At 48.2% G+C, this 55,846-nt stretch overlaps 1 pseudogene; it reads left to right on the top strand.

Annotated features, from left to right (window-relative positions):
- The first annotated feature begins 16,521 nt into the window (after window positions 1–16,521).
- LOC139702875 (guanine nucleotide-binding protein subunit alpha-12-like) lies at window positions 16,522–43,507 on the top strand (annotated as a pseudogene).
- Window positions 43,508–55,846: the final 12,339 nt, after the last annotated feature.

Below are 55,846 nucleotides of genomic sequence, written 5' to 3'. Positions count from 1 at the left end.
GGGACCCCGAGGTCCAGCTGCAGTTACTTAAGGCGCTAGATACCGCCAGGCGCCTTGTCAAAGCCTGAAGTTAAACAGTAAATTTCCCCCAAGCCGAGGCCATCGCATTTCCACTTAGAAGCTGTGCCGGGGGGGACAGACGTGACTGGAAAAAGAGACCCGGATAAAAGGCCTGCTGATTTATTTCTATTTATTTATTTAACTTCAGGGTCCTCAGGCTTGCGGTGCAGAATTGCTAAACTGGCTTGCATAGCGTTTGGGAGGCCCAGGGTGAAGGGGGGCTGCGCTGGGGAAAGATCTGGAAAGACGACAGAGGGGTTTGCCTTCCAGCTCCAGAGGGCAGGGCATGGGCCAGATACACCCTAGCAAGGGGAGAGGGCGGCAGGGTCTGCAGATGTCAGGCGCTGCCCCCACTGAAGCTGAACCTGGGCTCTGATTCCACCTCAAACCCCAGGAACCAAAACTGAGCAACAGGAAGTGCCCCCGCCCCACCCCCCATCCTGGCTGTGGTCACCCACCCAGCAGCAGGTCAGCAGGTTGCTGGGGAAAGCAGAAGAGAGGCCCTGAGAGGGATTCTGACCACATGGGGCTGTCATGAGATTAGAGGAAGCCACAAGTAGACACCTGCCCCAGCCCAGCCCCAGTGGCTGTGGGACATGGGGACATCGAGCCTGTCATCTCTCAAGCCAGCAATGGAACACACACCCTTCCATCATAGAAGTCACAAAGCCCAAACTGCAGGGATGGGGGACCTCTGAGAGGAGGGTGGGGTGGCAAGATTTTGTTCTTGTTTGAAAATGCATAGATAGCCAGGTGCGGTGGCACAGGACTGTGATCCCAGTGGCTCCAGAGGCTGAGGCAGGAGGATCACGAATTCAAAGCCAGCCTCAGCAACAGTGAGGCATTAAGCCACTCAGTGAGACCCTGCTTCTAAATAAAATACGAAATAGGGCTGGGGATGTGGTTTAGTGGCCGAGTGCCCCTGAGTTCAATCCCCGGTACCAAAGAGAGAGAGAGAGAAATTCTGTAAAATGGGCCCACGGTGCTGACCCCCACATGCTTTCTTTTCCAAGAAGAAATTTACCTGCAGCCCTGCCTGGCCTCAGTGGACAGGATATGTCACATTTCTCAGCAAACTACCTGTTCACTGTAGGAGAAATGCAGGCCCAAATTAACGTTGATAAGAGGAACCCAAGTTACCCTGAAGGGGGAGACTTTGGTGACCAGATCCTGAAACTCTGGGAGATAAGGGTAGTTCCTTTTAACCTTAAAATCTGTAAGAATGTGTGGTTAAGAATCCTGTTAGAACCAGTCAGTGTGGACCAAGGTGATGTAGAGTTGCCATGACAGTGGGGACTTGAAAGTCTGATGTCACCCTGCTGTCAGTCAAAAGTCAAGAGGTGGACCTGGGAGGGACTCTCTGGAAACTTCTCTGGGATCCTCAATAAAATGGGAGTGCAAGGGACGCATGCTGTCCCTCTCCTCTCTGAGAAGACCCACTCTCCCCCTTGAGAATGTCCCCTTTCCCCTTTCCTAGCCCTTCAATAAACCCCTGCCTGTTGCTCTGAGTGACACATCTGAAATCTTTCTGACTTAATCACAGGAATCTGGGTTTGAGGAGGGGGGTCTTCATGGTGCCTCAGTTTCTCAGAGGGCCCCAGCTCTGTGAAAAGTTGAGGCTGGGACCTCCACCTCTCCTAGACACAGACTGAGCCCTCCTCCTCCTCCCCTGCACTGAGGGACACCAGTCCACCCACTAACACCCAGCTCAGCCCTCAGTGGCTCCCCAGGCCAGAACCAGGCTCCCCTCCTTCTCTCTCCTTCCCTCGGTGCTCCCTCCAGGCCTCACCCTGTCACCCTCTGTCACCCACCCTATTGATTGATCTCTTAACTCTCTGCCCCATCCCTTCTCTTCCCCAACCCCAGCCACCCCTGGGACCACAAAGACACCCTTCATGCCACCCACCACTCCCCGCCACCATCTTGCTCTCCTCTGGCTTCTGGGTACACACACGCTGTCCCTCTTCTCAGCACCTGGGGTGGCCTGCCCCCACCTGGGCTGAGACACACCCTGGGCCACAACCCCTACTGAACGGCCTTCTTGCTGTCTCCTCTGGACCATGAGTGTCACGGGGTGTGGGGCTCGTGGGCCTGCTCACCCCTCACGCCAGTGCCTTGGTTAGGGACGCCCACCTCTGCCACTCAGAAGGTCAGGCATGCAGGCAGGCACAGCACGGCTGGGCGACCCCAGTTCTCAAGATGACTGCAAAGGTTACTGGTGGCTCTGGACAAAGTCACCAGGGGGACACAGGGAACCTGGAAGGCCACCCACAAACAAGCCACGGGGCCAGCCAGATTCTAGCGAGAGGGCAGCACACCCACGTGGGGTGGTTCCGGGGTCTGCAACCTGTCCAACCTGCCTCACCCCAGGTCCCTCCTGCAGGAAGAAGCAGAGTTGGTGACCTCAGCCAACACAGAGCTGCAGCTGCTCCCCACAGACCCCCTCCTGGCCCACGGCACCTGCTCTAAGGCCCACCTGCCGACCGGTGACCCCAGGGTGCAGATGCAGGCTCAGGGCTGCCGGGCCTTGGGACGGGCAGTGGGGAAGGAGAGAAGGCCCCGCCCAGGGAGCACTGAACGGCCCATGGCTGCTGGCTTTGCCAGCAGGTGCAGAACCCTGCTCTGCAAGCTGCAGAGACACCGGTGATGCTGCCACAGTGTCCACCGTAGGGGCCACAAGCCACACACGGCTACTTCAATTAAACTGATTAAAAGTAAATAGAATTGAAAACCCAGTTCCCCAGTCACCCTTGAAAGTCTGATGTCACCCTCTCAAAGTTTAGCAGCTTACGGGTCTCATTCAGCTCCACTGAGCAGAGGAGACGAAACAGTTCCATGTGGCAGAAAGTCCCAGGGGACAGTGCTACACGAGATGGATGCTGAGACCTTGCCATGAGCCCAGCACAGGCCCAGCTCCTGGAACCCAGAGATTTATCACCACAGTCCCTATTCTCAGGGTCCTGGCTTCTTGCTGGCCATGTTAGGTAAGTCAGTGCTTTGCCATCAGAGTTGTTCCTGGACCAGCAGGAAGGTCAACAACCGAAGTGGACCAGGCTAAGGCAATAAGGACAGTTGGGGACCATGGCAAATGGGCAAGCAAACAATCCATCTACAAGGGGCAGCTGGTAGTTAAGCCCCAAATGCTTAATGCCCTGCAGGATGAAGGCCTTGTCTTGCCAGACTGATTGTTGGAGAAAATTGTTGGTTTTCTATGTCAGCCTGGTTGCCTTATCAGTACAAGATGGCTGCCACAGATCCAGGCATCACATCCTCACATAATTGTACGTCAAGCAGGAAGAGAGAAATAGAGGGTCACCTCCACTTTTAGTGCTTCTTTGTCAGGGAAGACTAAACTTCTCAGTTGCCCTCATCATCCTTCCCCACATCTCATTGGTCAGAACTGAGTCACATGTCCACCTTGGACCAACCACTGATAAGAGGAATGAGATGGCCATGATTGGCTTTAACCAAATGCAATCCCACCCCATGCACCTGGCTGGGTTGATGGGGTCGGCGCCCCAGGTGCTCCCGGGAGCTCTCTAGGGCTCTGTTCTTGGGATCCGGGCTTGCTCAGGGCCTGTCTCGTTCTCCCAGGCCTTGGCTGACCAACACACTGGGGAGGAGAGAAGAAAAAAGCCCAAGCAAATCACAGAGGACCTGAAAGCACACATCAGCTGCCCAGAGCCAGCCTGTGCGGGGAGCGCCCCACCCACGGCCCTCCCTTGACTCCCACCTCACTTTTCTCCTGATTTAAGTGTTTCATCAAATTTTTATTCATTAAAACAAAAACTTAGAAAGCAGAGGTCACTCTGCCCCCAGCATCTCACAGCACCTCTGGGGAGCTGGACCTGAATGGCCTCCCCCAAGAGGTCGATACCACCCGACTGCACCTGCCCTGGCACCTTGCCTGACCTCTCCTCACAGCCTGCTTCTGTGACTCTGGCGGGGCTGGGGACCTGCACCCAGCCCTGCTGCAACCCCATTGATTTCCCCTCACATCCCATTACCGTGATTTATGCATGTGGCCTCTGAGCACCGGCTTCAGGTGAGGGATGGGGATTGACCCTCCCTGGGCTTGGGCCTCAAAGACTACCCCCCCAGTCCAGCTGAAAGTCATCTCCCCACCTCTCCATGCTGGGCTCACGGTGGTGTTTCCAAACCCGGCACCTCTCTGTTCCCATGGTAACTGCCACCCTCATTTTGTAGATGGGGAAGTTGAGGCTGGGGAGAGGGTCTCACAGCTGGGAAGAGTCAGCTGAGTTTGAAGAAGGGGACCTGGGGGAACACCTCCCCCAGCTGTCCCCCCCCGGGGGCTTCCCTGGTGCAGGTCCGGCAGGGGCAGGGTTAGCCCCTCTCCAGGTGGAGGTGGAGCTCAGACAAGACCCAGGAGGACAGGAGTGGCCAGGAAGGAGAAGGGCGGCCACCAACGCAGAGGGGCCACAAGTACCGGACACAGGTAGGAACTGAGCTCTGCCCTGGGTCACTTCCACTGCCTCTTCTCTGGGCTGACCCCAGCACCCAGCAGTCAGCCCCACTGAGGGTCCCCAGCAACCCTCACTATGTGTATTCCCCCTGCTGCCAAAAACCCCAGTGTCCCCAGGCTCCTGGGTGTCACAAGATGACCCCATTGCAAGGCTGTCAGTTCCCACAGCAGGAAGCCTGGGCTCTTGGGCATGCACAGGGGTGGCAGCTGCAGGGGTGAGGGTGGGGGCGTGGGGAGAGGAGCGCCCGGCTCTCTGGTTGGTTTGGACACTGAATCAGGTGTTAGTGAATAAGGGGGTCCAGGGCTCGTGCCCACCCCCCTCACTTGGCTTTGAAACCTTGGGTGCCTGGCCAAACATTGTACTGAGAGTTTCCACCCAGACTGGGGTGACTGGAAATGAATCCAATACAGGGATTTTTTCTTATTTCATGCCATGTTTGGTTCTGAACCTGGGGTGACTCCCAGCTTGTCTGATGGACTGGGACGTGAAGGTGGGCACCGGGCTCTTTATCTCTATATCTGAGAGAGGAAGGAAGAAGGAGAGAGGAAAGGGGAGGAGAGAACCAGGAAGGGGAAGAGGGAGAGAGACCGAGAGAGACCCTATTCCTGAGCATAGGATTGGTTCCATCTGCCTCGTCCCCAGCTCAAGGACAGCACAGGGTGGACATTAAGCATCCTGGTGACAGCAGAGCCAACCTTGGCTGTGCGTGGCCTTGCCATAGGAAGTCTTCAGGCATCTGTAGGGCGGTGGAGCTGGGAAATGCTTGAGATGTGAGACCATGGGGATTCCAGGGATGGAAAAAGGGACATCTGAATTCCAAGACCTGTTTCTGCAACCCCCTGTCCCTCACCTGTCAAGTCGGGGTGACATGCCGCATGGGGTTGCTGCAAGGACCCAGTGAGTTCATGCAGGTGGATCCCCAGATTGGCATCTCCCACTTGGAAACTGCCAGTCTAGCAAAACCAGGACCCCTTGGCCTCTGCTTGAATTTCCCCCAAATTAGATGTCCAAAACCAAGTAAGCTTCATGCCCAGCAGCCAGCCCTCTGCTCTACCTGACATGGACCCACCCCCCCCCACCAGCCACTCAAGCAAGGAGCCTCCAGCTCAGCCTCAGGTCCTCTCTCCAGCCTCTCCACTGCCCAACCGCGTGGCCCTGGCTGGTCTTCTGCACCCGCTCCGGCTAGTGCCAAATCAGCCAGCATCAATGCAAACCTATTTTTAAAATGTGAACCTCTGGCATCTGAAATCCCCAATCCCCCCCCTGACTCTCAAAAGAACATTTTATAGGTGCATTAAAATTACCCAGTATAGTGGGGTTCGTTGGTACATATCTGTATGTGCACATCATGTGACAATATAACTCGGTCACTTTCATTCCCCGGCCCCTCCCCCTCTCCTCCCTCCCCCCTTGCACATGTCTCCTTCTCTTCTACTGGCCTCCCCTCTATCAAAATAACACCCTTCAATGCATAAAGAGGAACACATAGGATTGCAAAGGAAATCAACTCTGTTGAAATACAGTTATCAAAATATTTGAAGAGCATATTTGTAATCTGGTAATTTAGTGGCTCTTCTGCACATTGAATAACAAGATTCGATAACAAGCGCCAGTGACGGGCCAGCAGCTGTCATTTTTTCAATGTCGTGATGAGAAGAAGCGGTATTTGAGTTACCTGCGACAGCTGCAGGGGGTGTGTGACGCTACCCCGCATCTCCAGTGGCGAGCAAGTCCCAGGTGCCACTCCATACCCCGGGTGTTTCCTGCCTCTGTTCGCAATGAAAGGAACGCTAACTTTCAATAAAGATGTCATTTTTTTTCCAATCAGAATTCACAGGCTCCCTGAATTCTTTATTCAAGATTCGAGTTAAGAATCCTCGGGCTAGGGATGCAGCTTTACGGTAGAAAACTTGCTTAGCATGTGGGGGGACCAGGGTTCCATCCCCAGCACCAAAAAAAAAAAAAAAAAAGACTGAAGAACACCTTATGGAGGGATCTTTCTGGAGCACAAATTAGAATGTTATTTGGGCTTTAGATTTCCCCATTGGAGGCCGTTGGAATTGAAAGAGAACAACTCACCCTGCTGATGAGGCCCTGCACCCCTTTCCTTGCCTCTAGCATCCAACCACAGTGGCCCCCCAGTGGTTCCCAAAACCTTCTGTCTGAGGCCTCCTGTTCCTCTACAGCTCAGCCCTGAGTGCTTTCTTCTTGGCTGTGGATTTTCTCCTGTTCATTGTCCATCACCCTGAAGCCAATGAGAACCTGCTCCAGTCCTAACCAGTGCCTGCAGATGTGGCCTTATCTGGAAAGAGGGTTTTTGCAGATGTAATTACTTGAGACACTGGTCTGACATAGGCCCTAATGCAATGACAGTGTCCATGTAAGAAAAGTGACAGGGAGATTTGGATTCAGAACACAGAGGAGGCCAGGTGTGTAGACAAGCAGAGTTGGAGTGATGCAGCCTCGAGCCAAAGAACTTCAGGAGCCACTAGAAGCTAGCAGTGCAGGAAAGACTCTCCCCTAGACCTTCAGAGAGAGCAAGGCCCTGTCCACACCTTGATCTCAGATTTCTGGTCTCCGGAACTGTGAGAGAAGAAAGTCCCATTGTTTTAAGCCACCTGGTTTTTGGTGATTTGTTACAGCAGCCAGAGGAAACTCATACTTACTAACCAAAGCCAAAATTTAAAGTCCAGGGAATCAGGGACTCTGCCTTCTTAGTCACCCATGCTTGGTACCCTGTAGGTGCTCAATACATATTTGTTAAAAGAACAAACATATTCTCAAAAAGGAAAACCTCTGTCCAGGCACAAGGTGCTATTTTTATCTTCTGGGGGTCTTACTGCTCTGTCTACCCCATTGCTGAGGGGCACAGTCAGGGTTGGCTCAGCCGTCCTTGCTTCAGTGGGAGCCCCTCTGTGTCTCCTTCCTCTTCCTTCTCCTTTCCCAATCCCCAGCAGAGCCTGTAGGAAGTTCTTGATGGAGGGATGCTTCCAAAAAGAGGGGCCAGGGCCAGGGAGCCCAGCCTTGCCTCCGGCATCCAGAGCAGGGGACCAAGGTCTGGGGTCAAGAAAAGTCCTGAGCAATAGCAGGGCCCATCATGGACACACTGTGGCTGGTAAGGGCTGAGGTTCCAGCGTCCAGGCCCCTACAGGCCCCTCTGACTGTCTCATGAGAGGTCCTCAACAGCCAGGAATGCAGAGCCTCAAACAAAACCAGAGCCTGCCCAGAACTCTCCTCTGGAAGAGCCTGTCTCTTCCTGTCCTGAAGCCTTTGGCAGCTTAACATGAACAAGGGCACAGGCAGACTCCTCACCGTTTGGCCTAGATGAGGGTGAGGGAAGACTCAGCCAACAGCTCAGGCTGGTTCTGGCTCTCCAGGGGCAAAGGCACAGGCACGTCTCTTTGATGCAGCCCAGCTGGGTTTGGGACCACAGGAGCCCAGTAGGAAGGTTTGCAGGACCAAGCTCCCGCTACACTTTGGGTAATGGCTAATGGGCAAAATAACCTGTAAGATCCAGGGACGTCGCCCTTGGAAACGTGATTTCTTAAACCTACTCCTGATCATCGCCACCACGGTAGCTCCTGGTGGTGCAGGGAGAAGTTGGGGGGGTGTTGGACAGGAGCTTCACTTGATGCCTAGGAACCTGGAAAAGGGGCCACCCTGGGGCATGCTGATGGGAAAAATCTCAGTGCCGTTTATCGATCTCCAAGGGATAGCACTGCAGGTCTGTCTTAATCCGGGATCCTTCTGTTCAGACCTTACTATTATTGTTATCAGCCTCCAGGATCTACGGCTGCCTTCGGCTTGAATTACCATCAACTGCTATATTTTTAGAGGGATTTCTTTTCTTTTTATTTCTGTGTGTGTGTGTGTGTGTACACGCATGCACAAACACACACGCCTGCACGCACCAATTTCAGCAGATGAATTTACTGGGAAGACTTCTAGCACCCTCTAGTGGTGGGAAGGGCTCCACTGTGCTCTGTTTGCCTATGTGTGTTTTGGGTATGTGTGCACATGTGTATTTTGTGTGTGCACATGCATGTGTGTTTGAGTGTGCGTGTGTGTGCATATATGTGCGTGTGTGTGTGTGTGTGTGTGTGTTCCCTCTCACATCTGCTTGCATAGGTGTCTGGTATGTGGGGAGCATGCACAGGTGCTAGGCCTTCTCCCTGGTCCCAGGTGCAAGCCAGAAGACCCACCCAACTTTCCTCCATCAGCCTCAGTCTCTTTGGTGGCCTTGCTCTCTTCAGGCTGTGACAGCCTGGTGACTCCCGGGTGCATCTCACCCTCTTTGCATCTCCCCAAAATAGACGGGGCTGACAGCTGAGCAAACCCAGACCTTGGAAGATCAACCCTCTCAGGCCACTGACCCACCTTTCAGTCAGAGGGATGGGACTCCTCTGACCCAGAGTCCTACAATCCTTAGTGGCCTTCATCCTCCAGGATTAGGCTATTCCTTGCTCTGAGGAGGTATGGCCAGTCCTTGTCCCCGTTGGGGCCACACTTCATGCAGCGGCTTGCTGGAGCAGAGAGGACTGATTTCCCTTCTGCAAAGCATCACAGATCCCAGGGCAGGCCCAAGTGACCTGGGCCCCTGAGACCACCAGGCCCTAAATGTCATTCCAATATATCCTAGTGTTTGGCATGGCCTATTGGGCAGTGGGAGACACTTACCTCCAGAGTCCTCTGAGATCTTTGAATGTCCCCACAGGTGGGACTTTGGAGAGCCCCTCAGGGTGAGAGCTCACTCTGACCCCCTTGACTGTGTGCACTTGGGCCTGGGGCTCCTTCCCCTGGGCCTCCAGGGTTCCAGCTATACAATGGGCACACATCTGTGAAACTGGAACACAGCACTGCGTATATCACTATGGTTACACACATACCCAAGAACTACATTCACACAACAGCAAGACCAACAGTCAACTGAAAATGTGTCTCTTTCTTGGGAGAACAGGAAGGGGAAAGGCTCACGGTGGGGCACGCAGGGAGAGGGGCTTGGGTAACTTCTGTGGTATTCTAAGTCTTCATGAAATCCAAAGAACGTGCCTTGCAAAATAAGAATTCCATGGTATAGGGGGTTGTTTCACAAAGTGTAATATGAGGAGGACACAAAAACTTTCTAAAATAATATATATAAGAAAACGTAAAATACATATGAGTAGTATATATCCATCCAGGTAATACATGGGGGCGTAAAGTGGAGACATACTGATTTCTGTGTTATCATCTTTTGTTGGCAAGTTATACTGGTTTCCTATAAATCAGTGATACAAAGTTTCCTTTTATAGTCAGTTTGCTGATATGAGGGGAAAGTGATTCCGATTAAAGAAAAATGAAGACAGGGTTGGGGGTGGCACATGGATGCCAATCAAGGTCCTTAGTACCCAGCCAGGTGTCTGAGAGGGGCTGAACTCAGCCTGTGCCCACCCGCAGGCCTCATGCCCGACTCTGGCCACCCAGAGGATGAGCCATTACCTTCTTCACACAGAGGGACCATCTGCTCACCAAATACTGTGAGGGTGGAAATGGAAGTTCGAAAAACAAAGGGACAGCAGGACACCCAGGCTCCTTTCTATCTGGTGACCCTGTTGCAACCTATGTCTCTCCCATCCCCTTCCTTCCATAGGGACCACAGGTCCAACCAGAACATACCCATGTCCCCACCTCTGGGCTGGTCCCAACTCTCCTATCTATTTGCTGGGTGACCTCAGGCAAGTGCCTGTCCATTCCTGGACCTGAGTCCCATCAAAAGATGGGAGCTAAAGATTTCTAGTGGTTTCTAGAGGTGCCTGCTGCACAGTGTACGATTCACTGCCCCGTGTCTCTCCCACCTGCCTCCCCTGATGGCTTCAATGATTCCACCAGCAAAAAGCGGTCTCCCCCAGAGCAGATGGATTGATGGCTCAATCACCAGCCACAGCCTGCTCAGCCTGTCCTGGCGAGGGACGGAGGCAGCACTGCCTTCTGGAACCTCCACGCGCCCCTCCTAAGTGCTCCAGCTCAGAGGCCCCCAGAGTCACACCTAAGCTTGGACCTCAGGGCTATTGGGTGATGTTGCCAGGCCACAGGGGCAGGGCACTGGGAAGGCACCCAGAGCCCTCAGGCACCAACCAGGCCCTGCTTTACTAATGGAAGCCTGAGGCCTGGCCCAGGGCTACTCTTTCAGGGTGGCAGGAAGTCACTGGTAGGGCCTAGATGAACATCCAGCTGCCTTAATGGGACTGCCACCACGGGAAAGTCCCAGGTATGGCTCCCAGCCTCCCAGGCAGGTCAGTGCAAGGCCTACAGCCCGTCTTTGCCTCCGTTTGGCCCTCTGTTCACTCTCAGGCCCTGGGTATGACCCTCCAACCAGGACCTCTGCTCCCAGGTGCCTCTGGCCCCCTCCTCACTGGCCCCCCAAGAGAGCCTTGTTCTACCTTGGCCGTGGAGGTGGGGTCCTGGTGGCACTTGCCCCCACCACATTGCAGGGCGAGGTCTGAGCAGGGATAGGAAAGCTCCGTGAAGCACCGCGGCTCCTTCAGAGCTCGCATCCCCGGGGCCGGGGCTCGGAATCACAGCACATCCAATCCTAAGGAGCCCCAGACACACGTGCTCTCGTCATCTCCTGTACGCCCAAGAGGAAGCTGAGGCTCCGAGAAGGGACGTGGCTTAAGGCCAGGAAAACTGCACCTGGGATTTGGAATCGGGGCACCTGGACCCAGGCAGGTGGCCCCAGCATAGCCACCAGAGCACACGCATGCCACACGGGTGCCCACAGGGAGCTGCACCTGAAGCTGCACCTGAGGGAGCTTCTGGAACCTACTAAGAAAAGGAATGAGGATCCCTCCCCTGAACTTCTAGAAGTTTACACCTGAGCAAGGCAGGAATGACCCACAGGGGGATGCACCTTGCCCAGAGCCTTGCGTGATCTTGAAACTTTGGGGCGCAGGTGCCACCCAGGGTGCCCGTCCTTTTCTCCTACAGGATTTGGCTGCAGGTCCCCTTCCACGGGGGGCCCCCAATCCTCAGGGCTGAGCCCACCTTACCCAGACACACCCTGGCCCCCCACCACGAACTGGGATATAAATTAAAATTCAATTTCATTAGAGCCGGTGAGCAATCAATCCCTGGCTCTGCTAACAATGCCGAGCAGGGGGCCTCGCTTCCTCCCACGGCTGTAATTCACTCGGCCTCCCCTGCTCTTGTTCACAAACTGCTAGAGCTGCACTTTCCGCCCAAATTTATGGTGCTGGCAGCGTCTGGGGCCTGAGTTACAGCTGCAGGTTTGATCGGGGACTGCATTATTCTGCATCTAATCCTCACGCTTTGACAGCCAGGGAAGGGACTGCTGTTCCCCAGAGCTGGGCATTGTCCTCTGGCGGGCCAGGTTCTGGTGGAAACCAGGGGTCCAGGCCCTCAAGCAGCCCACACCCTGCAGAACACCTGCAATCACAGAGCTCAACCCACATTGGCTCCAACACCATCGCCTTGAATACCCTAAAGGAAGGGGTGCTGAGATCCCGTGTCACAGAGCAGCAAACGGAGGCACAGAGAGGTCATCAGGAGGCCCAGCAAGTGGGCTCTAAGCTTCTGCATCGGGGAAATTCTCTCCCCAAAGTGCACCGTTTGTGTCCATGGGTGCCCCTGCGGTGTCACCTGCAACAGGCTGAAATCAGAAGGAAAGAAACAACCATCAATAGGTCACAGAGCAAAAAGAACCTGTGAACTCTGGACCCATGGTAAAGAGCAAGGGAGCCGGGTATGGTGGTTCATGCCTGTAATCCCAGTGGCTCGGGAGGCTGAGGCAGGAGGATCACGAGTTCAAAGTCAACCTCAGCAAAAGTGAGGCGCTAAGCAACTCAGTGAGACCCTGTCTCTAAATAAGATACAAAATAGGACTGGGGGTGTGGTTCAGTGGTTGAGTGCTCCTGAATTCAATCCCGGTACCCCTAAAAAAAGAAAAGAGCAAGGCAGCTCCATGTATTCCAGTGTGCGGAGACTCAAGAGGAACTGGCACAAGGAAGAGGTTAAAGGGCAGGTGAGAGGCTCGTGTGCACAGGGGAGCCCGGAGGTGTAGATTCCCACTGTTACCTCTGGGAACCAGAGATCTTTTTTTTTTTTTTAAGGACTACATTCTCCTTGCACGACATCTGGCTGCATCTAGAAGTTTCCATACCCCCATCTGGGCCTCACAGGTTGACAGAGGGTGAGGTTCAGTTATCTGTGCCCCCCCAACCCCATCCACACCCACATATAGGGACTGACCTGCTGGGACCCTGGATTCCTCCCTTCAGGGCTAGGCCATCGGCCAGAATCCCTGGGCTCTGACCTGAGTGGCTGGCCTTGAAAGAGGACTGCAGAGAAGCAGGCATGGGATTGGCCAGAGCAAGAGGCAGAAGGAAGGAGGATAGAAGGGGGAGGCCAGAGGACCTGTGACACATCCCAAGCCAGCCCTGAGGAGCATCTCCCAGGTTCTAGCAGTCGCTGAGGATCCGGAGTCCCTCCTGCTCAGCTGAAGAGGGGCCCCCATCCCTAGCTGCAGCCTCCCTGAGCTCTCCTACCATGTAAGGGAGTCCCAGTACCCAGCAAAGGACCCACTGCTTGCAGGAGTCAATCAAAGGTGGCTCCTTCCCACTCAGCTTGTTTCTCTTCAGGAACCAGTATTTAGTAAAGCCTCTTTTATGTTCCTGAGGCTACAAGCAATTCTGAGACACCATTTCTGCCTTCCAGGGAGGCTCTGGGCTCCAAAGGGAAGAAAGGTGCCCAGGAGACACAGACATGGCCATGCCAGCCGTGCCAGCCTGGGCAGCTGCTCAGGGAGGCCCCATGCAGCTCCTGGGTAGACGGGCCTCTCAGTCTCTGTCTCCCCACCATTGCCTCCACCCCTGTTCAGGTGTCAACTCCCATGAGGCACAGCAAGGGCTAGCCTTTGTCTGTGTCGGCTCCCTGCAGTCCACTGTCCTCCCTGTACACAGAGGGTCTTTCTTTGTATTTGCAAATGTGGCCTGATCACTGTCCAGCATGAACCCTCCTGGGCTCCCACTGTCCTCCAGACTGACCCTGCCCTCCACAGTCTGGTTCTGCACAGGATTGTCTCTGCTTTCTGTGCAAACTTCACCACCCGACCCCCCAACACCTGCCCACTCACAAACATATGTGCATATGTGTGCCCAAGCACGTGCACCCACAACATGTGTACATTCACACATAGAACACACTCAGGTTGCTGATGTCACACATGCATGCCATCAAGCTGAATATGCAGACACACATGCTCCAGCCAGGCCAGTACTCACCCCGCTTCCCCGCCTCTCCTGGGCTGCCTCTCCTGAATGAGCCCCACTCCTTTAAAACTGAGCCGCAGCAGAGGTAGGTGGCCCTGCACACCCACCCTAGTCCCCTCTCCTGGACACATAGGTGTTTTGCACTTTCGCCCCCTAGAAGCTGGTCTGTACCACATGCCCCATGGACCTTGTCACATCTTGGCCATGGTGATAGCTCTGAAAGAAAAACCTTCAAAAGAAGGTCCTAGCTGTTATCTGCAATCTCTCCCTTGTTAATTGTCTTAACAACAGCAGCTGCTGTGTATCAAAGTCTATCACTACCTGTTGCTGTACCTCTGACAGTCAGTTAGGCCTTATGACTTAGAGCTACAGATGCCACTGAATCCATGTACTTGTCCCAGAATAGCAAAGCAATATCCAGGGTGAGCTGGAATACACCAGGGCCCACCCACATTGCCAACCACCTTCTGCTACCCCTAGCTAAGTGCAAGCAGATATCCCAGGGAATGTGTATCCACAGAGACCATAGCTCTCCAGAGCCTGCTATGACAAAATTGGCTTGAGGCACAGTGAGGCAATACTGAGGCAAGCCAGAGGATGCCAACCTGTCACCCCACCGCATCGTGGCCCTGGACCAGTACAGGTACCCTCTCCTCACAGGGCTGCAGTTCTGAACACCTGGGCATCCTGGATCCACTAACTTCAACCTCCTGGGAAGCTGGGATTGCAGGCCAGCAGTGAGAAAACAGAAGTAAGGCAGACCTGAATGGAAGTTCAGTCTCAAGAGTTAACCAATAGCCTTGGTATTTTTCCAAAACTGATTTGCATAAATTTCATCCAGTGTGTTCACCCAAGTGCTGTATAAATCCTTAGACTAGCACACTCCCAAGTAGCGATCCTATCAGGTCTCCTCTTGCCCTGTGGGAGTTCTGCTTCTGTTCACACTTGAATATATTCTGCTCTTGCACTCACTTATCCTCATCCGTGGTTTTCATTCTTCAAATTCATGACAAAGAATCCAGAAAGAAGAAATTTGCAGTGAGCTGTAGGGTCTGCTGCAATACTGGGCGCATAGCCCACCACTGAGAGCTGCCACTCTTAACACCACTCCGTGGGAGTTGAGAAGAAATGGGATTTTTTGGCTTCAGAGGTCTGTAACTGACACAGAACCCACTTGTCAGTAGAAGCAGAGAAACTCTAGCTTCATCACTGTTTCAGGTAGGGAAACTGAGGCCCAGAGACATGAAGTGACTTAGCTACCATGGCCCAGGTGGCAGGCCAAAGGGCCTGATTCAAACTTCATACCCCATAATGGAACCTCAAATCCTAGCATATTTGTGGAGTTCTACACAAATCCTCTAGAGGCAAATAGAGCATGGGATGTGTCCCCTCTGTGTCCTTCTGCAAAGCAAAGACTTTTCTGCCCTGCTTATATTGATGCTGACTGGGGAAGGGCGTGTGGTTTTCTAAGCTTTTCCTCCCCAGGGAGGATCTGCCACTCTGAGCCAGGGCAGCCTAATCAGCCAGTTAACAAGGTCAGGTGGCTCAAACTGTGTATCCTTGGGCACTTGTTCTCCCACATCTGACTAGACAGATGCCCAGCGTTTAGGCAAGAATCACAGTCAAATTCTTGTTGTTCTAAATACACTTTGCAGGGTCTGGGGCTCTAGCTCAGTGGCAGAGCACTTGCCTAGCATGCATGAGGCACTGGGTTCGATCCTCAGCATCACATAAAAATAAACAAGTAAAATAAAGGCATTCTGTCCATCTACAACTACAATAAATAAATACATACATACATACACTTTGCAGAATACATTGTGTTATTCATCAGCCAAAACCTTTAGGACACTTTGTGCAGCCCCATGCAGATTGAGATGAACGGGGCTGGGCTTTGCACTACTCTGGTTTCCACATGTTGGAAGGGAAACCCAACCCTTGAACCACAGGAGCAAAGGCCTCTGTGTGAACCTCCACTTGCTTTGAATTTCCCCTCACCTGTGAGCCCCCAGTTCTGCTCTGACAGTTTCCATCTCCATTAGGGAAGAGTCCACATGGCTGGGCCTCAGATGCTGAATGTTGGTAAAGTTTGGCATTTCGAGGCCGCTCCCCCACCCAGATTTTCTCTTTGAGAAACTGCCTTCTCTTCCCTGGTGTGTGACATCTAATCACTTCTCCATCAGCTACCTGAAGTCCCTGAAGTCCCCTTTGTGACCCAGAGCCTGGTAGGGGATTGGGAGTACCCAATGCTGAATACAAGAGAGTCTCTGCTGGCCTGCAGGGAACATCTCACCCACTGACTCATCACTGCCAGGAAGCACCTTTCACTGGTCCCCTGCTCTAGACTCTCCCACTGCCTGTGTGCTCTGGTTGGAAGTCAACAGCACACAGTCACCCCAGCCTAAGACACTGTGCTGGGGAGTTCTGCTGTGCCCCTTCCCTTCTAAAACTCGCCTCTCTCTAGTTCTCTGCACTGTGACCTCTAATTGCCTTAGATATTCTGTCCTTTCTGCTCAGGGACACTGCTGACCCCATGTCCCCTCCTTCTCTGTGGATTGAACACTCCCTATCTGGCCAGGGAGCTGGGCTGTCTCTGGGCTGGCCTCTCAGGAATCTAAATTCCTAAACATGAACTTTCCATATATATTTCCTGCCTTTTAAATTCATTTCAGCTGAGACAGCAAACTGGACCCTTAAATCCATGTTGGGCAGAAGCCACCAAAGTCCACCATTGACGCTCATTCTGTTTTTCCCAAGGATGTCACTGGATCTGTGGTCACAGAGGGGAAACACTCTTGGAGGTGCAGAGACCTTGACTCACCAGAGGACGGAGGATGTTGAGAAGAGAGGACAAGGTGTGGAGAACCTGCTGGGGAGGAGGTGAGTGGAGTTTGCTTAGAAGCTTCCTATTCACGGGGACCCCCAAGTTAGGACACTAATTGGAACCAGCCCCCAAAGAGACACATGACATGAGGTGTGGGAGGGGCCCTAGTGAAAGCATTTGTGTCCTCAGGACATTGATGTGCTCAGTGCTTCACCAACCAGGGAAGCTCACCTTGGTTTCAGTGGCCTGAGTTTTTACTGGAATTCATTAGGGAGGCATGATAGTTTCAGTTGTCTTGCAGTAGAACCCAATCTCTAGCCTTCCTCTGCTTCCTGGAGCACTGGCTGACATGTAGCCCAAAGTTTCACACCCTCCCCTCATCATGTGGTGACATTTCTAGTGTGGCTGGCTCTCCCCAATTGGAATTGGCTTGTTATCATAAGTTCAGTGTTGGTCCCAGTGCCCCACTCTAAATTATAGCCCCTCCCTGTTACCCATAAAACTTCAAATACTGGGTAATGCAGATAGCAAATCCATCCAAGCCAAGGAGTCACAGGAAATGGAACAGTCAGAGGAAGACAGCTTACTGAAACTAGATATGTGCCTCCCAGTGGTTCAAATGCCTGAAGCTTGTTCCCCAGTGTGGCAGTATTGAGGTGGTGGAACCTTCTATATGTGGTGCCAAATTGAAGGTAATTAGATCATGGGGACACTCACCTCAGAAGGCATTAATGAAGGTTTCACATACTGAGTTATGAGAACAGGTTGTTATTTAGGGAGTCTACACCATGCATATGACTCTTTTTGCACTTGGCCTGCTCCCTTTCTACTTCTGCACCACATTGTGATGTCTGGGGAGCTGGAGGAATTGCTAGTATTCCAGAACCATGCTCTTGGACTTACAGAACTGTTAGCTCAATTTTCTTCATGGAGACTAGGGGTATAACTCAGTAGTACATGAATTGCTAGCATGCATGTAGCCCTGGTTTCCATCCCTGGCAGTTAAAAAATAAGTAAATAAATGGCTATTCTAAATAAGATGTAAAGCCTCATGCCCATTTAGTTATCACCAAAATAATGATAGAGATGTTTCTGTGACTTTTTCCAGAAGGACCAACCCAGCCCTTCCCTCTAGGAATCTGCCAGGCTGCTATAGATAAGAGCAGTCTTTCCCAAAGATCCATAAAATGAGAGTTAAACAGTGCTCTCCAAGCTCTGTAATTTTTAGTCAAGATAAATGCTTGTTTAGAATTTTTTGCTTTTTTATATCAAAATACAGTTTCAAGGAACCTTGTAATGACAGAATACACAGGTTCAATGTACCATTCATGCATTATACCCCAATGCATGTGCATGACAAGACTGTACATTAGGAAATTGTCATCTATGCAAGAAGTCTGTAGGTATTTTACCATTTTACCACATGTATAGATGTGTGTAACCTAAACTGAATCAAGACTCAATCAGGAAAAACACCACACCAAGAAAATGCATTCTAGACATTCCCTTGATCTAAGGAGAAACCAGGGAAGAAATGCGGAAGGCCTGTAGGGAGCCAGTGCTCACAGCATATCTCCTCTGAACTGTTATACGAAGCAGGCATGTTCCAGATAGTCCCTAAGTGGGAGTGACCGGGTGCATAGCCTCTTGGGAAGTAAAATCAAGTACTTGCCTTCAGACCTGCTGTGAGCCCAGGAACATGGATTTCTGGTGAGCTGTGCAAGTGGACTTCTGGTGTGGCCAGGAACTCAGTCTTGCAGTGGGAATAGGAAGGCCAAATCGGTGGGGTCAGAAAGGAAGCCTTCCGGTGGGCCCCAAAGTCAGAGTTTAGTGCTTGCCTGCCCAGCATTACCCAAGACAGGCCTTTCCTCAAGAAGGCTTTGCTGGTCAGGGTCTTCTGAAGGGCACTTCACACATGGGGATCAGGGAAAAAAAAAAACAAAACAGTCTGGAGACCCTAATGCTGCCTGATGCCACACTCCCGCTACATAGTTTACATTGTGATTCCCCCATCTCTATCCATACCACCTGGACACTAACCTGTCTCCCACACTCTATGGTAAGTACCCAGAGAGCAGCACTTGAACCTAGTTTATTGCTCTGCTCATCCAACTCATGCCAAATGCTTAGTTAAATTCCTGTAAAAACTCAGCTGAAACCAAGGTCAGCTTCCCTGGTAGGTCATATACATCCATGTCCTCTGAAGATGTTGCATCCAGAGGACATGACAGCCTTCATTCAGACCCTCCTAGACCTCCAGCCATGTGCCTCTTATGTTAGCTGGTCCCAATTTGTGTCCTATTTTACATGACAAATCAGTAATTATAGGATTGTGCTCTTCTAACCTCAGTGAGATATTATAGAGAATTATACAGTAGGATATTATAGAGAATTATACAGTAGTATATATTTGGGAATCCCCAAATATATACCAGTGGTGAGAAGTGTGAATGGCCTGGGAAACCTGGAGCTTACAGCTGGTTTCTGAAGACAGGGCAGTGTAGAGGGGGCTTGCAGCCTCAATCTGTAGCAAGTGACCTCCATGCAATTGATCAGCATCAGAATTGCATTACACAGTGCCAGTCTTTAGTGACTTCTTCCTTCAAGGAACTTATACCTCTTCACTTGCTCAACTCACCCAACCACCATCCCTCTTTTAACACATTCAACCAACCTTAAACTTGTTCCATGTTGGTCCTTTCTAACCTCTTCACATCATCTCCACTTGCCTCTTTAACCCCACATCACATCTCATCACTGGCTCTGTTGCCACCTCTCTTTAACTTTGTTTTAACTTCTTGCTGATACTTTTCTTCACCTGCTTCTTTCCACAGCTGCTTCTATATTCTCTCCCATCTCCCAAGATGCTTGTCTGCAGTCATTCAGTGCCCACACTCTTAGTTCTTTCCTCTCTGTGCCTATCTATTTAGCAACCTTAGCACTTCCTATCATCTCATTCTTCTCCCAACCTGCTCTAGTACCTTATTTTCCTTCATGAGTTTCTATTTCAACAATACCCTTTGGATTTCCTTCACTTATGTAAAACTAGAAACATACATAGGTTGCGGAAAAGACTCCCATTGTGACTCAAGTAGCAAAGTCTTCCATTCCCTGGGTGTCCCTGTCTTTGGACTTTTACCAGGAAGTTTTACTTTTACCTTGGCTTTGGAATTCCTCCAGAATTTTCTTTTATTCTTCCTGTGTTCTCTCTCGCAACGTCCTCCCTGTGTTTCCTGTTTCCAGTCTCTAGTTTAAGTTCTACAACCTTCTCTGTTGTTCTGCTACATGAAAAATAATTGAGGTGGTTTTCTCCCCCACAGGTTACAAATTTGGTCAATTAAAAACAACACTTTAAACAGCAGTATCATTTGACAGCAAACAACCAATCTGGAATGACATGATCATATGTATCATTAAGGTAAGGAGATTTTCAACTTTATTCAGTTTTTCACAAATGCACTGTGCTGTGCTCTTCACAAGCACATAACACATGTGCTCTCGAATGATACATATTTTAAAATGACAGAAAACATATCAAGGCAAGTTAAATACTGGCAGCTCAGTAGTCACAATAACGGTGATTGAACATCAAATAAAAACTATATTTATAAGACTATGGGATAATACTACTGAGGTATAAAAGTAATAGATAAAAAGATTAAAATCTTGAGAGAAATAATTATGTACACAAACGTGTTATAACATTAATCAAAAAAACAATAAAAAACAACAATTTTCTGAACAACATCTATCTCAAAACTATTTAAAATAAACATAGTTCAAAATAAACAACATTTATCATATGTACTAAAACTGTGAAAATCCTGTAAATAAATCATCTCCATGCTTGGTATCCTTAAAGGATAAGTGACCCAAGATGAATTAAGGAGAGGTAAAGAGAAATTTTCAGGAGGAGAGAGATATTCATGGCTAAAGGATATTCACTTTAGACCAAGATCAACCATTCATCGGAGCTGACATGTGGGCCCAATTGCTGTGGGTTAAGGATTTCTAGCACATTCTGAATGATAAACGGTTCTCTCTCAGGTCTGGCTGAGTAGCCTCAGAGCCCCCAGCACACCTCTAGGGAGTCATCTATGTGGTTGGAGTTTGAGACCATGAAGCTGACTTGGAGATTCAGGCTATTTCACCATCTTCAGAGGGTGGCTGTGGGTGGAGGTGGACAGGACTGGATCAAGAAGTTAGATCCTCGAGCATCCTGAATAGACAATCACTGACTCTGTCTGTCATCAAGCCAGGGATACAGAGTTTTGTCCCTCCCCTCAGGTCTCCATAGTTCCAGGACTTCTAGGCAATGAGGGTGCGATCTCGGCCCCACACCCAGAGCTCCGGATCATAAGCTTGAATCTGGAAAGGAAAAGAGCCCCCACCAAAGCTGATGACTTTACCGGATATTGAGGGGTTTGAAGTTATGGTTAATTTATTTTCCCATTCCTTAAAATTTATTCACCTTGATTTGGACTTTCTAGTCACTGTGATTCAACAGTGTACAAATATCTAAAACTACAATGTTGAGAGGCTTGATTCTATTAACTAAGTTCTGTCAGCTACAAAGGAGGTGACATAGCAAGGTGTAATTATTAGATTTATTTAGCCTGGTGACAAATGAAGTAGCTATATACGGATATCACAACATTATTTCAGCTATTACTCACATGGACGACACTTATCAGGATCATGTTATATAAAATGTGGGACACATTTTTTCAGATTTCTTTTCAATAAAAATCGAGTATATTTTCCTATATCAGATAAATAAATTAAGCATTTGTAAAGATGCTTTGACAGATAGAATCCTTTTGGTGTCCCTTCCCATCAAATTTGAAAAGTTGATTTTATCAAGAGACAAGCTTTATCATTGTCCCTGATTTGAGTAGAATAGTGGTTGAACATTAGTAATATTTCTGCTTGGATCCATCAAGAATACTTAGTAACATGGTTAAATGCAAAACTGAGGACTGCCCAGGAAGTCCTTCCCTCCCTCCTGAGCTTTCTCCTCCCCAGAGCCCACCTGCAGCCACCCACCTTCCTGTGTCGCTCCAGTCAGCCCATCCCTCTCCCCCCACAAGCACACACAGCACCACCCACCTCCTCACACTCCTCCTTGGAAACCCGAGTGTTCCAGTCCATGGAGCAGATGAACTGATATCGCAGTTTGTGGAACAGGGGACGCTGGGCGTAGCTCTTCCCATAGAGGAAACGAAAGATTTCTTGTTTAGGAGCCTGGTTGTCCTCCTCCATGTCATTGGCCAGGTAGCTGGGGAAAGAAACCAGGTTGCTCTTTAGAGGCACAACCAAGAAGGACCTCCCCTTGGAGTCAGCTTCCCAAAACGGACTCCCAGAGGACCATCTTCAGACAGGACTGCACCAGCCCTATTAAGTGTTATAGAGGACCATGCCTTGGTCCAGAGGACTCTGCCAGACACACACCTTCTGAAGAACTCCAGCTCTTTTCTAGAAAGCATTGAGCAACACAGTTGTGGGGCAGTCCTAAGGGGTGGTTGGACCCATCTTGGAAGAATTTTTAGGGTGTGTGTAGAAAGCCACAAATGTGAGAAGACTCCTGTATGAAGAACCAGAGGGGACCACCCTACACTGGACCTGTGCCAGGCTGGGAATTGGGCATCTGTCTTGGAAATCCAGAGGCAGAAAACAGAGCAATGTTGGTATAGATACAGGAAGGAAGAGCAGTCAGATGTGGCTGCACCTCCAGTCTCTCTGCCAGTGACAGGAGGTGCCCATGCTCTCCTCCACTCCTCTCAGGTGGGCTTTAGGTTTCCTTGACTCTTTAACAACTGGCCTTTAGGGAGCTTGTGTGTTGCTTTGACTAGGGAAGTGTGGAAAAGAAAAACAAACTATATTACAGTGCTGTGATCTCATGAACACGGAGCAAACAGGACAAAGAGGCTAAAAGTAAAAGAAAGGTTAGTGCCCCTCTGCTCCCCTCCTGCCCTCCCAGGTAGTGAGTCCTGATTGATGAAGGAGACCCAATACTCACAGGGCCAGAAAGAAGTGGATTCGTTGGTACTGCCAGGAGAAGAGGCCAGCCCGGCTAAAATAAGCTATGACCATAGACAGGAGGTACTGATGGAGAGAGAAGAAAAACACAGAGAGAGGTCACATCCTGGAAGAGGAGGAAAGAGGGGACAGGAATGGGAGTCTGGGGTGAAGAGTGCCCCTGAGAGAAGTTCACCACGTAAGGAGACCTGCTGGTTTGGGGAAGGACCTGAGACAGTCAGAGCAGTTGGGGGAAGAAGAGACTTAGTGTGTTCTGTAGGATCAGCTCTGAGGGGACCTTTTGAGGAAAGGCATGTAGGTCAGCTGGGTGAGGAGGGTCTTGGGTAAGCTGGAGAACAGGGGGTCCCAAGAAGTGCAAAGAGGAGAGGAGCCCCAGCAATAGGGATATAGCTCACTCTGTAGAGTGGTTGCTAGCCTCGCATGCACAAGGCCCTGGGTTCAATCCCTAGCATCACAGAAAAAAGGCTGTTGAGCACTGGGGTTTTGGCTCAGTGGTAGAGAGCTTGCCTAGCACATGTGAGGCATCGGATTCGATCCTCAGCACCACATAAAGATAAAAAATAAAGGTATTCTGTATATCTACAACTAAAACATATTTAAAAAAATAAAAGAGGAGAGGCGCCCAAAATCTCAGGTAACAATAGCCGAGAGAGGAGGATAGGAATGCAACACCCCAAGCAGAAGCAAGGTCCACCTGTCCTCACTGCATGGAACTGCTAGGCCCTGAAGAGAGATGTTGACAAGTCACAAAGGGTCAGGACTTGGCACATCTTGTTGGTTCTACATGGAGACAGAAGGACCGTGGGCTAGAAATCCCTCCTCATCCAGGCTGTGCTGGAGCAGGATCACTGCCCAGTAGAGAACAACCTCACCTTGTCAGACACTCTCAGATTCTTGTCCCAGGCCAGGAATCTTTTGACAACAGGATCTTCTGTGAACAGAACACTGGTGTTAGTTGGGAACCAGAAGGGGCTTCATGGGTGATAGACAACAGAGAGAAGAATAGGACCTCCACTGAAGAAGGTGTGGGATTGGAGTGCAATAGAGCCCAAAAGAGCCCGATATCCCAGTTGGATAGGAAAAGGACAGGAACATTCCTGGGAAAGCTGCTTTGCCCTGAAACCCCCCAGGGAAACAACTGAGTGAGGGTTGGGGTAAGAGATAGACGTCTGTATGACTAAGAACTTGGAGTAAACCGCGAGGGCCCATCATCCCCCAAGAATGCACCACCTCAGAATTAGAGTTTCTATGTTATTTTCTAGTTTGATAGGCACCGCTCAGGGAGGAGGAAATCTATTAGAACCACAGTGTCTGCAATCAGTGAGGTTAATTGGAATCAAGCTCTGTGATCCCAAGCAGGGTCATTTTTCAGGTGTAATGTAATCATCCATCATCTAAGAGTTTCACAGGGTACATGGGTCCTGAGTCCTCCAGGAATGGGGATCTCAGGGATAGCAGGGCTCTTTGGAAAAGTGCAGTGGCTGTAAGTTCCTTGTTTGTGTAAAGAGCAGGATTGGAGGGCGCTACCTGGGTGTCTCCCTACCTAGAAGCCTCTTGAAAACCTCATGGTGTTCTGGTTGCACCGAGTTCACGCGCCGTTTTTTGAGTTTCATTTTGAGGCCACACAGTGACTCCACATCCCAGGGGTGATATAGCTCACTTTCCAGATCCTCCAGCTCATCCTCAGATTCAGTGGAGGACTCTCTCTTTCTCTTTAGGCCAGTGGTCTCAGGCAGGAGGCCAGATTCTACCCAAGGTACTGAATCAAAAATCCCCGGGGGATCATCATCCGAGTCTCCCTCAGATTCTGAGGTCCACTCTCTCTTCCTCGAGGACCGACATGGGAGGCAGGGTTTTACCCACAGACCTGAGTAAAGGAAGCAGAGTCAGGCTCCTGTATTTGGAACTCATCCTTTCATCCTCTGATACCAGTTCACCTCCCACACCCCAGACCTTCAACTGTTGCCTTCTTAGCTTGGCTGGTAGCTGTCTTCTCCTTACCATTGTCCCATCTCCCTGTTCCTCAAAACTCTTTCTCATTATGGACACTTTCTCTCATGGGTGGAGTGACCCTTTTTACATCCCCTGTACCCATTTCCTGAACTTAGATCTCATCTTCTAGCCCAATTCCTTTCTCTGCAGATTTTCCATCCATGTGGACTTCCTTGTCCCGTGGCCTATTCTGAACTTCAAAAGTGGGCTTCCCACCTTTCTGGCTGCTCTATCCCTTCCTCCTTACCAGTCATCATGTCAAATCAGTTCTCACTCTAGCTCCCTCACCTGATGGACCTGCCACCTCATCATCTACCACCACCTCCAGGTGGGATTCTGAGGTGCTTGGCAGGGAAGGCGATTGCCCAGACTGGGAGATTTGTTGATCCTCCATAAGTTCTCCAATACTCTGTCTTCCTTCTACAAAACCTAGGTTCTTAGAGAGAAAGATAAATCTTTCTCCAGAATTTGGTTGAACAGGAGTCTGTTCGCTCTTCTCCAAACAGGAGAAACCAGGTGAAGAACAGTACTGAGGACAAACTGTTGCCCACTGCACTGCCAGTGGTCAACAGAGTCTGTCCCTTCCAATCAGGAAGGTTGGAAGCCTCTGATGTCATCGATTATTCCAACCTGGCAACCAGTTTGAAGGAAAACACCTGCAATTGTCAGGTGTTCTAGAGTTCTAGAGGAGATGGTCTCTGCTGCTACTAATCCAAACTCTGTCCACTTTGTCTCTGACCCCTTTTTCACTTCTGTCTAGACATGGGTTCTTCTCTCCATTCTCAACACAACACATGTTAGATACCCAGCCTCTGGGCATTTCCATTTCAGAGTTCAGTGCAGTGGGAGATTAAGGAGTATGGCAAGGAAGAAGGGGGAGGGCAGAAATGACATGACCTCCCAAGAAGGAGCTCAGTATGTACAAAAGAACCCACATACACTGAATTATCACTTGAAAACCCTAAAAGGAAACACTCAGTTTAGCAAATCTAATCTGCTAAGTACCACTGGTCTTCACTGTTTTCAGAAATCTGTTAAGGGGACACACACTCTGCACTTAGGCATGTTTGACACAAGGATTCCTTTTGAGGTCATAAAATCATAGGAAATTGTACCCATGCTCATGGTTTTCCCAGAGTGTCTACACTTTCTGGGAGTCTATGGATCACCTCAGGTTAGCCTCTCAGTTCCAATCAATCTCTCTCAGTTACATAGCATATTTAGGAGCACAGACATTGCTCTTGACCTGCATATTTCATTATCACCCATGCACCCTATGGAAAGCCTCACATGTAGAAAAGGAAACAAATGGGAGATTTTCCCATTGAAGACAGAGAATAGTATTTACTGAAAAGATGGGAAGTGCATGGGATGTGACCCAGCACCCAGTGGAACTGGGAAGCTGCTTCCAAACGTCCTAACTCAGCCTTTTGCTTTCCAGCTGGGCATTCAATCCATGTTTTATCTTTCTGTCTACAGAATGTGGTTAAATGTGTAGAAAACTTGCCATGTTAACCATCGTGGTGTGTAGAGGGTGAGTGGTGTCAATTACGTGCATGTCTCACTTAATAATGGAGATATATTCCTAAAAATGTGTTATAGGGTGATTCATCATTGTATAAACATCCTAGAGTGCTCTTACACCAACTGAGATGGCTATAATCTCACTGTGCTGTCATACTGTGGGAGAAATTCATGTATGTGGTGCATTGTTCCATCGTTGGCCATAACGTCATCATGTGGGGCATGAGCTGTATTATCCATCTGGAGAGCTTTTCCATCACCATAAACAGACATTCTTCACCCATGAAGCATTAATTCCCACTTCTCCTTCTACAATTTGGCCATCATTATACTTTCTGTCTCTATGAAATTGAGAACCCTCTGTGTTGAGGACTGTGAACTCATACAGTATGTGTCCCACTGTGTCTGGGTCATTTCACTTTGTGTACTGTCCTCAAGATCCTACATTGCTGGAGAAGGGGTCAGAATTTCCCATTTTCTTAAGGCTGAATAGCAGAAGAGAAGATAACATCTTTTGTCCATCTGTTTATCCCTCAGTGGGCATTGGGTTGATTCCACATTTAAGCTGCAAGACTTTCTTTTGCCACTCTTGGACCTTATCAACAAGATAATGTTTGTTATTCATGCTGTGCTTGAAGTTTTATTTTGCATTTTAATGTCTTACATGATTCTGATGACCCCATTCCAAGCAGGAGTAAATGTAGGTTGATTTGTGTTATCAGCTGAGAGTGAGTGTCCACCTAGTTTTGCAGCCCTGGATGTTCAGAGTTGAATGAGCACCCAGCAGCCTTCCAAGTGACCATGAGTTCCTTGGCAGCTCTCTCTCAGGTCCTGGCTGTCAGGAAGCAGGTCATGTTGCTGTGGAAAACCAATTGCATAGATGCTCCGCTTATTCAATTTCTATTCATGACGTCTTTAAGCATCAGAGCTGCTTGGGTTCTCTCATAGCAAATCAGAAGTTCACACTCTCCCTTGTAGTGGACAGCCTTCAAGTACACCCACATGCCACATGATAATGTTTTGGTCAGTGATGGTCCACATATATGATATTGATCTCACACGATAGTATCGCCTGTTGATATAGGAGCCAACTTAGCCTCTGTAAGTGAACTCTGTGACTTCCCCCAAAGACAGATTTCCTATGGGCACATTTTTTCAGTCCTTATCCTGAGCGTTAAATGATGCATGACTGTGTGAGAAGATTCTGTTCAAACTAAATTCTCTTCTACACCTTTAAAAGTCCCAATAATTTTGGCTCAAATTCAACTCATAGTTTGCCAATTCCTATCTCTGCTGGCCACCTGGTCTAGACATATTGCAGTTAGGCATATTTCATCCTTTTTTAAAAACTATTTTATTCTAATTAGTTACACATGACAGTAGAATACATTTTGGCACATTTTACATAAATGGAGTATAAGTTCTCATTCTTTTGGTTGTACATGAGGTAGAGTTACACTGGTCATATAATCATATCTGCATATAGGGTAATAATGTACCATTCATTCTACTGTCAATCCTACCCTCATGACCCTTCCCCTTCCTTCACTCCTCTCTGTCTAATCTAAAATACCTCTATTCTCCACACCTGCATTATTGGGAATTAGAATCTGCACATTTGTTCTTTGGGATTGGCTTAGTTCACATAGCATAATATTCTTCAGCTCCATCCATTTACCAGCAAATGCCATAATTTCATTCTTTTCAAGGCTGAGTAATATTCCATGTATATATATCCATTCATCTGTTGAAGAGCACCTAGGTTGGTTCCATAGTTTAGCTATTGTGAATTGAGCTGCTATAAACAATTGTTGTGTCTGCGTCACTGTAGTATGCTGATTTTAGATCCTTTGGCTATAAACCTAGGAGTGGGATGACTGGGTCAAATGGTGGTTCCATTCCAAGTTTTCCGAGGTATCTCCTTACTGCTTTCCAGAGTGGTTCCGTCAATTTGCAGTCCCACCAGCAATGTATGAGTTTCCCCATATCCTTGCCAGCCTTTATTGTTGCTTGTGTTCTTGATAGCAGGCACAGTCCATCTTAATATATGTGATTACCTTGTTTTAAAATGCAGTAACATGTGCAGATTCTGTTTGATATGTACTTTCACCTCTGCAACTTTTTTTCCTTCTATGGATACAGTCTGATGCAGCAATAATGATAGTTACACTGGGGAGATAACAGAGTGAATCATTGTGCTTTGCAGTTAACTACTTGTAGCATAAGGTGACATGTAGGATCACTACAGTACAGTTTGTCGGCCCGTTCCTCACAGATTCTAATTAAATGGGAATGACAGTATTTTACTATAGTACTTTAAAATTTCAAAATCTCTGTTTGGAGAAGGTAGTTGGGATCCTAAAGAAATAGAAATCGGGCAGGGTGCTGTGACACATGCCTATAATCTCAGCAGCTCAGGAAGCTGAGTAAGAGCATCATGATTTCAGAGTCACCCTCAGCAAATTAAGGAGGCCCTAAGCAGGACCCAACATGGCGGCCGGCGAGGAGGCAGCACTTTCAATGCCTCCGCAGTAATGGGATCGGAGAGACCCATTAATACACCTACATGCTACCTGCTGAGAAACTTCTAGCAAAATTCCGCTGAAAGGAGACCTGCCGGGAATTAGTAAGTTTATTGGAGGTGTCAATTTGTCCCAGACGAGTGAATCTCGGCAACGCGGAGCAGGGGCACAGTCCCGCCGGCCGCCGCCTAAACGGCCACTGCCCACACGTTGCAGCAAACGTACGAACGGCCGCTGCCTGCCTGGGCCCCCGCCGGCCCGGCTCTGTGAACAGCCCTGCCCGCACGGGGGAATCAGGAGTGGCACGGGACCCGCGGCTCGGAACTCCCAGCTACCGCTCCCACCAGTGCTGACAACTGAGGTCTCTTGCACCAGCTTCCGGGGGCGTGGCTACCAGAGGGCAAGCAAACTCGCTGGGGGTTCTCAGCCCCAAGCTCTACAAACTTAGGGTCCGAGGGAATGGCAAACAGGGAGAGTGTGCCCAGGCGTTCATGAAAACAGGGATCACAGGAGTAGCAGACCTGGCGTGTAGCCAGTATTGTGGTGAGTGTCACCAGTGAGAGGGGCCTGGCTCGAGGAAAAGTGGGGAAGTGACTAGACACAAGAGAAGGCCCTAGGCACTCAAGATTGGAGACCCGCCCAGTCCGGGAGGAAGAGCTGCTGCACAGTGATTGGCTCCCGCCTACTGAGAGGAGAAGCTTGGCCCGGTGGGCACAGCTCCACCTACTGGAAGAGTAGTTAATAGAACTCTAAGACTGCATTTATTAAATTTTTTTTTGTTGCTGTTTTTTTAAAATATTTTTTAATTCATTTTATTTTATTTTTTTAATTTTAATTTTCATTATTATTATTATTATTTTTAATTCTTTTTAATTTTCTATTTTTTTTTCTTTTTCTTTTTTTTAATTCTTTTCTTCTGTCTTTTCATTTCTTTTCAATTTTCTTATTCCCCCTTCCTTGAATTCTACCTGCTTACTCTCATTCTCTTTAGTGACTTCTTCCCTTCCCTTCTAATACCTTTCCTCCCAAATATCAAATAAATTTATAGGAGTAAACAGTAACTCAGCAGTCAAACAGAACAAGAAGCAACATGAGCAGCATGAAAAAGCAAGGAAGAAAAGGAGTACAAACAATGCAGGACAACCTAAATATTCAGGAGGATATAGAGTCATCAGAAAAATGGTCATATAAAGAACTAAAGAGGATACGAGACAGCAAATTCAAGCAGCGAAAGAACACATTGAATTACATAAACAGATAAAAGAAGAAGTTAAGCATCTTTATCAGGAGATAGAGATTATAAAAAAGAATCAAACAATAATCTTAGAAATGAAGGAAATTATAAACCAAATTAAAAACTCAAATGAGAGTATCACTAATAGAGTGGAGCAAGTAGAAGCCAGAATGTCAGATAATGAAGACAAAATATATCATCTTGAAAAGAGTCTAGCCAACTCAGATAGGCTGGTTAAAAATCACAAGAGAAACATCCAAGAGATATGTGATAACATAAAAAAAAACAAATTTAAGAGTCATCGGGATAGAGGAAGGTATAGAGATTCAAACCAAGGGAATGAGTGACCTGCTAAATGAAATAATTACAGAAAACTTTCCAGAAATAAAAAAGGAAACAGATATACAAATTGTAGATGCATACAGGACACAGAGCATACAAAATCACAGTAGACCAACGCCAAGACACATTGTTATGAAGATATCCAATATACAGAACAAAGAGAAAATATTAAAAGCTACAAGAGAAAGGAGGCAGATTACATTCAGGGGTAAACCAATAAGGTTAACAACGGATTTTTCATCACAGACGCTGAAAGCGAGAAGATCCTGGAACAACGTATTTCAAACACTGAAAGACAATGGATGCCAACCAAGAATTCTGTATCCAGCAAAATTAAGCTTCAGGTACAACAACGAAATACAAATCTTTCATGATAAACAAAAGCTAAAAGAATTTGCAGCCAGAAAACCAGCATTGCAAAGCATCTTGAGCAAAACACTACACGAGGAAGAAATGAAAAACAATAACCAAAGCCAACAGTGGGAAGTACCTCAGTAAAGACAGATGGTGGGGGGAAGCTAATCATGGAGAAACAAACTAAATTAAAAAAAAAGAGAGATAAATAATCAAACATGGCTGGAAGTACAAACCATATATCAATAGTAACTCTAAACGTTAATGGTTTAAACTCTCCAATAAAGCGACATAGGCTGGTAACATGGATTAAAAAAACAAATCCAACAATATGCTGCCTCCAGGAGACACATCTGACTGGAAAAGACATACACAGGCTGAAGGTGAAAGGCTGGGAAAAAATATACCACGCACACGGTCCTCACAAGCAAGCAGGGGTGGCCATCCTCATATCGAATAAAATCGACTTCAAGACTAAGTTAATCCAAAGGGATAAGGAAGGACATTATATACTGTTAAAAGGAACCATTCACCAACAAGATATAACAATTATCAATATTTATGCACCAAATAATGGTGCTGCGACGTTCATAAAACAAATTCTCCTCAAGTGCAAGAATCAAATAGACCACAACAATAATTATGGGTGACTTCAACACACCTCTCTCACCATTGGACAGATCCTCCAAACAAAAGTTGAATAAAGAAACTATAGAACTCAATATCACAATCAGTAACCTAGACTTAACTGACATATATAGAATATATCAACCATCATCAAGTGGATATACTTTTTTCTCAGCATCACATGGATCCTTCTCAAAAATAGACCATATATTATGCCATAGGGCAACCCTCAGTAAATATAAAGGGGTGGAGATAATACCATGCATTTTATCTGATCATAATGGAATGAAACTGGAAATCAATGATAAAAGAAGGAAGGGAAAATCCTATATCACATGGAAAATGAACAATATGTTACTGAATGATCAAGGGGTTACAGAAGACATAAAGGAGGAAATCAAAAAATTCTTAGAGATAAATGAAAATACAGACACAACATATCGGAATCTATGGGACACAATGAAAGCAGTTTTAAGAGGGAAATTCATCGCCTGGAGGTCATTCCTCAAAAAAAGGAAAAACCAACAAATAAATGAGCTCACACTTCATCTCAAAGCCCTAGAAAAGGAAGAGCAAAACAACAGCAAATGCAGCAGAAGGCAAGAAATAATTAAAATCAGAGTGGAAATCAACGAAATTGAAACAAAAGAAACTATTGAAAAAATTAACAAAACTAAAAGTTGGTTCTTCGAAAAAATAAATAAGATTGACAGACCCTTAGCCATGCTAACGAAGAGAAGAACAGAGAGAACTCAAATTACTAACATACAGGATGAAAAAGGCAATATCACAACAGATGCTACAGAAATACAGGAGACAATTAGAAATTATTTTGAAAACCTATATTCCAATAAAATAGAAGATAGTGAAGACATTGATAAATTTCTTAAGACATATGATTTGCCCAGACTGAGTCAGGAGGATACACACAATTTGAACAGACCAATATCAATGGATGAAATAGAAGAAGCAATCAAAAGACTACCAACCAAGAAAAGCCCAGGACCGGATGGGTATACAGCGGAGTTTTACAAAACCTTTAAAGAAGAATTAATACCAATACTTTTCAAGTTATTTCAGGAAATAGAAAAAGAGGGAGCTCTTCCAAATACATTCTATGAGGCCAACATCACCCTGATTCTGAAACCAGACAAAGACACCTCCAAGAAAGAAAACTACAGACCAATATCTCTGATGAACCTAGATGCAAAAATCCTCAATAAAATTCTGGCGAATCGGATACAAAGGCACATCAAAAAAATTGTGCACCATGATCAAGTAGGATTCATCCCTGGGATGCAAGGATGGTTCCATATATGGAAATCAATAAATGTTATTCACCACATCAATAGACTTAAAGATAAGAACCATATGATCATCTCGATAGACGCAGAAAAAGCATTCGACAAAGTACAGCATCCCTTTATGTTCAAAACATTAGAAAAACTAGGGATAACAGGAACTTACCTTGACATTGTAAAAGCTATCTATGCTAAGCCTCAGGCTAGCATCATTCTGAATGGAGAAAAATTGAAGGCATTCCCTCTAAAATCTGGAACAAGACAGGGATGCCCTCTATCACCACTTCTATTCAATATAGTTCTAGAAATACTGGCCAGAGCAATTAGACAAAAGAAAGAAATTAAAGGCATAAAAATTGGAAAAGAAGAACTTAAATTATCACTATTTGCGGATGACATGATTCTATACCTAGCAGACCCAAAAGGGTCTACAAAAAAACTACTAGAACTAATAAATGAATTCAGCAAAGTGGCAGGATATAAAATCAACACGCATAAATCAAAGGCATTTCTGTATATCAGCGACAAAACTTCTGAAACGGAAATGAGGAAAAACACTCCATTCACAATATCCTCAAAAAAAATAAAATACTTGGGAATCAACCTAACAAAAGAGGTGAAAGATTTATACAATGAAAACTACAGAACCCTAAAGAGAGAAGTAGAAGAAGATCTTAGAAGATGGAAAAATATACCCTGTTCATGGATAGGCAGAACTAACATCATCAAAATGGCGATATTACCAAAAGTTCTCTATAGGTTTAATGCAATGCCAATCAAAATCCCAGTGGCATTGCTTGTAGAAATAGATAAAGCAATCATGAAATTCATATGAAAAATAAAAGACCCAGAATAGCAAAAGCAATTCTAAGCAGGAAGTGTGAATCAGGCGGTATAGCGATACCAGATTTCAAACTATATTACAGAACAATAGTAACAAAAACAAAAATAGTAACAAAAACAGCAATAGCAACAACAAAAAAAATAGTAACAAAAACAGCATACTGGTACCAAAACAGGCGGGTGGCCAATGGTACAGAATAGAGGACACAGAGACTAATCCACAAAGTTACAACTATCTTATATTTGATAAAGGGGCTAAAAGCATGCAATGGAGGAAGGATAGCATCTTCAACAAATGGTGTTGGAAAACTGGAAATCCATATGCAACAAAATGAAACTGAATCCCCTCCTCTCACCATGCACAAAAGTTAACTCAAAATGGATCAAGGACCTTGATATCAAATCAGAGACTCTGCGTCTGATAGAAGAAAAAGTTGGCTCCGATCTACAGATTGTGGGGTCAGGCTCCAAATTCCTTAATAGGACACCCATAGCACAAGACTTAATAGCAAGAATCAACAAATGGGACTTACTTAAACTAAAAAGTTTTTTCACAGCAAGAGAAACAATAAGAGAGGTAAATAGGGAGCCTACATCATGGGAACAAATTTTTACTCCTCACACTTCAGATAGAGCCCTAATATCCAGAGTGTACAAAGAACTAAAAAAATCAGACAATAAGATAACAAATAACCCAATCAACAAATGGGCCAAGGACCTAAACAGACACTTCTCAGAGGAGGACATACAATCAATCAACAAGTACATGAAAAAATGCTCACCATCTCTAGCAGTCAGAGAAATGCAAATCAAAACCACCCTAAGATACCATCTCACTCCAGTAAGATTGGCAGCCATTATGAGTCAAACAACAACAAGTGCTGGAGAGGATGTGGGGAAAAGGGTACTCTTGTACATTGCTGGTGGGACTGCAAACTGGTGCGGCCAATCTGGAAAGCAGTATGGAGATTCCTGGGAAAGCTGGGAATGGAACCACCATTTGACCCAGCTATTGCCCTTCTTGGACTTTTCCCTGAAGACCTTAAAAAAGCGTACTACAGGGATACTGCTACATCGATGTTCATAGCAGCACAATTCACAATTGCTAGACTGTGGAACCAACCCAGATGCCCTTCAATAGATGAATGGATAAAAAAAATGTGGCATTTATACACCATGGAGTATTACGCAGCACTAAAAAATGACAAAATCATGGAATTTGCAGGGAAATGGATGGCACTAGAGCAGATTATGCTTAGTGAAGCTAGCCAATCCCTAAAAAACAAATACCAAATGTCTTCTTTGATATAATGAGAGCAACTAAGAACAGAGCAGGGAGGAAGAGCAGGAAGAAAAGATTAACATTAAACAGATACATGAGGTGGGATGGAAAGGGAGAGAAATGGGAAATTGCATGGTAATGGAGGGAGACCCTCATTGTTATACAAAATTACATATAAGAGGTTGTGAGGGGAATGGGAAAATAAACAAGGAGAGATATGAATTACAGTGGATGGGGTAGAGAGAGAAGATGGGAGGGGAGGGAGGGGGGATGGTAGAGGATAGGAAAGGTAGCAGAATACAACAGTTACTAATAGGGCATTATGTAAAAATGTGGATGTGTAACCGATGTGATTCTGCAATCTGTATTTGGGGTAAAATTGGGAGTTCATAACCAACTTGAATCTAATGTATGAAATATGATATGTCAAGAGCTTTGTAAGGTTTTGAACAACCAATAAAAAAATGAAATAAAAAAAAGGAGGCCCTAAGCAACTCAGCAAGACCCTGTCTCCAAATAAAATATAATAAAGGAGTGGGGATATGGCTAGTGGTTGAGCACCCCTAGGTTCAGTCCCTGGTACCAAGAGAGAAAAGAAATTGAAATCACTATAGAAGGAAATAAAGAGGAAGATTTTTGTGGGAAGGTGAAGTATGATGATGGGTTGACAGGGCAGGACTGTGCTGGGCCTCAAGTCCTTCATTTGTGGGAACACTCTGAAACACCCTGCTGTCCTGCTTGGTGCAGCCACCCACTGAGCCTTAGAGTCCATAAGAATAAGAATCATCCAAGAGGCTGGGCATGGTGGTGCATGCCTGCAGTCCTAGCAGCTAGAGAGGCTGAGGCAAGAGGATTGCAAGTTCAAAGCCAGCCTCAGCAACAGCAAGGTGCAAAGCAATTCAGTGAGACCCTGTCTTTAAATAAAATACAAAAAAGGGGGGGCTCAGTAGTTGAGCCCTTTCAATGCCCAGTACCCCACCCCCAGAAAAAGAGTCATCCTAGGAAGCTCCGTCTACCTCTTCCCCAGGAGGTTCTCTACACCTTGCTAACTCTGCTTCTCTCACTTTCCCTTGCCCTGATGGGAGCCAAGGTCTCTGGAACTGAAGAGAAATACATGTTCTATGACCCCTAGAACCAGGGAAAGCCTTGAGAAAAAGAGAATGAGTGCAAGCAGTGGACTTTGCTACGGTGGACTTTTCTCAGGGTCGAGATTTCCTGTCCCAGATGAATCATGTTCAAAAAGAGGGCGAAATATATGTAATATCAGTCTTTAACAGTTAGATCCCCTGAGAGAAAGGCCAGTTGAGCTCACTGTCCAGATGGGGAATTTCAAAACACAGAGGGGACATGGGGGAGCCAGCAGTTTCTTTGAGTGGAAAGGACAGAGTTGGGTGTCTAAGGAGACATAGCTGGAGGTCATGGTGCAGAGAACCTGAGAGAGATGAGACATGCAGAGGCTCCCAGTTGGGTCTGAACGTGGTGAGCGCACAGTGGGAGGTGAGAGCAAGGTCCAAGCAAATTCTGGCTTTACCCCTCTTCCCTTGCTTCCTAGACATCCAAATATGGCTTTTGTTCACTACCTGAGGCAGAAAAGCACACAGAGAGGTGTCCCCTGGAGGTTGGATATGTGGTTTTTCTGTCACCATTGTCACTTTTACTCTCTCAGCAAGGGTTTAGACTCAGGCCATGTTCAACTTTAGCCAGGGCTGGCCACAATGTTCCTGGCCACCCAACCACTTCCAGGTAGCAGTGCTGGGCATGGTTTCATGTTTGCTGAATGAGTTGAATGCCACAGATGAGCTGGGGACACTGAGAAAACGGGAAGGGTTATGTGGCACTCTTTGGGATGAATCAGTACTTACTACTGGGTAGGATAGATTTAGATGGCAGGGCACAGAGTCAGTCTACCCGGCCTGATGATGGATGTGGTTATCTGCAAAAGTATGACTGTTTATTTCAAGGCTTGGTTAATGTTTTAGATCATGGGAAATCAGGGGTCAGGGGAATTCAAGGACAGACATGATTGCATGTATAAAACATGGGCTAGCATATAGGGGGAAATCCCACAGTCTCCACCCACATATGCTCCACCTCTCTGTGTGCTCTAGCAGTCTGTATTTCCCAGCTGTAGAGTCAACATCACCTTTATTAACTTTTTAGTGCTGTGTATTTCTAATATAAGATGTGCAGAAAGCCCTCTTCTGCCTCTGGTGCAGCCACCATCAGCCTGTGTTCCTCAGGGACCCAATGACAAGCTGCCTGAACATCCACTGAGGACATGCCATGTGCCCAAGGACAACACCTTTCTCGTTTGAACTCCTGAGATGTCTGAGATGTTTCCATGGCATAACTTAGTGTTTTAGTCAGTTTTCCATGACAAAAAAAAAAAAAAAAAAAAAAAACCTGGATAACCCTCTTAAAAGGAGGAAAGGTTCACTTTGGCTCTTGATCTCAGAGCCAAAGCCATGACTGAAACAGTCATGGTTCAGTCCATGGTTGCTTATCCTGTTGCTTAGGGCCTGTGGGTGCCCAGAATCTTATGGTTGGAGCATGAAGCATAGCAGGTCTATTGACCTCATGGCAGTCAAGAAGGAAAGAGAGAAACAGGAAGGGGCCCGTGTTCCAATACCTCCTCAAGGGCACACCCTCATTGACTTGACTACCTCTTAATTTACCCCCGCCTTCTAAAAATTCCACTACCTCCCAATAGCAAGACAAAGCCTCCAGTGCATGGGCCTTAGGGGACACCGCAGATCCAAACCACTGTCCCTAGTGCATCCTGATTTTAAATCATTAATGGAACTCAATGAAAAATTTTGGGGTTTAGAATTGCTATATTTTTCAAGTGTTACCTGCCAATCAGCCCAAACTATCTTACAAGATTGAGTAGAAGACATCTGTTCTTATGTGCAAATACATGCAAAGCAGTATTTTATGATGCTAGTGGAAAAAAATAGTTATGTTAGAGATGGTTCTGTTTTCACCTTGTGTTCTTAGTGGGGTGAGCTGCTGCGACTTCATGTTTGTAACTGCATGTGTGCTGTCTCTCTTGTCCAGGCTATTTCCTAGGTGTGGAAATACTTTTAAGTCTACTCAGTGACATGTCATTTTTCTTGATTTCTTCTTTACAAAGCATATAAATGGAGTGGTGGTCTTACATCTGCTACTGCTCTTTGGAAAGTGGAAAGGGTGCTATATACTAGGAAAAGTAGGTGACTACATGGAAATAAGAACATTCTGCAGAGATAATAAATTCTAAACAATATAATTCCCCATCATTTGATTTTTACTTAAACCTAAGGAAAATTTGTCCTTTTTCACATGAGGCAAGTACAATCAAATTTAGAATCCAGGCTTAGGAGACTGTATAACAGAAGTGCATAAACTTGGATCTATTTCACAAATCTATGTGAATTAAGTAGGATAAATATTAGTTTTGTTCAAGAGATACAAATTATAGCATTATGATCTTCTCAGTGGGTTCTTTTGGAGCAAATTTGGCAAAATGTATGAAAAGTTATCTGAAATATAAATACTAAAAGCAAAATGTAGAGGCAAGAATGGAAACAATCTGACAATTGTAGGTAAGAGAAACAAATAAAACTAAATGCTATGAAATACCAAAAAAAAAGTAAGTGCCAGTCCATTCATATCTTAACAACAGAATGTGCAGGGTGTACAGTATATTACAAGATAGAGTTCAAGCCTGCGAACTCTGTCTTGTAATATACTTGTTTGGAAAATGGATTATATGTTAGAAAAATGAAAAGTTAATAAAAGTTAAAGTAAAAACAATCATGAATTGATTTGGTATCTCACAGAACTTGTTTGATTTTAACAGAGGATAATTCTTGGAATTTAAAGGCTTGCTCTTTACCGTGTCATTCTTTAGATTTTAGATTTTTTCCAAGGTTGTTTTTGCTTTAATCCTATGGCATTTTTATTTTACTTGGATTAGTGTTTTATCCTTGAATTTCCCCAAAAGGAGAAAGTTGATATTTTACATCATATTTGAGCACACAGGCCTCTACTAATACTTGACAATTTTACTGTATTTGTAAAATAAATCTATGTCTCAATGTTGGTTTTTTCAAAGGATCTCACATATCAGAATTTTTTGCTTCTGGGACTGAGGGGTATAGCTGAGTGGTAGAGCCCGTGCTTAACATGAGCAAGGCCTTGGCTTCTATCCTTAGCACCAAATGAAAAAGATTAGTTCATTTCCCCAGAGTGAGGACTAAGAGTCAAAGAGCCCGGGCCATGCAGACCCAGGTTTTGTTTTAGAAAGTACCTCTTATGCTGTCTGAGCCTCAGTTTCCTCATTTGTACAATGAGTAATGATTAACCCACAGTTTGTGAGTCTTAAAGAATAACAGACATACAGGGTTTAGGATGGTGTTTAGAACAAAACCGTCTCCTGTAAGTGTGGAGCTTGTTTTCTTGGATGCTAGAACCTAGGGAACTGCATCCTGTTTGCCTGGGACAGTCCTGTGGTGTGCCTGTTGCCCTAGCCTGATTATTAACAGTGCCCCCTTTTGCTCTCAAAGTCTCTCCATTTGGGCAGTGATTATGTGTTCACCTCAGTTAGAGCCCAGAAGTAGCTTTAACCCCTATTGAAGCTGAGAAACAAATCAGGCTTTTTGTTGTGAGTCAGGCTTCAGATTGTCAGCTGCTCTCCACTGTGGGTATTGGTTACCAAGCACAAGTGGGAGGAATCCAAAATGGGTGTGGGTGTGCACAGATGTGTGTCCCCATAGCTGTATTTGTGTGGAAGTGAAGCTCTTCTCTGAAGAGGCAAGTGAGCAATTAGTTATTTTCTGTATTTCTGGGACCACTTGTAACTCTGAACCACAGAAGTTGATGTCTCAGCTGCTGTACATCCACCCAGTGCTCTTTGTGCCAGAAATGGTCTGGGCTTCTCTCCCAGCCACCTGTGTAGCAGATGGTATCCAGTGTGGCAAGACAGTTTTAAATGGCACAATGGCAGCCATTATTGTCAGGTGAGGTCTTTCCATCTTCTATTTTAGTTTCTTCTTATCACAATGCATTTGAGAGGCAGTTGAACAAGCCTTTCTGAAGAACATGACAGGAAACCCAGTGTCCGTCAGCTTCCTCACAGTGTTAGAATTAGACTGAGAGACTCATGCATGAAAACTTAGAGACACTGGTTTGTACATTAGAAATAATTGTATTCACCTATTCATTTGTTGATGTTTTATTTCTTACTGGTTCTCATTTTTCTGCATTCTCTTTCTTCTAAGAAGGAAGAATACAGCTAAGCACAGGCCTACGCTGCCAGCAGCTCAAAACAGTGAGTCAGGAGGATCACAAGTTCAAAGCAAGCCTCAGCAACTATCAAGGCTCTCAGCAATTTAGCAAGACCCTGTCTCAAAATATAATAATAATAATAATAATAATAATAATAATAATAAAAGGGCGAAGGATGTGCTCAGTGGACGAACATCCCTGGGGTCAATCCCTGTTATGAGAAGAAAAAAAAAAGGAAGAATACAGACAACCAAACCAAAGGCAAAAACAAAGTTTTCTAAGACAAGAAAATTAAATATACTGCAGACTAAATTTAAATAGCATTGCAAAACCTAAATGAAGTCATAGTAAGGTTTTGGAATGTTATGTTCTAGAAGTGAGAAACAAAGAAGATATCTATTGTATAGAAACAAAAAGAAAAAGATAGTCTGCCTCACCCTGCAGAGCTGAACCCAAGAAACCTGTGAGGGGAAGTGGATTAAGAAAAACACACACACAGGTGTTGAGCTAGAGCTGGGATCTGTTGCACTGTGATGGAGAAACGCAACTGAAGAGCTGGCCCAGCAAGTTTATTTACATAGGATCTCATAATCAAGAAGTTAAGGACTATGGAGGCATTGTGTTCTTTGTGCACTAGAAGATTACAGGGCTAGAAACATTCTTGTAGGTGTTCCACTTTGCAATGCTTGGAGCTTCCTGCAGCACTTCAGGTGGCCCATTGTCCGAGTTACTGTTAAGCCACCAGCTCAGAAGTAGCCGCGCTAGTGAAACATTGTGGTTGTCTTGTCAGGCTTAGAATTCTTCTAGCCTCAGAAGCTCTGTGCCTGATTACCAAGGTTGAGATTGATAAGACTCTTGCACAGAGCCTCTTTGGGAAGGGCGTCACCATAGCAACAGAGCATCCTGTACCTTGCACAGAAACATTCCTAGGCAGCAGGTGCACCACAGCCATGAAGCAACCAGGGATCCAGTCTCAGTCACCATACTCTTTGGAGTACAGTGACTTCTGGAGAAGAAACTAGATGAGATCTTCCCATGGGACTTGGCAATAGAGCTTCTGATCATTCCTCCTCAGATTGAATGAGCCTCCATTCATTTTGAAATGAGGCATTCAGTCCTTTTTAACTTTGTTTCAAAGTGAATGTATAACTCTGCAAATTTGTTTCTAGTTTTTGGTTAAACTTCTTGCAAAGTTAGGGTAACTTTTGCCTTCACCCTTTCCTTTTGCCATATTTTGGTTCTTATTTTCTCCTGAATGTCTCCTTGTCCTGTATTTTACAGAACTACTTCCTTAGTAAGCAGGACACCAGGAAGGCCACCAAGGAGATTGTGGAACATGACTTCATTGTTCTTAAAAACCTTCTTAAGATGCTGGATGTGGGTGGCCAGCGGTCTCAACACCAAAGTGATTCCAGTGTTTAATGAGAACATGTCAATCCTGTTCATGATGTCCTCTAGCTAATACAACAAGGTTCTCACAGAGGACAGGCACACCAACTGGCTGATGGAGTCGATGAACATCTTTGAGACTATCATCAACTGCTCTTCTTCAACATCTCCATATTTTTTTTCCTCAAGAAGGGGGACTTTCTGGTGGAGAGTGTGAAGATGGTCAGCATCAGGAAGCACTTCCTGGATTTCAAGGGCAACTTTACCAACTGAGGACGTCCAGCAGCACTTGGTCCAGTGTTTTGTCAGAAAGAGACAAGACCACAGCAAGCTGCTGATCCACCACTTCACTTCTGCCATAGACACCGAGAACATCCGCTTCGTGTTCCATGCTGTGAAAGACACGATCCTGCAGGAGAACCTGAAGGACATCATGCTGCAGTGAGAGGAAGCCCCCTCGTGCCTTTGTGAGGCAGCCTGCGTGGCTGTTGGCACTTGTGGCCTGTGTGGTCCTGCAGGGCTTCTCAGATCCATGCCGTCGAATACCTGGCTCAAGAACGCTGGGCTCCAGCCCAGCCACGAGCTCTAGGCAAGAGGACGTGGGAACTCCATGTTAGCTACTGATTTGGGGACTAGTGAAACTACTGAAAATCCCAGTGCTCACATTGGTGTTAATCTGCAATACCTAATAACACAGCCTTCTTTTTACAGGAACTGCATTCCTTTCCTGACACAATTTAATCGAGGATGGTGTGTGCGCACACATTCTCTCTTTAATGACTAAAACACAAAAACCAGCTGGCCTTGCACATGGCTTTTCTCTCTAACCTCTGAGTCTTCACTGAGACTAACCCAAAAGCTTCGCCTAGTGGTAGCTTGTAGAGATGCATGCCAGTGCTGCTGGGCACAGTGCCTGCTGGCCCTCCATCTCTGGTGCAGGGCCTGAGTGCCACCTCCCAAGTGAACTCACTGCCTTTAAAACTTGTGCCAATGTCCTAAGCGCCCCCAGTCCAGGTATATTAGGTTGAGCCGAGGATCTGTGTCAGGGTCCCCACTCCCTTCCATGGAGGACGAGGTTGAGAGCCATGGACCTGCCTTAATGCCCCAGCAGCAGTGTGGATTCGGGGCAGCCCTGGGCCCCCGTGGTGCCCTGTCCGCATGCACACAGTGGTGCTTTGTACTCCTTACCCTTCCCTCCCCACCTAATGGCAAGGACATAAACCATATCTTACTTACAAGGCGTCTTCTGACCCAAAAGTTGCCAGCATGTGGAGTTTCCTCCTTTAGAAAATAGTGGGGATCTTCATCTCCCTCTTCTAGGCTCCTGGAAGCTAGCAAGGGTGCTAGTGCAGCCTTAGATCCTGCCACAGTGCTACAGAGTTCTGTCAATGAGCCCTCTTGAAGCCTGCCTTCCCTGGAGAAATCCAGGCTTCTACAGATGGCCTGCCCACCAGCACCTTTGGGCAGTGGCCCTTGTTCTCAGTGCTCCTTTCTGCCTCATTCTTGCCAGACAACGTGCTTCTATTGCTGTACAGAGCCGTGAGTGTTCTCAGATTGTGTTCCTGGTTGGTGCAGGTGGCTGTGGGATATACTTGGCTCAGCTGACAAAGCCAAGGCTGCCCAGATTCAAACATCATATACATGGATTCCTACTGTCCTGGGAGATTCAGATGCAAAGCCAGGGTTGAGGGCCATAAAAGTACACAGACGTGAGGTTCCTTCCAGGCTTGTGGAACTGTGATTAGCACAGTGAGGACTGCTACCTACCCAGCCTTCCCCTGGCTGTGGCCAGCAGCCTGCCTCTGGAGGAAGGTGGGTTTTCTTTCACTGGGTGTGACCATAGGAAACCCTTGCAAATGAGCAGTTCTCTGTGTGTCTCAGCCCTGCAGATTTTTGGTGCCATTCTCTCTAAGGAACCTCAGGTGTGGTTAGCAACTCAGATGTCAAAAATTGAAGTGACCTGTACCTCAGTGTCAGACTAGTACACTGTCTGTTCTGATCACTCCATCTGTCAGGCTGATAAAAGTTTTTCCAGGTTCACCTGCATGTTGGCAGCCAGAAACTCATCAACCCCTGGGGGTGGGTGAAGGGTGCTGAACTTGGGTGGGCGGGGGAAGGCCTGTTCACCTATACACACCATCACATGGGGAGTTCACCTGCAGGGTTCAACAAACCTAGTTAGGAGAAACTTAAAGATAGATTTTCATGGAGTCTTGAATCTCTAGAACCTTGGAGAATTACCTTTGGACCTTATGCAAATTGATTTAAAGCATTCTAAACATCCTTCTTAACTCCATTAGAACTAAGTGAAACCAGTTGGCCTGTTACTGGCTGTGGCCTCAGGTGATCAGGAAGTTCAGTGTTGATATGCCCAGACCCCATTCAGAACCACTTAGTCCTGAGCCCACTTTCTGTTGCTCGGCTTGTCACCCATGGAGAGCAGCTGTGCATGCTGGAAGCTTGAGGCCCCAGGTGTGGGATGAGGTGGGGGTGGCATGTAGCTTTGGCACCTAAGCATTCATGACAAAACAGCAGGGAGCTGTCAGGAGTCTTAAGCACTGAGAGCCTTGATGCTCTGCCTTGGGCTCCTCCCTGGGAAGCACCGATGTGCACCAGAACTGCCCAGACGGGGCCACTGCGACAGGTAAAAAGTGTATTTCCTACCTTGGTGGTTAGTTAGCAGGTTCTGTAGATGTCATTTTGATAAATCTTATTAAAAGTTTCCTTAAACGACATGTGTCTTCCTGGTGTGTCACCTCCCATCCAACAGCCAGTTGCCACCCCACAGGCTACTACCGTACAGCGTGCCCCTGAATGTGACCATCCACTAACTGTGTCAGAGCAGAACAGTGACCTGGGTGGATCTTGAGTGCAGGTATAGCTGGGTTCACAGGCTTTGGGGTAAATCGCCACCTTCGGTCTGACACCGCTCCTAAAGCAGAGGTGTCCGTGGGCCTCACCGTGGACAGAATGCATGTGTCATGTGCACACATGGGCAAGTGAGGTAAGTGGGTGCCCCGTGCCCAGCTCTGACCCAGCCCCTCTCCTGTGTTTCCTTCGCTCTGCCGCCTTCCCCCCCAGGTGCTGAACACTGGCTCTTCCTCATGCCCTGGAGCAGTCTCACATCCTACCCGGTGTTTATTCAGCAAGAGTCAGCCATTTTTCAACTTAATAGCCCTCAGAAGCACAGGCCTGTAGGTGTGGGCGAAGTATGAGAAGTCAGCAGGACGGTTGGGCCGGCAGGGCCGAGGGGAAAATGCTATTGGTGACGAGAGCGCAAGCATATGAGGTCCCCCACCAAACATGCCCCTTTTTTGTTAAATCACATCAAAAGCCTCAACTCTGGCTCAAAAATATGGAAACGTGAGCACTGATGAAGTGACAATTTAATAGGTCTTTCTAAGACCTCCAGCAAATGACTGAAGATGGGAGGCGCCTGCTGGTCACTCAATGTATGGATGTCTAGGTGGCCAGGGCTCCCAGCCCATCCTCAGCAGTACAGCAAGAGAGACTCAGAGGAGGCCTTGCACAGGGAAGAGTGGCCCATTCACTGCTACAAGCAGGAGGAATGGCACCTTGTAGAGGGACTCCCGTGGAAGCCTCGCATTCCAAACAGGAAGCACTGACTGAGCTGAAATGAGGACTTCTCCCATGTCACTTACACTTCTGATTTGGGCTTACAGCAGTATTGAGATGTAACAGGGAAGCACTCTAGAAAATCTGATAACAGAACATGCTGTGTGTCGGTCACCTGTGGTCTCAGTACTGATTCCTGAATTTAGGTGGACTTAGGAACAGTGCCCTGTGAGCAGGCAAGCCGTCACCACAGGAGGCCTGTCACAGCCAGGTGCTGCAACCAGGGCAGGGGACTTCTCCTGGGACACCCCACCACCACCTTTTATGAGCACCTCTCCTGCTTGGGGTCCATGACTCTCAAGAGCCCCATGTAAAGTGACTGCTTCAGGGAGATGTGATGGGAAGGCAGCAGCAGCAGGAATGAGAGGGAAGTCTTGACATTTAGACCCCTGCCCTCACAGCCCCAGCAGCTTCCATTCTGTCCCTTCAGAGCTGGATGGTGCCATGCTGACACCAGCCCTGCCCTGCCCTGCCCTGCCCATCCACTAGAGGGACCTGTGGAGCCCCTGGTGGGACATGAAGGAAATGCCGCAGGTCACTCCCAGGCCCGATCTCATTCAGAAAAACAAAACCTTTTCATGTTTGCTCCCGTCCTACTCCTCTCCTACTGCCCACTTGGACCGTGACTGGCACCCTCCACACCCCTGCCAGTCATTCCAGTGACCCCCAGGGAAAGTGTGCTTTCTCTCCACTGGGCCCTCATGTGCTGTCCCCTCTTCCCAGGGGCCCCTTTGACAACCTCTGTTTCCTGGTCTCTGGGACTCCCTGTTTAACAAAACCAGGGCAACAGGCCTGCCCATGAGGCCACGCTCCTCCAGGGCATCAGCACTGATGGGCTGACCACAGGGACCTCCACCGCTGGGCCTGATTGGCCTCCACACTGTGGGCCCAGCTGGGCGCTGACCACAGAGCAAGCCCAGTGAAATCAGTTCCTCAGGTGAAAACGGCCAGCAGTCGAGAGTGGTCAGCAACATGGCCTTCGTGTAGGCGGGTGTTGGAAGAAACAGGAAGTCATGTTCCTGCTCCCTAAAGGCCCCCTGAGGAGGAATGGCTTCCAATTGATCCAAGCTGCTTTGCATGGCAGGTGGGTGTGTGTGCCCAAGAGTCGTGGTCCTTGTGAGCTCCCGCTGACCACAGACCCGTAACAGCCCCAGAAACAAACTACAGATGGTGGTAAAGTTCATAAAGAAACAGAAGGTGCATGTGGAGCATGGGGGCAAAGCGGGCAGACACGTCACCTTTGCCAAGAAGTAGCATTTGTGCTTCAACCAGAAAACCAGGCACCCTATGCCAGGAAGGGGCCTGGGTGGGACACAGTGTAAGACAGCACATGCCGTGAGGGGTGGGACATTGTGGCTGGGGCCAGAGGAGGAGCGGAGAGCCCAGGTGCAATGGCCTGGCCCATGTCAGGAATGAGTGCAGTGTCATTCACAGGCCCAGGTTGTGGCATCTGGGGTGGCCTTGCCTGTGGGCCCTGGCTGCTCATTTCTAGTTAATGCGGAAAGCTGGAGTGATGGAGAGGGTCTGAGGGTGGATGGGCTTGCCCTTGCAGACCCTTGTGCGGCAATTACTTGTGAGAAGCAGGGTCTCTGAAGCCTGCCAGCTTTTTGGTGAGTATTCTGCTTGCCTCCAACTGTCAGTGGGAGTGCCTGGTGTGGGGGGGTTAACTGAAAACTAACATCTAAATATTTCTGGGAATTTGCTTTTTTTGTGTGGTAATTTGCTTTTTAAAACAAACTCCTGGTGGAAGTTTGATTTTGTTGTCTCTTCCCCAAGAAGCTGAGCTCAAAAATAAGCCTCAGTATTTTCAGCTTGTCCTGTTTTGAGATGATGTGATGTGGTGCTGGGAAAGGAAAGTGAATCTAAGCCAAGTCCCAGAAACAGTGGCCCAGGTGGGTTTGAGTATGGACAGTGAGCACAGGTTGTGGCCCACAGAGCCCACCATGCCAGTGTGGGCCTGAGGCATGGCAAGCCAGGGCCGAGGCACCCCACAGTGAGTGGACCTGTCACACCTCAATAGCTGAGCCTGGGCTGGTAGGGACACCTAGTCCACATAGCACTATCCACCTGAACCCTGGAGCATCCATGATCCTCTGACCTCAACCTCCCACTTCCCCCATGAGCATCAGGAAAACTAGAAGTGGGGGCAGACCTGAAAGTTCAGACCAGGGCTAACCAGTAGCATTGGTATTTTCTAACACCTGATTAAGCCAGGAGCAGTGGCACTTGCCTTTAATCCCAGTGGCTTGGGAGGCTGAGACAGGAGGATTGTGAGTTCAAAGCCAGCCTCAGCAACAGCAAGACACTAAGGAACTCAGTGAGACCCTGTCTTTAAATAAAATTAGAGATGGGGATGTGGCTCAGTGGTTGAATGTTCCTGAGTTCAATCCCCAGTACCAAAAAAAAAAAAAAAAAGAACTCTGATTAGCATGAATTTGGACTAACAGTGTTCACCCAAGGGCTATATAAACCCCTAGTTCAAATGTCAACCTGCTATCTGGTCCCCTGTTTCCCTGCAAGAGTTCTGTGTCTTGTCTTCCCACTAGAATAAATCCTGCTCCTTTCACTCTTGTCTTCCATTGTCTGTGAATTTCATTCTTCTGATTTGCAAGACAAGACCCTGGAAAGAAGTTAGCAGTGAGCTTCTGGGATCTGCTGTGACACTGGAGGGAAAAAACCCCCCAGTAAGAGCTGCAACATGCAACTCAGGGGTGGAAAAGAATCGGGCTTTGCTGGCTGCTGACTCCAGCAGGCATCCCCAGGAGTGTTTAGCGGCTAACACTAACATGGGCTTTCTCAGCTGCAGAGGCCTGTGACTTAGGCAGACCCCACCAACCAGCAAAAGCATAGAATCTGGTTTCATCTCAAACTCGTTTCAAAACGACAGTTGTCCATCCCCACTGGTTGTCTGCATTTATTCTACCAGCTTTCAAAAGCCGAGCTCCTCTTATAGTAAGGCGGGAATTTCCTTGATTACTTGGAAATACTCTTTGGCAGCCTGTTGTTCTAAGGGTTGTCATTTGCTCTTTCCTTGGGTTTCACTGAAACCAGGTCCCTCTGTGTGCAGTTCCCCCCTCCTCCACCTTCAGGATCAGGCTCATGTGCTCACAGAAGACCGCAGTTCCTTCCAGCCTGTGTCCTTCCAGCCTGGCTGGAGCTGCTCCAGGGGAGCCGCAGAGAAAGCGACCTCCATCCTGCAGATCTGAGCATGTCCTCAGGAAACCCTGCTGCTCCATCCACTGGGTGGCGGCATCCTTCCTGGGGATTCACCCTCTTTCTAGAAGCAAGTCCACAGAGCCGCAGCACCCCGGGCTCTGTTGTGGTTGGCACCTAAGAGCACTGCCACCCACCCCATGTTCCTTGGGGAGCTTCCTGGTGATATCAGGAACTGGCTCAGTGCTGGAGTGCAACCCCCAGATGCCTGTGCCGCCCCCGCTCTGCTTCCTGCTCAGACACATCCAGTTTGCTTTCTTCCCTAAGGAGCCTGTGGAATATGGTGGGGAAACGAAGAAGCTCCCTCTGGGGCAAAGGAGCCTGAATTTGGTTCCACCACCACTGAGGCTTGGGCAGGTCACCAAGCTGCATCTCAGCCTCCACAGCCACAGAGCAGATGTCAACAATGACATCTGCCACTGCTGTTTTGAGAATTGAGGGTGATGGGCATGCAATATCCCCTGGTCCTCAGTGGGACCGCTAAGAGGTGGAAGATCAGCAGCTGATCCTTCTGAGGCCTGGCTGTCCCTGCCCCTTGGGTCTGGAGAGTGGCTAGTCTTAGCATTGTGTGTGAACCTTCTGAACATGGGCACATCCTTGGAATGTTCTAGCATCCCATTTGACCTTGGAGGGAATCTAAATTTGAACACAGCCCCACCATTAGTTTCTTGACTCCAGGAGAGGTGTCCTGCTCGGCATGCCCCAGCCCAGAGGAGGAAGGGACCCCAAGAGGAAGGACAAGGAGACAGTGAGGGGCCCCATCAGGCTGGGGGCAGGTAGCAAGAGGTCAGCCAGTGAGATTCAGGGCAACGGGCCCCCACCCCGGGTCAGTATGTCACCAAGCACTAATTAAGTGTGACACATTTGGCCCTCCCTACACCAGCACAGTCCTGCAAACTGGGTCCCCATCCAGGAAGGTCAGGACCCGGCCCGGTGCTGTGGGGCAGCAGGAGGTCATTCTCTGCCACCTGAACCCTGGCACCTCTGCTGGTGCGTCGCTCTGGGCCCTGCATGGCCTCCAGTGGGAGGAGGGGACAGCGGGACTGCTCCTCCTTTCTCTTTGTGAGTCGAAATGTATTTTTCCCTTTTCCTAATTAACTCCCTGCCACCCCGCTCGCGGTAAAGCCAGATTTATTTCTGCCTCTCTGCATTCAGGCGACGGGCTATTTAATCTCGGCTGCGTGGACTCCAACACACCGTCTCAATGAAATGCAGATCCTTCATCCTGTTAGCGGCCGGCCAGCGCTCTTCCATCTTCCTGCTGTCCACCACTGGCTGTCCGGGGCTGCTGCCACTGCTGCTGTAAATCATGCAGTCTCTCTTTCATAATAACACCCTTTGCCCTTTGGCCACACCTGTCAGTACAGCGGGGACTCTGCTGAGCTGGAGTCAGCTGCTCACTTTCATGGGCAAACCCGGCCTCAGGCAGCACCTGGCCAGCTGGTCCCTGGAAGCCAGAATCAACATCACACCCTCCAGTGATCAATTAGATACCCTTTGTCTCTGCTCAGTCCTCACCCTGTGTGGTCTAATTCCCTGCCTTATCTTAGTACCCAACTCTATGGTCAACAAGGGGGTCACCTCCCAAATAAACGACTTGTAGCCTGGCCTCAGGATCAGCCTCTGGGGAAAGTCATAGACAGGCAGGCGGATGAGCCAGGCACGTGTAAGTCCTTGGTGTTTTGTGTGCGGGCTTCTCTAGGTGGTTGCCCTGTCACCCTGTGGCTTGGACCACCCTCGTCCATGCCAACTGCACTGTAGCGTTTCATTGTCCTCATCTCTCAGGTCACTACCTCCACTCCCCCGCATGCCACTGGCCTGCTCCTGACCTCTCATGTTGCTGGGGTTTCTCACTCCCCTGCAGCTTAGAGCTGATGGCACCTGCCCTCCAAGCCCCAGCACCCTCCTTCTTCACCTGCCTCTAGGGGACTACCTCCTGCTCCCATCCCTCTGCAGCAGAGGCTCCAGCAGCCCTGGCTAAGTGGTCTCCTCCCAGCAGGAAGACAGCCTCTCATTCACCCAGAGAACAGAGCAGGGCAGGTGAGGTAGGGTAGCAACACAGGTTGAGGTTGACCTTGAGCCAACCTTTGCACATCTCCCGTGGGCCTTCTTCCTGAGCTTTCCCATGCTGCTAGCTCTTGCATTTATGCAGTTACCGCCCCCCACACACCTTGAGAGGCCCCTTTGTTCCTCCCACAGCTTGATTTCCACTGCTGATAGTTCCACCCATCCTCACCCCATCTATCCAACCTCACACACCTCTAAAGCCTGATTGGAAATATGGTTCAAATTCCTTCCTAGCAGACTCCAGGCCCCCTGCAAATCAGGGGATATGGCTGAAGCTAGGAGATGTGAAGATGAAAGGAAGAAGAGGCCTGTCTAATTCCACATCAGTCCCCTTGGCTTTAGTCAGCTTTGGCTGCATAACAAACAGCCCCAACTTCAGTGACATGGACAGTATTTCTCATATCTTACTGATTTAGTCTGGGTTACGGCCCATGGCACAAGGACTGACCAAGAATGTTTATTCTATGGTGGAAAAGAGAAAGGTTGAGAGGGCAAGTCCAACACCAAGTGCATTTCAAATGGGCACACATTCACGGGCCAAAGCAGGTCTCTCCCAGGGTCCAAAGTTGGGTGCAGAAAAGTGCATGGTTGTGAACAACAATGTCAACCATACACCCCACAATGTATGCAAGTCCAAGAATTTGGTGTTCCAATGCTCATCAAAGCATAAACTTGCTGAGTTGGCAATGCTGGGATGAGGCACAATGGGACTTTCAGGAAGAAGGCCTTGACTTCCCTCTTGTGAAAAGATCACTTCAGCCACTCCAGCAAGGACAAAGCAGGTAGCCTGTGACCAACATCTCCCAGCCACAGTCCTCACTGACATAGTTTCTATTCAATCCATGACACTCCCTGAGAACCTCACTGTGCCATACCTCACATCGGCCATAACTATCCAGATGCCCCCAACGGCCATGGCTTAGCAGGGGGACAGGTGAGCCTGCCTCCACAAAGGAACAAAATCAGTTGCAGAACAAAAGCACAGGCCATGTGTCTAGGACACGTAGACTGGGGTGAAGAAGCTGATGGGCATAAATGGGAAGGAGGATAAAACATTGGCAAAGAAAAAAATAAATGGGAAGGAGGGGACATTTGGGCTGGGTATCAAAGGGTGAGTAGGAGCCCAACATGCAGAAGGAGTGGGGAACAGAAGGCCACATTCTGGGAGAGCAGGTCTGAATGTGAACAACTTAGAGAGCAGTTTTCTTTTTCTGTCTCAGAGATTGTGTTCAGGACAGGACTAGGGCATGTTGTTACCATGGTACCCAGCTCTGCAATCTGTGTGACTTGAACATCCTGCTCTGACCTCAAGCGGGCAAGTGGATTCCTTTTCCAGAAGAATTAGTCTATGAGCTCGATTTCAAGATGGTCCCTCAGGTAGGTTTTGACAGGTCATAAATTGGGCCTGCCCTCGGGTGTACTTTTTACTGAAGGCTTTGGTCATGTGCTTTGCAGTCCAAAGGCCTGATGTGCTGAGTCTGTCCCCAGTAGGGCACTTTCTACAGTGGCCTACAGAGCAAACCTCAACCTGAGCCCTGAGCACGTGGAATGAGACTGTACCAGGCCAGGGGATGTTTCTCAGACGTGAGTGAGCGTGAGAACTTCGGCAAGCTTCTAAAACATGGACTCTTGGTCTCGACCTCCAGGCCCTCTGATTCTGCATATCCATGGGAGCCAGGGAGTCCTCAATCCAACAAGCTCTCAGGCAATGCTGCTGCTCACAGGTCACATTCTGAGTGGCACTGAACTCCAAACCCCACCCTACAAAGGATTATCAACCTCGTCCTGTGACATCATGATGGCCAGCCATACTAGGAGAGAGCTTGGGCAGCATCTTCCTAAGGCTGATGGTTGGGCCAGGGGAGAGGTTTAGAGATAAGCAACCTGTGGGTGGACAGAGACCAGCAGGCCACGGAGCCTGCAGCCTCTAACCTGGTCTTGAGGGGAGCAGAGTGGGTGCAGAGTGGTGTCCTCACTCCTCCTGGGGCTTCAATACCCCACCAGCACAGCCAGGGGGTTGGCTGAGGCATAGGCCAACATTCTTCCAGCCAAATGCACTGTCACAGAGCACTCACAATATCCCAAGCCTGGCTTTGGAATCACCACCTCCAGAGGGACCGACTGTTCTCACGACAACCTTGTTTTGCAGATGAGTAGCAGGAGGCAGAGGGAGGCAAGGTGACCTGCAAACCCAAGGTCACAGCCAGTAGGTGGGAGAGCAGGGATTGGAATCTAGATAGTGGGCCTTCTGGTGACGCTCTGCATGGCCAGGCCGGTCCTGGAGCTCTGGAGAGGGGGAGGGAGGAGCTGGCAGCAAGGTTAGGATGCTCTGCAACAGGGGACTGCCTTAGTGGAGTCCGAGTGGAGGTTCTCCTGTGCATGTGGGGAAGGGAGGCCCAGAGAGGGCTGGAGGTAGCAAGGACACCAACAGCATCAAGGACACCAACATGCTCCTGGCCCATTAGGGTGAGAAAGAGGAAGGGATGGGGGCCATGAGCTTTTCTAAAAGCCACCAGGTCAGGCCCAGGCCAGGAGGTACTCAGCTCCAGCTTGTCCCTCTCCCAACACTGCCTGGGCTGCAGCTCCACAAAGATAGCTCTGTCCCTGTCCTCTGCAGCCAAGTCATCTCCATGGGGAAACCATACGGCCACCCACTCCTTCCTTCTGGGGATGCAACCAGACTCACTCCCCCACGTCTGCACCTCCCCTTTGGCTCACGTCACTGTTGCCAAAGGAGCAAGCAGGTCCAGGTCACAGGCCCCATGCCTCTGTGTGTGCGCACATGTGTGGCTCTACATGTGTGTGAGTGTGTGACTATATGGCATGTGTACCCGCGACTCTGTGCACACAGAGGTGTATGGTGCATGCACATGTGTGTGACCCATGTGCTCTTTATGTGTGACTGTGTGGTGCCTGGGCACCTGTCTGTGACTCCATGGGGGGCGGGGTGTGTGTGCATGTGTGTGTGTCTCAGGAAGCTTCCCAACACTGAAATGGGGAGATGGGGAGCTGACACTGGAGTAAGAAACAAAGGACACTGGACAGATGAAAGCAGAGCTGGCCACTCACACTGCTGCTCCTTCCTTCTCCCTCCCTTATCATAGGACTGCATTAGAGTCCCCATCTGTGCAAGGTTTCAGCTATCCAGTCAGCTTTGATCCAAGAATATTAAATGGAAAATTCCAGAAATAAACAATTCATAAGCTTTAAATTTGCATTCCAAATAGCTGGGCAAAATCTTGAGCCCTCTCACTCCAGCCCACCCCAGGCACGACTCATCCCTTTGGACAGAGACTCTGCGTTCACATGCCACCTGCCTGTCTGTCACTTAGCAGCCACCTGGGTCATCACATCGCTGTCCCGTGCTGTGTTCAAGTAGCCCTCATTTTACCCCGGGGACTCCGAAGCGCAAGAATAACGACGCTGGCAATTCATAAGTGCAACAGAGAAGTCAGGAAGTGCCTCCTTCAAGTTTGAAAGGGTGAAAGTCCTTGACTTAAGAAAGAAAGGGAAAAATCGCGTGCTGAGGTTGCTAAGAAAGAATCTTCTACCCATGAAATTGTGAAGAAGGGAAAAAAATCATGCTAGTTTTGCTGCTGCACCTCCAACTGCAAGAATTATGGCCCCAGTGTGTGATAAGTGAAGATGGGAAAAGCCTTACCATGTGGGGTTCGGTGCTCTCCAGGGTTCTGGGCATGCCCAGGGCTTTAGGAAGCCCCCTGTGGACAGGGTGATGCTGGACCTCAGTTAGGGGCTGTTTCAGGAATCAGTGCAAATGAAGCACTTCAAGTTTCCAAGGGCAGCACAGGAGACCGCACCCTCTTCCACGCAGCCCTGAGTACAGCTTTAGATGTAGCCATCACTCAATAGACATCATGTCCATGGAAACGTCCAGAGTTCACCTGCCAGGGGGGACCTCGGGGATGCTCCCTGCTCCTCTTCAGCAATTTCTCTCTTGAAAAGAGGCCAAGAGCGCATCTCCAGGGGTGCAGGGTCACTGTCATCTGTGGGTCAAAGGACTCTAGTAGGAATTATTCAGTGGACAGATGGGAAACAGAGGCCAGATGTGGTGGTGGTCACCTATAGTCCCAGCAACTCGGGAGGCTGAGGCAGGAGGATCACAAGTTCAAGGTCAGCCTCAGCAACTTATTTATTTATTTTATTTAAAAAAATAAGAAGAGCTGGAGATGTAGCTCAGTGGCAGAGCATTCCTGGGTTCAATCTCTCATAAAAAGGAACGAAGGAAGGAAGGAAGGAAAAAGGAAAGAGAGAGAAGGAGAGAGAGAAAAGGAGATTAGGGGCTGGAAACAGCCATTAGGTTGAGTTCTATAAACACAGTCCTGGTTTTGCTTCACTCAGTCCTGAGTGAACTATGATTCAGTGACTAACCATGTCCTCCCATAGCAGTCAGGAAGCTTCCAGAACTCAATTGTTTGGTCTGAAGGCAAGATTGGCCAACCCAGCCTCAGCAAGCTATTGAGGGGCCCCCTGGGCTTGGAGCATACACCCTGAGTTAAGATCTGGTAAGTTCCTGAGGAGTGGTGGCAGGAAGCCAAATTAGCTCCTCAGGCAGGGGGAGGGCTTGGCAGCCAGGGCGAGGGGTCTAGGCAGCTGATGAATGGCCTGGCCAGCAAGCCTTTTCTTGGGTGGCCAAGGCCAAAGCTTGTGGGTGGGAAGTGGGTGGAGTCAGGGCTAGCAGTGTCCAGCCTCAGGCCCAAGGTCCCCATCCCCCATCACCCTCCTGTTTTCTCACTTACAGCTCAGAACTGGGGAGAGGGGCTACGGAGCCTTTGGCCCGCAATGATGGTCAAGCTTGTATGTTTCTAGGGAAGGAAATCCGAGTGCTAATGAGAACCAAAGGAAGCCTTGAGAACTCATCTGTGACTCACAGACTGAGACTCCAGCTCCAGACACCCAAATTCAGCCAAGCCCCATCACTGGGTTTCCTTGTGTGACATGAGCGACACCTGGTGGTCATGTGTGGAATTTCAAGACCCGTTCTCCAGGATGCCCAGGGGCACCCCATCCCAAATGCACTATTGTCTGGGCAAAGGTGGGATGTGCCCCAACCAACCACCCCACACACTGAGCACCTGAGGACCTGGCAGTGGTAAGGAGGTGTAATACAGTGGCCACACCTCCCATCCAGGAGACATTTCATTCATGTGTTCATTCATTCCTCCACGCATTTACTGAGTGCCTCCTGGACGTAAGGGACAGAGATGAACAAAATGGCCACTTGGCTGGCTTCATGGAATTGACATCCTAAGAGAGAGGCAGGTGACAAGCATGTACGTGATAAGATAATTCAGACTGTTAAGTGTGTTCAGGAAGAGAGTCCAAATCCTTAGAGCCCCTTCAGTAAACCCCAACCTTATCTCTCAAACCTCACCTTGACCCAGGCCCTGGCCTGACCTCATGAAGCTCCCAGCCAGTCCTGGTCAGATGCCCTCCAGGCCTCAGGCCCTGGCACACACTTTTCACTCTGACCTCAGTGCCTCCCTCCCTCCTTGCCCTGAGAGCTCACCAAGTGTCAGAAATGGATTTGGAAGACCTTGGGTCCTGACCATGACTGCCAC

Source organism: Marmota flaviventris, chromosome 19 (genome assembly GCF_047511675.1).
Source record: "Marmota flaviventris isolate mMarFla1 chromosome 19, mMarFla1.hap1, whole genome shotgun sequence".
NCBI classification, from domain to species: domain Eukaryota; kingdom Metazoa; phylum Chordata; class Mammalia; order Rodentia; family Sciuridae; genus Marmota; species Marmota flaviventris.
The sequence above is the reverse complement of the archived record's forward strand: the minus strand, read 5'-3'. Positions and strand labels throughout refer to the sequence as shown.